The sequence below is a fragment of the Danio aesculapii genome, chromosome 23 (assembly GCF_903798145.1).
Source record: "Danio aesculapii chromosome 23, fDanAes4.1, whole genome shotgun sequence".
Lineage (NCBI taxonomy): Eukaryota > Metazoa > Chordata > Actinopteri > Cypriniformes > Danionidae > Danio > Danio aesculapii.
Window position 1 is genome coordinate 28,728,732 of NC_079457.1, and position 72,089 is coordinate 28,800,820.

The 72,089-nt window shown below is 38.3% G+C and overlaps 3 protein-coding genes and 2 long non-coding RNA genes across 9 annotated transcripts; 2 read left to right on the forward strand and 3 right to left on the reverse strand.

Moving 5' to 3' along the window:
- The first annotated feature begins 5,375 nt into the window (after positions 1-5,375).
- ttll9 (tubulin tyrosine ligase-like family, member 9) lies at positions 5,376-17,802 on the forward strand. The gene is made up of 13 exons (XM_056449065.1): positions 5,376-5,641; positions 7,553-7,645; positions 7,714-7,825; positions 7,902-8,087; positions 9,814-9,882; positions 10,545-10,635; positions 10,916-10,956; positions 12,136-12,223; positions 12,319-12,377; positions 12,455-12,651; positions 13,939-14,052; positions 14,146-14,267; positions 17,420-17,802. Exons 1-13 carry the CDS (start codon positions 5,442-5,444, stop codon positions 17,488-17,490), a joined length of 1,443 nt encoding a protein of 480 aa, XP_056305040.1. The 5' UTR covers positions 5,376-5,441; the 3' UTR covers positions 17,491-17,802.
- On the reverse strand, positions 17,709-24,451 carry fam217ba (family with sequence similarity 217 member Ba). 2 transcript variants are annotated; one of them, XM_056449063.1, is made up of 5 exons: positions 24,249-24,451; positions 23,820-23,908; positions 23,638-23,746; positions 23,498-23,562; positions 17,709-22,800 (listed from the first exon to the last, which is right to left on the reverse strand). In XM_056449063.1, exons 1-5 carry the CDS (start codon positions 24,270-24,272, stop codon positions 21,441-21,443), a joined length of 1,647 nt encoding a protein of 548 aa, XP_056305038.1. In that variant the 5' UTR covers positions 24,273-24,451; the 3' UTR covers positions 17,709-21,440. The 2 variants fall into 2 exon arrangements, with proteins under 2 accessions (XP_056305038.1, XP_056305039.1); XM_056449064.1 differs by having other exon boundaries at positions 23,820-24,001; positions 24,145-24,451.
- A 1,694-nt stretch (positions 24,452-26,145) lies between these two features.
- On the forward strand, positions 26,146-27,988 carry ppp1r3da (protein phosphatase 1, regulatory subunit 3Da). Its single transcript, XM_056449247.1, has 2 exons — positions 26,146-26,324; positions 26,607-27,988. Exons 1-2 carry the CDS (start codon positions 26,171-26,173, stop codon positions 27,554-27,556), a joined length of 1,104 nt encoding a protein of 367 aa, XP_056305222.1. The 5' UTR covers positions 26,146-26,170; the 3' UTR covers positions 27,557-27,988.
- Positions 27,989-31,717: 3,729 nt separating this feature from the next.
- On the reverse strand, positions 31,718-32,370 carry LOC130216780 (uncharacterized). Its single transcript, XR_008835828.1, has 2 exons — positions 32,283-32,370; positions 31,718-31,836 (listed from the first exon to the last, which is right to left on the reverse strand). It is a non-coding gene; the product is annotated as an uncharacterized LOC130216780 (long non-coding RNA).
- Positions 32,371-32,427: 57 nt separating this feature from the next.
- On the reverse strand, positions 32,428-33,739 carry LOC130217619 (uncharacterized). 4 transcript variants are annotated; one of them, XR_008835883.1, is made up of 5 exons: positions 33,640-33,739; positions 33,346-33,475; positions 32,892-32,950; positions 32,739-32,798; positions 32,428-32,511 (listed from the first exon to the last, which is right to left on the reverse strand). It is a non-coding gene; the product is annotated as an uncharacterized LOC130217619 (long non-coding RNA). The 4 variants fall into 4 exon arrangements; XR_008835882.1 differs by having other exon boundaries at positions 32,434-32,533; XR_008835885.1 differs by lacking the exon at positions 32,892-32,950.
- Positions 33,740-72,089: the final 38,350 nt, after the last annotated feature.

Genomic DNA, 72,089 nt, shown 5'->3' on the forward strand with positions numbered 1-72,089 from the left:
TAACAGAACACCAAATTCAATTCCCAACTATTTATAACTAATTTAATACAGAACTCGAGTATAAACTCATAAATTAGAAAGGCTTAACTTACCTGATTGAGCAGACGTGAGAAAAGCAGTTGAAGCAGGAGTCATTAGCAATGCAAAATTCAGCAACGTCATTGGTCAGAATTTACCACGTGATGAAGACGACCAAAAAACTGTATTTGATGCTATTTTCTTCATGTAAACTGGGGTATTGTATCGCTGGGGGAAGACCACACAATAGGGTATATGCCGAGCTAGTGTTTTTCCCATACTAATAAACTTCCGGTGACCTGTAATTGTGAATTTTTTCCCATTTTATATGGTTCATTTTACAGCATCAATGTTGTAATGTAATTAAAATACATTCAGTTAAATAAACTTTGGCATTTATTCAGTTGTTCAAGTGTAAAATGATACAAAAAGCTGTTCACTCGCACGCGCCCGTCAGAATCGACAGGTTAGCGCAGAAGCTTCATTGAATATACTGGGGTAAAATAAATGCTCATATTATAAAGACATGGTGGGGGGAATGTAATTTAATGCAGTGCTTCTTGTACAATCTGAGACCCACTTTATATCGGATATCACTCAGTCAGTGGAGATCGCTGATTTTTAAAGAAAACAGACCTTAAACGCACCGATTTTTTCATTGGCATACAGTTGACCGGAAGCGCTTAACCCAGGTTACAGGCAAATTCAAAGTCCTATTAGCATGCTTCGGCATATACCCATATATAATGCTGCAAAATACTGTAAATTAACTGTACTCTATATTAACTGTAAATTACTTTTCTACTAAAGAAATAGATACTGTTATTTTATTTATTCAGTTATTAGCAAAATTGAAGAGATTAGAGATTAAATAAAGACAAATTAACAAATTGTATTGTTTCATTAGTATTTTAATTAGTTTATTTATAATGTAATATATAATGTTTATTTAAATGTTTATTATACTGTAATTTTTATATGTTCATATTATAATCATTATACTTTATGACATAGGTCTTCAAAAAAAAAACATCCTATACTATAGTGATCTAAAAAATAATTAACTGACAGAATCAAAAATATCCTATAGAACAAAGTGAAATTCCATAAAAAACACTATGTCTAATAATTCTAAAAATCTAAGTCAGATCCTAAAGACAAAGTGGAAATTCCAATAAATTAAGTCATAATTCCCAAAAGGATTTTTACAATCCTATAGGACAAAGTGAAAATCCAATAAGAAAAAATCTGAATGTCCATTAGAATTTTAGGAATCCATTAAGATCCCATAGGATCCTAAAGGATTAACTGAAAGTCCAATAGGATTTTTTGACTAGGGATGCTGTGTGACAGATATTAATAAAAGAAACCACTGGTTGAAAAGCAAGTGTAGTCTATTATAAAAGTCAAGGGTAGACTATTCTGATTTACACACTCCTTTTGTCATGACTCTGTGAAGATGTCTCTTTTGGAATACTTTTATTTGGATTGTGCTGCCGCCTAGTGTACATGAGTGTTGTTTACACATAGGAGCTCTGCTGGGCTCATCGTAGACTTTACTCCCAGCCTCATTCATTTATCCTCTGCGTTTGTATTCTTTTCGTGAGCCAATCAATTAACAAGAATAAAACAACAAATGACCATATATTAAAAGAGCATTCGTTCATTCATTCATTCATTAGAGGCATGTTGTGTGGTTTGCTCTGAGCACGTCACCACAGAATGCGACATAGCGATAGGTCCGCTCAGTGGTTGCTATGACAACAAATAGACCACAGTTCCAGTCAGACTGCTGTTTCAGTGTTTTCAGACGGTTTGTTCCTGATATGTCCAAAAATAAGGTAAGACGACGATTTCTGAAACAAGCGTGTTTACAACTGATTATCTGAAAGCAATGGCTGATTGCTGTTATAAATGTTGACCGAACAAGAGCCATTGTAGCACAGTGTTTAACCTTCCTAATACATTAAAATCTATTTGGACCGGATGAATTGTTCTTTCATAGGTTTTTTACAGGTTTTTATAGTTTAGCAACTGACTTTAAACCCACGTTGAATGGGATCAGCAACTTCTGAAACTGAAAATAGATAACGTTAAAAATATATATATATTATTATCGTGTTTTTGGTCATATTATGTGATATTACTTTAATATTTACTATTAATATATACACTCACCGGCCACTTTATTAGGTACACCTTACTAGTACCGGGTTGGACCCCCTTTTGCCTTCAGAACTGCCTTAATACTTAGTGAAATAGATTTAACAAGGTACTGGAAATATTCCTCAGAGATTTTGGTCCATATTGAGATGATAGCATCACACAGTTGCTGCAGATTTGTTGGCTGCACATCCATGATGCCAATCTTCCATTCCATCACATCCCAAAGGTGCTCTGTTGGATTGAGATCTGGTGAACTTGGAGGCCATTTGAGTACAGTAAACTCATTGACATGTTCAAGAAATCAGTCTGAGATGATTCGTGCTTTATGACATGGCGCAATATTCTGCTGGAAGTAGACATCAGATGATGGGTGCACTGTGGTCATAAAGGGATGGACATAGTCGGCAACAATCCTCAGGTAGGCTGTGGCATTGACAACGATGCTTGATTGGTACCAATAGGCCCAAAGTGTGACAAGAAAATATCCCCCACACCATTACACCACCACCACCAGACTGAACCGACATATTGTGTGTTCAGAGATGCTCTTCTGCATACCTCAGTTGTAACGAGTGATATTTTAAATTACTGTTGCATTTCTATGAGCTTGAACCAGTCTGGCCATTCTCATCTGACCTCTGGCATCAACAAGGCACTTGCTCCCACAGAACTGCAGCTCACTGGATATTTTCTCTTTTTCTGGCCATTCTCTGTAAACCCTAGAGAGGGTTGTGCGTGAAAATCTCAGTAGATTAGCAGTTCTAAAACACTCAGACCAGCCCGTCTAGCACCAACAACAACCAATTAAGTCACCTTTCTTCCCTATTCTAATGCTTGGTTTGAACTGCAGTCGATTGTCTTGACCATGGCTGTTTCTCAATTCCAAGAACGCAGAGAACGAACTTGCGTTCTTGTGGAGACCAGTCTTGCCAGATGTCCTCGGAAGAACGAACTCAGGAGACCGCGAGGGCAGAGAATGCATCCTGTGAGAAATGAGATGCAGCGTTCTTCCTGATGGTCACGTGACCTTCACGTGTTTTTTTATTGGAAAATTATTGAAACATTTCAGCATTCATACAACCATTTATTGTTTTTCCCCTTTTCAAAATATATACTCTGCATAAAAACATTATAATTATTTGTTGCACAATATAAATAAAACAGATTTTAATAAGAGTTTCAGCAAACAAACACCCTTAATGTGTTTATTCCTTTATTAAGATGTTCATGGTAATTTTTACTTTCACCGTTTCATTTAGGGTTAGGCCCAGGGGCGTCGCTAGACCCAATTCACTGGGGCACGTGCCCCAGTAAAAATCTCCAGTGCCCCAGTAAATGCTTTGAGATATGATTTACTTCATATGCAAGTGTATTTATTAAGAGCGGTAATTTCGAAATAAAGACGTTATTCTCTAAGTGCAACCGAACCAACGCTGGTGAAAGCAGTGTGTTTAATCAAAAAGCAAACTGACGCATCTCCGCGTGTGTGCAGAGAACACGCGCGCCTCTCGCACGCGCTGCTTTTCTTCTGAGAGTCCCGGTAGTAAACATGCGCGCCAAAAAAGACGGCTACCTGCTTGTTATGAGTACCCGCTCATGCATTGTAAAACCAGCGAAACAGCCTTTTTGTTTTGTAAGTGGACAAAACTAAAGTTTAAACAATATGATGGTGATCTTATAAGCATGCCTCCTGATAGATTTTTTTGTATGAAGCAAAAAAGGGGGATGAAGAGTCAGGGAGATAAGACTTAACAAACCTAATTATCTGCCATGTGTCAAGTCTACAACAGATAATCCTATAACACATCTTTTTTTTGTATTTTATTGAATTGTCTATAGAATTTGATACAAATGAAATTAATATTTATGCAAAAGTAATTTCTTAAATGATCTTAGCATATCACTCCAGTTGTCTTAACATTGTTTTCCAGTTACAATTAAGATTATGTTGAAGAATAATAATATGTATATAAGAAAAATAATATGTATATAAAAATAATGTATAATAAGAATACTTTTATTTATAATAAATATTATATATATATATATATATATATATATATATATATAGTGTATTTATATATATACAGTATGTGTGGGAAGGGGGTTCGTGCCCCAGTAGAGCTTTATGTCTAGCAACGCCCCTGGTTAGGCCTGAGGTAAATTAGTGATATCTCTGAACTTAAATAATAAATCTAAATAAAATACTGCGCTTCCCACCTCCAGTCGCAATGACTTCTGGGTCTTCCCGAGCGAGATCGGTGCTCCAGTCTGCGTCGGTGCATCCTCGATATCAAGATCACATCTGGGAAGTTTCACGCGTCCTCTGTTCTTGCGGTCTCGAGTATTGGACTTGAACTTTGGCAGCTGATGATGACGTTACACAAGAACACAAGGATGCAAGACCGCTGAAGAACGCATATTGAGAAACAGCCCATGTCTACGTGCCTAAATGCATTGAGTTTCTGCAATGTGATTGGCTGATCAGAAATTTGCATTAACGAGCAGTTGGACAGGTGTACTAAATAAAGTGTGTGTAAATACTGTATAACAGCTGCCTGCTTTCCCGATAATTAGATGTGATGGTACATTTAATAATAAAAAATAGTAATACTTTATTTTATATTGTGCCTTTCCAGTCCTCATTTATGCTTTACAACCAATGTAGGAGAACAAGACAATAACAAAGTCAAATAACAAAGACATTTAGCTTTTTACTCTGTGAAAGTCAGGGAAAAGATATATAAATCTTACTTGCATAAACCTTACTAAAAACTGCATTTTGCTTATTTGTTATATACAGTGCTCAGCATAATCCAGTATACTCCATTTTGAAAATGAATATTTTTCTCCATTTCTCAGTGAATATAGGCAATGCATTTTGGTGCATTTGAACAAAACAGATTTATTTAACAGATATATTTATTAAAATAATTTTTTAGTCACTGAGCATTTTTAGAAATGGAAAGATAATACAATTAAATTCAAGCAAAATATTGCAAAAAATGACAACCTACAAAATTTCAACTACATTTTTAAATTTTTTTGCTTCTCTTGATTTTTTCTCCTTTTTAAAATTTGTATTTAATATTTTTCTATAACATATACATTTGGGTGTACTAGTTTTTGTTCCATTATAGTACGTTATTTTGTTAGATAAGCTTCAGATTTGGCTTCAGTACTGACTAATCTAATGTATATGCACAAATATAATATTGTATAGCTTCCTATTACAAATAAGAACTTAAAAGATTTGTATGGGGTGTACTTATATGCTGAGCACTGTATCTTATCCAAGTCAAAACAGATTGAATGTGTTTATGAGGGTTAAAGCCAGATTTGCAGCACACAATGGCACTCTAGCTTTAATAAGGTTTTGCATAATAAACTTACTGTACCTCGAACAGCAGACAACTGGACACAAAGCTGCCCACAGTTCACAAAGGAAAAAAGAAGCGTAAGTCTGTTATAGATTTTGCATTCTAATACAATAACAGCTATTAATTCATTAAGTGTTCATCTATTGTATACTGCCATTCTGCAATTAATTAGACTTCTAAATGATGTACATTCTATTCATACTACATATTTTACTGGAAAATGTCATAACAAAGAAACAATCATTAAATATATTATAATATTACACTATATTAAAGATATTCTTTGTTCATACTTTATTTTAAGGTACTATTTTTACTGTTAACAATCATTAACTACAACTTTTTCCTCTATAATAACTGCACACTGTAAATCATTTATTAAGCATTAGCAGTTTATTCATTATTTATTAAGCATTAACTCTATATTAACAGCAGTGGTGTGAAGTAACAAATTACAAATACTCAAATTACTGCAATAGAGTAGTTTGTCCTCAGGAATGGTAATTTACTAAGCAGTTTTAAAAATGTGTACTTTTACTATCACTTGAGTACATTTTTAGTGCAGTATCTGTAATTTTACTCCACAATTTTCCTTCAACCTGCAGTCACTACTATCTAATTTCCAGTCTATAGAAATTAGAAAATCAGTCCTGCAAGTCTAATCAAATCACACACAGAAAGCAAATTGCATCTTACTGTACTACCTTAAGACATGCAGCAAACTGTTTGGTAGCATTAAAAGTGTCCAAGAAGATACTTTACACCAGGAGTGTCCAAACTCGGTCCTGGAGGGCCAATGTCTTGCAGAGTTTAGCTCCAACTTGCTTCTACACACTTACCAGAAGCTTTGTAGAATACCTGGTAAAAGCTTGATTAGTTAGTTTTGGTTTGTCTAAATTGTAAATGGAGTTAAAATCTGCAGGACACCAGCCCTCCAGAATCGAGTTTGGGCACCCCTGCTGTACATGCAATTACTCAGAGACTGTTTAGAATGCATGTCACTGATGAAAATATGGCAGATGTCTACTGTATGATGACTGAAATTGCCTTAAGCAATAACTGAATGCACTACAGAATGTTAGTAATACACACACACACGTACAAATTAAATGTAAACGCATCAACCTTTCCCAACGTAATACTACTCACTACTCATGAGTACTTTTAAAAGGCCTACTTTTTACTACAACAGATATTTTTACTCTACTGGGACTACATTTTTTGGCAAGTACTTTTACTTGAGGATGATTTTTAAGTCTTCTTTCCACCACTGATTAATAAACATTAGTAAGCATTTTTTAAATAGAGCTGTAAATGGTGTGTTGTTTATTTATAAGCATTGTATATTCATACTTTGTTAATGACTAATTTATGACTAGGTATTTATGATTAAGTATTGCATTAATTACAAAGCAGTTATTTAAGAGTAGTGGGTGGTTTTTAAGATCATTTAGACCAAGTAAGTAAATGATTAATAAACTAATCAACATTTATACATATTATTTTTCAGGCATATAGTAATTGTTAGGTCTGTATGTTAATACATGCTTTATTAACACAAATTCATACAGTTTTGTGACCTAATCTACAGTGAGGACTATGTATGCTTTTAAATGATTTATAGTGTGTAGTTATTATAAAGTATTCCTTAAACTTCTTATTTGCTTTATTTCTCATTCCGTCTAATTTGCTTTATTTGTCGTTAGGTTTAGGGATTAGGCATGTAGATTTTTTAGCAGAACATGTACTTTATACAGTACTAATAAACAGCTATTATCGTAATAATAGCAGGTAATAACCACTAGGTGATAGTGAGAATTGGTACTTAAACTAAAGTTTTACCTCGACTTTTATAAAACATATTATTGACCCCAAACTTTTAATTGGCAGTGTAAATAAACAGCATTTTTTTAAAAATTGTTTTATGGTGTCTCAGACATTCAAAATGTTGTACTCGCTGTATGTTTGGATCCATTTTTTTTTCTCAGGGAGTCAAGGAGCTGTATACGGTACAGATGTGGCCTGACCAACACCATACAGGACGTTCTAAACCACAGACCAGGCTGGGTGGAAGTGAAAGAGTAAGTTCTGTGCTTCCTCTCATATGCTTCATATCATCTACATCAATCATTCATGTGCCTCCACACAGTGATGCCGATTGGGACTTCAACTGGTGTGATGTTGGATGGCTGAGAGAGAACTTTGATCACTCATACATGGAAGAACATGTACGGATATGTCACTTCCGCAACCACTACGAGGTCAGTATTACTCTCTGAAATGCAGATTACAAGAGCAATGATGAAGGAGAGTAATCTTGAAATACATATTTTTCAGTTGACCCGTAAGAACCTGATGGTGAAGAACTTGAAGAGGTATAGAAAAACATTAGAGCGGGAGGTTGGGCGTTTGGAGGCAGCCAAATGTGACTTTTTTCCACGTACGTTCGAGTTGCCTAGTGAGTATCACATCTTTGTGGAGGAGTTTAAAAGAAGCCCGGGGAACACCTGGATCATGAAGCCTGTAAGTGTTTAATGCAGTGGACAAATTGTTAAAATGCCATCAAAAAAACACGTCAAAAAACATGTTGATTTGATGTCAAAACCTTGATGGCTATTAGACATCCACACATTGATGCTCTTCAAATAAAAAAGTTATTTGAAATCTTCAATTACTGATATACACAACACAGGCTCATTCTGAAAACGTAGCCATATGTACAACACAGGCTCATTCTGAAAAGTAGTCCCATGGACGTTTCTGGAGACCGCAAATTATGTAGCCGGAGGTACGTATAGCTGCATTTCATTTTTAAACCAACGCTACAGGGCGGTGTGACGCCGTTCCTTTTTGCGCTTACCGGCTGAGCGCTTACCTCCGTGTGGAGGGCTTTCCCTCTGCAACCAGTATATCCAGTTAGCTCATCATGTATGTCGGCGGACTTGAGATGCAGAGAGGAGTTGACCACGACAAGTGCGGGGAAGAGCGGTTCCAGAAATCAGGTAAGACAAAAACAGAATCCAAAGAATAAGTGAATAACAAGTGAATAACAGGATGAGAATGTGGTAAAATCTGAAAGCGTGGTAAAAATCAGACGAGGGCTTTTCTTTTTCTGGATGGCTTTTGTAAATCTTTGGTTGGGTTTAGGGAAGTGGGTCGGCGGGTCAATCGATAAAATTGGTTGGGTTTAGGAAAGGAGGAGGGTGGATCAGTCGATTGGTCAGTCGGCCAGTCAGTCATTCAGTCAGTCGACAGCGGCCTCTGGTGGTTTTTCACAAGAATAGCGGCCGCGAACGGCACTCGCGAGAGAAATTTGACATATAAAAAAGCGCACACAGCGGCCCTTTGTGTATTCGCGAAAACAAAAACTTTAAAAATACGTACCTCTCGGGACATACTTCGCTGTGTCCAAAAACGTCCATAGGACTACAATTTCAGAATGAACCTGGGTTGCAAATATACATTTCTGGAGATCATAAATTATGTAGCCCAGAGGAACGTATGGCTGCATTTCATCTTTAAAACGAATGCTACGTGGCGGTATGACGTTGTTCCTTTTCCTGCTTACCAGCTGACCGCTTACCTCTGTGTGGACGGTTTTTTCGCTTTTACCAGTTTGTCCAGTAGCTCGTTGCCTACGTCGGAGGATTTGAGGCACAGAGCGGAGTTGACCATGACGACGGGGTTCTGGAAAGGTTACAGAAAGCAGGTAAGACAAAAACAAAGGCCAAAAAATAAAACAAACAAGTAAATAACGGTGAGAATGCGGTAAAATCTAAAAGTGTAGTAAAAATCAGGCTTTTCTTTTTCTGGATTGCTTTTCAAAACACTGTCGGTTGGGTTTAGGGAAGTAGGTCGGTGGGGGATTTGTCGAATGATCAGCCAGTCAGTTGACAGCAGCCTCTGGTGGATTTACATGTGAAAACCAGGCGCGAATGAAACACGCGAGAGAAATTTGAGTTCTCAAAAAGTATACACAGCGGCCTCTGGTGGATTTGCGAAAACAAAAACTGCAAAAAATACATAGCTCCTGGGGCATATTTGGCGCTCTCCAGAAATGCATATAAAGGTACGTAATCAGAATGAGCCTGGGTTGAATGTACACAAGGTTTTGTATCGTTGCAATTAAAAAAAAAAAAACAGGATGGTCCTATAGTTGATTTTTGACCAATGTTAGATGTGTCGTTTTTGTAAACAGGTCATTCATTGGTAAATGAACACTAATAAACCCAACAATACCTCAACACAGGTGGCTCGATCACAAGGGAAAGGAATTTTTCTGTTTCGAAAACTCAAGGATATCATAGATTGGAGAAAGGTAATGCATATTTGACAGACTGAATCTTAAAGCAGCTATATATAAGCTATATATATATATATATATATATATATATATATATATATATATATATATATATATTTCTATATATATATATATATATATATATATATATATATATATATATATATATATATATATATATATATATACACACATTTCAAGAGTTAAAAGGATAGTTCACCCCAAAATAAAAATTTACTCCCTATTTTACACCTTTAAGAGTTTCCAAAGCTTTATGAGTTAGTTTTTTCTGTTGAACACCAGTGATCATTTACTTCCATTGTATGAAAAGCAAAAATAATATAGAAGTCAATGGTTACTGGTTTCCAATATTTTTATTACAAGTGAAGGTTGAGTAAATGATGACAATGTTTTTCAATGTATTCTTTGATATTATGGAGTACAGCACATATTTACATTATTTTCTAAAATGTAATTCTTAGCAGCCTGGATGACGTATAAGTGTCCTTTATCAATATATTGCACCAAATCTATTTACTACTTTTTTTAAGCAGGGAATGGAAAATAGCTTTGTTACCGTACACGTCAGCATGTGTAATGTACCTGGTCTTTAAATTCTGCCTTTTAAACTCTTTCAAAAAGCTAAATTCTTCCATTATGTACCTTGTTGGTTTCAGGATGGGAGCCGCTCTGAAGAACAGAAAGATGAGGCTCAAGTTGAGAGCTATGTCGCTCAACGTTACATTGAGAATCCCTACCTTATAGCTGGTATGTCTAAGACATTTCGCTTTAGTACTTAATTTCTTTATTCTTAAGAAATGTATTTAAGTGATAATTCACCCAAAAATGTATATTCTGTCATCGTCTGCCCATCCTCCTGTTTTTTCCCCAATATTCTTCTGAATGTCTAGTTTTGTGCTCAATAGAAAAAAGTACTTCCTAAAAGTTTAGAACCACTTGAGTGTGAATAAATGGAGTTATAAATATAATTTTTTTTGGTGAACAATACCTTTAAGTTTAATAAATCACATTTTATTTCTATCACCAGGGAGAAAATTTGATTTGAGAGTCTATGTTCTGGTAACGTCGGTAAGTGAAATAAATATTTTTTTCAATTTATTAATTTTTTTTTTGGAGGGGGGGGGGGGGGGGGGTATTTATTTACCTACTTACTTACACACACACACATACAGTTTTTGAATCAAGGTTGTTTTTTTCAATAAGGGAAATAAAATACAAAATTACATAGCCCTGTGTGAAAAAGTGTTTGCCCCCTAAACTTTATAACTGATTGAGCCATCATTAGCTGCAACAACTGTGTGAAGTAGCCGGGCTTCTTCCCTGCGTCTCTGACGACCGCACTGGTGCACACACGCACATACATAGGTCTACTCACCCCTCCTTTTCCTCTCGGTACGCTGCTAGTGACAAAGGGCCCTGTCATCTCGCACGCATCCAGTCATTCATTCCATATTTCCATCTTCCCTCAGGTTAACATTAAGCATACATTTACACACACCTTTGTGTTTGTGTTTTTGTGTTTGTCTTTCGTCATTTGTCCGGGAAAGTTGGTCTTCAGTGAAGCGCCAACCGTACCAATTGTTTTTTTTTTTTTAGGGTACAGCCAGCGTTGTAGAGGTGATTTTTGGCATTAAACCTCTGTTGTTTGTTTATTTATGTATGGATGCTAGAACTTATAAATAGATGTGTGCTCTATAGTTAGGAAAGCCACATTTAAATGTTTAATGTGGTAATTTAGACATTTAACTACAATTACCCGTTTATGGTATGCCCCAAAAAAGGGGGCGGAGTCTTGCCTTTAAGAGGAGATGGCAGACTCGGGGTCAGTTTACATGGCTAGCGAGCGTGTTGTGGCAAAACCATAGACTGGGCAAAACCGTTTTTTAGTTTTGTCTTTGACTAATATTTAAATTAGTTTGGTTATCTGAATATATATATATATATATATATATATATATATATATATATATATATATATATATATATATATATATAAATATATATATAAATATATAATTTTTTTTTATTATTATTATTAGCTTCTTTTTTTTGCCAAATTATCCGAAATAGGAACCCTGTTAAAAAGTGTCATTATTATACACAAAATTACCCAGAAATTAAAGTGCATTTACCCCATGATTTCAACTTAAAAATAACTAAAACTTAACTAAAAAATATTTTGTTGTTTTATCTACTCATTTTTACTTCAGTATAGGTAATATAAACAACATCATTTTGTTTTGTCAGTATATTCCACTGAAGTCCTGGCTGTATCGTGATGGTTTTGCCCGATTTTCCAACACCAGGTTCTCTCTCAGCAGCATAGATGATCAATGTATCCTTTAAATACATTTCTGAGTTGCATTCAACTGTACAGAAACAAACATAAACAATTCACTGGTTTATCCCATTTAACGATAATGTGCACAGATGTTCATCTCACCAATGTTGCAGTGCAAAAGACAGCTCCTGATTATGATCCTGAGAAGGTGTGTTGGACATGCTATAATGTTCATTGATATGATTAAATAAGATGTTTAAACATCTGACTTCCTCTCTCTTTTAGGGCTGTAAGTGGCAGATGCAACAGCTACGGTGGTATCTGACTGCTAAGCATGGTTTCGAGACAGTGCAGACTCTGTTTAAAGAAATTGACAACGTATTTATTCGCAGCCTGCTTAGTGTGCAGAAGACCATCATCAATGACAAACACTGCTTTGAGCTGTACGGATATGACATACTGCTGGACCAGGACTTAAAGCCGTGAGAATGCTTTATATATATTTTTTTATTGCTTAGTTTGTTAGGAAGGCATTTTGTTTCCACCATGGAATAAAAAACTAAATTTAAATGGTAATTGCAACACTTTATCTCAAAATTCTAATTTACACACTCACATACACTACGGCCAATTTAACTTATTCAAGTTACCTGTACCGCATGTAGGCATGGGCCGGTATAAGATTCTGATGTATGATAACCTTGGATAAAATTATTACGGTATTGTGATTACAACTCTAATAAATGTTCTTTTTAAATATCTGGGTAAAAAACTAAAACTTTTCTTCTGTTGAACACAACACATTTTATTTTAAGAAACATTTCAAATATTTTGGAACAGTAGCTTTTGATTTGGAGGGTCTTTTTTTGCTGGAGATACTGTTGCTCTAAAAATAATAAAACATAAACATCATAAAAAAACACCTACATATAAACGTACATATAAACACGTTACTCAAAAAAACTGTATATATACCGTAGAAACGGTATATCAGAAAATTCTGACGGTTTTAAAACTTTCTGTGGGGAGTTTATTCATTTACTCATCCCGGGTTCCCCAGTTTCCTCTCACCGTCCAAAAACATGCAACTTAAGTTAACTGACTAATCCAAATCAGCACCATAGACATGCTCCTAGTAAGTATTTATCTCTTAAAAGCAATCACTATCTGTTCATTAGTTCACTACTACAGCAGGGGAGATCTCCAGATCTACCTGAGCTCAAACTCCCCTCTCGCCCTGCAACGGGTGGAAGCCCTGAGCTCGAGGATCTTATGAGCTCAGGGCTTTTAGAACTTTAGAAAGGAAGTTTCAGAACTTCCGATTCAGTTGCTTATGGGAGAAGTGACTAGGAACAATAAACGACATAAAACGGTCAAACTACTTGCTTTTAAAACAAGTGTGTGCATGACTATACATAAAAGGTAGAATAATATAATAAGACGATATCAGTTTGCAACATCAAGCAGCAGAACGAGCTGTTTTTAACATCTAAAAATGAATAGAAGTGATTGAGACCGGAAGTCTCGAGCCAAAATGATTTAAATGGCTGCGCCTGCTCGTACGTGAAGAATAAGGTTTAGTGTATATCATGCAATGCTGACTTTTTTTTTTACTAAATTTGTTAATTGTGAAGAATGAAAAATAGGGAAGTAAAATGTTGCAATTAGATGTTTTATATTTTAATCCCATGTATTAAATGGGCTTCCATAACACACTATTCCTGCCCTAATTACTTATAAAAGTGACAGCACAGCTTGTCATCATGCAGGTGGCTAATTGAAGTGAACGCTTCGCCCTCCCTCACAGCCAGCAGTCAGGAGGACTATGACCTAAAATACAGACTTCTGGAGGACACCTTGCACATTGTTGACATGGAGGGCCGGTACAATTTGACAAAGTGATTTCAAATTTCACACAGGACAGTGGAGGATTGCACATGCTGACGTTGTTGTCCAAAACATTCTATTGCATTTAGCCTGACGGGCAAGGAGAAGAGGATTGGCGGATTTGACCTAATGTGGAACGACGGTCCTGTCTACACGGATGTCGGTCTAGAGGCTCTCGGCAGCTCTTGCCTCGTGGCAAACACACACCTCGGTCAGTGTTTTTTTAATGCCATCATTGGAGATTTGGGTCTACAGTATATACAGTAGTTCATTCAGTCAGTGAAACGTCACATTGACTAAATGATGATGAAATGTTGCTGGCCATCTCAAGAACATTTTGTGTTTTAATTATGGCAGAAATAGAGTAAAAATAACAAAATCCAGGGTAACACTTTATTTTAGGTTACAATTCATTGTATTATCTACTGGATGGCGACGCAATAGGTAGTGCTGTCGCCTCACAGCAAGAAGGTCGCTGATTCGAGCCTCAGCTGTGTCAGTTGGCATTTCTGTGTGGAGTTTGCATGTTCTCCCTGCTTTCGCGTGGGTTTCCTCCGGGTGCTCCGGTTTCCCCCACAGTCCAAAGACATGCGGTACAGGTGAATTGGGTAGGCTAAATTGTGTAGGCTAAATTGTCCGGAGTGTGTGAGTGTGAGTGTGTATGGTTGTTTCTCAGAGATGGGTTGCAGCCGGAAGGGCATCCGCTGCGTAAAAAACATGTGCTGGATAAGTTGGCGGTTCATCCCGCTATGGCGACCCTGGATTAATAAAGGGACTAAGCCTAAAAGAAAATGAATGAATGAATATCTACTGGCTTATTACCGGTGTATTATTAAGATAATAACTGTGCATTAATGCTTCTCATTCTACATCCTTAATCCTACCCAAAACCTAAACCCAACTTCTACCCTAATAAATATTGATAAACTAATCGGCTAATGAGTAGTTTATTAAGCTTTTAGTGTTATTTAATGGTTTGTTAATACCATGAATTGATACCTAAATTAAAGTGTTACCAAATGCTGTTATTCACATTGTGAATGTTTATATCTGACAATATATTGCTATTGTTTCTCAATATTAGGAAAGAAAACGTCACAAGGCCTATACTGCCCCAAAAAACAAAAACATGAAAATTCTAAGAGCAAAATATATACATTTTTTAGTTTAACAATTTCATATCTGACTTTTTTATCTCAGAATTCAAGAAAAAAAGAAGTTTGAAGGTCTATAAACTCAGTTCTAAGAATAAAAAAAAATAAGTTGTGTGTTGTAAAACTTTACACGTCATTTTGAGATTACAACCTTGATGTTCTTGAATTTGTTTGTTCTCAGACTGATGTTTGTTCTTTACTTTGTCAACTCCTAAGCTTAAAAGTTTCAAAATAAATCAGGTGGTTCAGTCATCATGATGTACTGTACAATTCAGAGCTCTCAGAAAGTTCCTCCAGTTTTTCGTAATTACTTAATTCAGCATGAACATACACTATGACAAAAGTATTGACGTCAATCCCAGTGGTAAGAGCAACAAATAATTGCTTGACCTCTAGTTGATCATTTGGAAAAGTGGCAGAGGGTAGATTTTTCTGATGCATCATCTGTTGAACTGCATCCCAATCATCACTAATACTGCACAAGACCAGTATGGGGGTGTGCAAGAGATCTGCAGAATGGATGGCAACATCAACAGCCTGAGGTATCAAGACATTAGTGCTGCCCATTAAATTACGAACCACAGGAGAGGGCAAATTCTTCAGCAGGATGGCGCTGCTTCTCACACTTCAGCCTCCACATCAAAGTTACTGAAAGCAAAGAAGGTCAAGGTGCTCCAGGATTGGCCAGCCCAATCACCAGATATGAACATTATTGAGCAAGTCTGGGGTAAGATGAAGGTGGAGGCATTGAAGATGAATCCAAAACAATCTTCATGAACTCTGGGAGTCCTGCAAGACTGCTTTCTTTGCCATTCTAATTGAATTTATTAAGTTATTTGAGTCATTGCAGAGATGTATGGATACAGTCCTCCAAGCTCATAGGAGTCATACACAATATTCATTCTTTTCCCACTGCACCATGACTTTATATTCTATACTGTACATTATTTCTGTTAAGTGACACGACATGATCATATTCGTTTTGGTAAAATAAGCATAATCTTTTATATAAGCTACTTTTGATCAATTAGAAGTCAAGTTATTATTTTTAGTTCATAAAACCTGGATAGGCAACAGCCTTTTGTCGGGTAGTGTAGTTCAAGTCAGTAGGAATCTACATAATTGTGAATTTAATTTTAGAGATCATTTTTTGCTCTAAATAATGCAGATTACACATCAGATTTACGGAACATTTACCATGCAAATTAAGTGGGTTTTTCTATTTAAAACTGCTTCGAAGTAAACATGTATCATGCCTGACCATACTGACAACAGCCACTTTGCCCATAATTTTTTTTGTTAATGTGATTGTGGCTTTAGGAATTTTTAAATAGCACCCAGTCCAACGTGAAGTATATTCTTATTATGCATGGAATTATACAAATCTATTGTTCCAAATAGATTCTTAAAAAATAACTGATCATAGGGCTAGATAACACAAATATTTAAAATAGTTTACGGACGCTGAGGTTTTAAGATGTGACTATTTCTTCTGTGGAACATTTTTTTGTCAAAACGTGGAAGCTAATGGAACAAAAACCTTTTTAGCAAGGGAGTTTACACATAGTAAAGTTCTCAGTTCTTTTGGATCAAGAATAAATAAATCATAAATTTAGTACTACTAAATAGTACTACTACATTTGGCTCACAATGCCATTTCTAAAGGGATAGTACTCACAAAATAATTTCAATTGTCTTTAAAGGGATAGTTCACACATAGGTGAAAATTCTGTCATTTTCTCTCCCTTTACTTGTTTCTTTTCTTGAACACAAATGAAGATATTTTGAGCTGGAAACTCCTCTGGAAGCCAATTGTTACAAATTTTCAGCAGCCTTCAAAATATTTTCTTTTGTGTTCAACAAAAGAAAGAAACTCATAAAGGTTTAAAAGTTTTGTTTTTTTTACTTCAACTTTTTGGAAACTATCCCTTTAAGAGCAAACCCTAAATGTCAGCACAGATTCAACACAAATCAAATGAACAGCATTAACAGAGCAACTAAACAGTGTGTGAACACACTGTAAATAATGATGAAAAATGTTTGTGCCAGGACTGCAAATAATTCACTAGCCACATTTTTCTCAGATTTCCAAATGATTTCTCTCCCATGAACATGGGATTATCTGCTTAAAAACATAACTGAAAACCTCCTTGTTTACTAACAACCATTTTAACAATTAAATGCTTTTTCCTTGTTTGTATTTACACAGGCTGTGTGAATGATCGAGAAAAGCAGCTTCAACAGCTTCTAAAGCCTTTCCCAGGACAGAAGAAAACATGACAACATTCAAACTGCATCAAATCAGTGTGAAAAACTATGCTTGACATTCCCATTACATCCCACAATTGTTGTATCATGCACCTCAGGAGTCAGAGGAGCGTACATATTTAAATACCCAGAAGATATCATTCACAAACCGAAAATTGCATTGTTTTTGGTTGATGAGAATTTTTGAATATTTAATTACTAGTACATAAATAAATACTGTAGACGGGGGCTCTGATGATGTAATGAAAACTGTTTATTAGTTTAGATCTCATAAAAATAGCTGCGTTCAAAACTCTCAGCAAAATAAAAGCACAATCAGACGATGATAGGACCAAATGTCGATTTTTTTGCGTGTTTTTTGCCTGATAAGTGAATGTCACACATTACATAACATCCGATTGAAATGGCGCTACCTACAGTACATCAAGTATGGAAATAATAATGTACCCCATACTGTATGGCCGCAACCTGTACCAGCTTTCAAGTCATATTCAAGTGACAATGCATAAAACAAAACGTTAAAACCACTACCATCTTTGTTCCAGTAAAAATAAACAAAACATGCTTGGTTTAAATACATGAAAACCTGAAAAATCACCTGAAAAGTTCTCAATAAGTAAACAAACATAGCTTATAACTCGGGTCCATCTTCATCAAAACAACGCCGCACCACATAAACCACCATAAGCAATCTTAACAACATCACAGTTAAACAATCAACTCAGAAATGTCTTCCAAAAACATTCAAAGATAAGCAACGCTTTGCACAAAACATTCGTATTTGAACCTAAACGTAACGAATGGATAAACAATCGAAAGAAAAGCAGTGTAAATAGCACTTTACAAAAATACACACTCGTTACAAAACATTCATTATTCGTCTCAAAAATATACATTCTTTGACCAATAGTGCTTACTAGACGAAAACGCCACACGCAGACATTCTCAGCCATACCTCCCGCTAGTAAGAGATATGTACATGCACACTGGATTGAAGTACATTAAGTTCATTGTATAGAAGATTTGTGCGTACAGTAAGTAAAGATAACCTGCTTTTATGTACTTAGCCAGATAAAATAAATACGTCTTATTGATTATTTAAACTGAAACAATGGCGATAACAAGGCATGACTTCTAAACAGCATATCGTATTAAAGGGGCTATATGTATTTATTTTATACAAGACCTTTCACTTAATACACAGGGTTGTTGATGATAGCCTGAAGAAGAGCCTTTCTGAGACACATGAAAATAATGTTAGATAGGATTATAGTGAATCAGTTGTTAATATGATGTCAGTCAACTGCAGAAATTGTGCAACTACTTCCACACTGCACGTTTCTAATAACTATTTCTATTGTTATTGAGAGTAAAACAGGTACGTTTTTATATAACTTATTTATACACGGTTTTCAGCTGGGTTGATGGCATGTAGATGTTGATTTCCTACTTTATTTAGAAGCATAGAACTCTGCAGCATGTACTGTATATAGATGCATTGATATCGGTGTGTGCGAGTTCAAGCACAAGAAGTAAGTTTCTGGTTGCAGTTCACTGGTGTCGCTAATGATTTATGAATTCTACATATAGCCCCTTTAAAAGCGGACATACACGGCGTGACTTTTGCTATTGTAATAGCTTGTATTGTACTTTTTTGATTATTTCCCAACGGGAGTAGTCGTTGATGCTCATATAATAGTGGCTTGAACCACGTGAGAGGAACTTACGAGTAGATCCAATTGGTTTATAAGCTCCTGACGATTTTTAAACCTGCCAAAAAAGTTGTCTGTTTGAATTTAGGTGTGACTGAGCTGTCGATCTATCTCAAGTTGATCAATGTATGATGTGTCATGCCTTACAGAGTCTTCAGAGATGAAAGTTTACAGTGAACAAGGTTATAATTCACACATATGGGGTGAGACCAGGTAAACAGGTATGCCATTAATAAAAAAATTCACAGCTCGTATCAAGTGACTGATTTTATGCGACCGCCATTTCAAAAGCGAAATCGAGGCTGCAGTGGGAAGAATCCCGGAAGTATCACCTGAGACACACAGGAATGTTGTGTACCTGGCTGTATATTTTATCAGCAAAGAGAAAATGACACAATTTTATAATTTCACCGCCCTCCGGGTGACCCAAAGGTCCGTTCTGAATGGATAATGAAAATAAAAAGTGATGTCAGACCTCATTTTCAGCTAAGAAAAGGGAAATGGCACTAGTTAGCTAATGTTTTCTTTCCCAAACACACGTTTTGAATGCCATTTATCAAGCTCAAGTTAATGAACTGATTCTTTCACTATACTACACTTGTCACGATACTGAATTTCAGTACTGAAATTTATTTTTAAAAAAACTTCCATTTTCTTGCTAACATTTAATCAATGTTGAGCACTTTTTTTAAGCACTGCTGATTTGCCGTAGTATTCACCAGTGTTTAACAGAAATGAACATGATTGGCCGTGAAAGTTATTAGTTCACTGCACTTCACTAATGTTTAGCGAGTGCAAACACAGACGAGTGTTGTGAAGTGATGACCTTCACGGCCAATTAGTCATTTCTGTTGAGCATTGGTGAATACTATGGCAAATCAGTGGCACTTAAATGTTAGCTGGAAATGGCCGTTTTTAAAACTTCAGTACTGGGACAACACTATTACAGACAACACGAGGGTGTGCTACAGAGGACTGCATTGTTTTATCACTCACAGGATTACATAAGCTGAAGCAGGAAATCGTCCCTGACAGTGTTTACCTGGTGCCATGAACTGAAGCCTGGGAGGACACTTAAGTGTACTCTTAAAGAGATTGTGATTTTGGTTGATGCCTAATATGCTTTTGATTGTTTAAATTGAACTGAACTGAATAATAATAAAAGGATGTTTACACCATTTCTGCACTTTGAAATCACAGCAACAACTGGAGGTTTATAGTCCACAGCATGTTGTTGTAATGTTTACAGTACGGATCCTACACTTCTGGGATTCTTCTCACCGCAGCCTTGCTTTCGTGTTTTAAAATGGCGACAGCTTGAAGTAAGCATATAGCTGTTATATGAGAGAGAGAAAAATCAATGAAAGCAGTGTTTTCCTCTATTCATGTTTTTGGTGCGGAATATCATGCGATGGAATTCGTAGGATTATAAAATTGTGTTGCACAACACTTCGTCCGAACGATTTCCACACAAACCGACTCGTGATGTGGATGTGAACATACGATCTTCTGACCATCAGAATTCACACCGTGTATGCCCGCCTTAAGGTACAGTCACGTTTGTTTGGCAAATTTACATAGGCAAAAAAAACTATTTTCTGTCAAATTTCTCTGCTTTGCTTCCAACTTTGTTGCACTACGAACTAGGCATGGGCCGCTACAAGATTCTGATGGTATGAGAACCTTGGATAAAATATCATGGTTTCATGGTATTGTGATGACAGCTCTAAAATATATTCTTTTTAAATTAAAAAAAAATTTAATTCTGCTTTGAACACAATATATTTTATGTTGCGAAACATTTAAAATATTTTGGAACAGTAAACATGTCAGACTAAATAATTCAAATGAATCATTGACTTCTGCTGTCTTCATTAGTTTCAAAAACACAGATTTCTTTACCATTTCAAAATGCATTTTTGGATATCTTTTCTGCTGGAGATACGATACTGTTGTCCTTAAAAAAAAAAAAAAGGAAATAAAAAAGGAACAGTATAGCAGAAAATTTTAAAACCCTGACTTTCCCAAAACGAGGTATACCTTGAATTGGGTATCATCCCATGCCTACTACGGACAAAATAAATAGATCTTTTTTGCAGATGAAATTTTGCCGAAACTTCTTGTACCTTTATCTATTTGAAAAATAAACTACACTTAACTACAGGGACATCAGTATGTTTGAATTAGCTCTTTGTTTAGTTTGCAAAATGAAAATGTCTTTGAGGCAACTGAAAATAGACACAAACTACTCTACTTGGCGTACTGAGCATTTTTCACTTTGCCAGTACTCTTGGTAGCTGAAGTCACTTTTGCATTGGAGCCATCGGCCACTGCTCTTTTACTGCCAGACCTTACTTGTGCTTCACTGGTCTCAGCTCTTGCACCATCCTTAAGTGCTTTCTTGCCTGGCCCACAACCGTCTCTTTTCAAAGCGGCAGGAATCCGCTTATCAACCTCTCCGCATTTGGCTCCGGGTGATTCTTTCAGTCTCTCTGCCTCGTTTGACCTTCCAGTCTTTCCTTTCCTTACTGAAGAATGGGATTTGCCATTGGGGTTAAGTTCTTGAGATGCCCTGCGCACGTTTCCTGCAGCCTGCATGTGGTTCTGGTGAGCCTTTGCTGCTTGAGGACTGACCAGATGCTGGTTTTTCTTTGTGGCCTGGTTTTCGGAGGTAGAGGCCCGGCTTTCACTGCTGCTCCTCTTTTGGGTGTTAGCTGGTGGGGCTTTGCGCTCTAAAAGTGGGCTGAGGCGGGAATGCCGCTGGTAGGCATATGAGGAACAGCAAGTTCCATTGCAGAGTGGGTAGCGGATGTGGCAGTTAGGGCAAACCAGACGGGAAACCTGGCTGGATGATGGGCTGCCCAAAGAAGAGAAGAAGGAACGCTGACCCTGCCGAAAGCTTTTCGGAGAGCTGAGGCGTGTCGGGGGAGCAGTGTGAGGCCTTTGCCGGTTGCTGTTTGCTAGGACACTAGAGGCTTGACCTCTTGTTCGGATGATGGGCACAACATGGCGGCCGCTTTCAGCTTGAATGGTTTGTATCTGGTGCCACTCCAGTTGAAGGAGACGCTCTAAATACTTCTCAAGCTGCCCTACAGGTTTCGGCCGGGGAGCTCGCTTGCCCTCCGTGTTGAGGAAGATGGCGAGCTGCCTCAGGCTCCAGGTATTGAACGGAGGTGGCAGGAAGTCTGGATAGCTGTAGCCCACATCCCGGTTGTCCACTGTCCTGGGTCCAGGGATGTGGGGATGCAGGTCCATGGTGTCGATCACCTCGGCTCGGAGGTTGAGCTGAGGAGGAGTGCAGGGAGAAGGCAAGACAGGAAGCCTCTCGGAGTCAGACAAGTCACTGGCGCTGTCGGTGTCGTCCTCCTTGTGCTCCAGGAGACGGAGTGCTTCCAGATCAGGGGCTCGCTTCTGGAGGGTGAGCTGCTGCAGCATCGGCTGAGGTGCCAAGGGCAGTGAGAGAGCGCGGCGGCTCGTCTCCAAGGTCACATGTCTCTGTACCATCTCTCTACAGGACTGAGGCTCCAGCTGAATCTTCTGCTTCTCCTGTCCACGTTCTGGACATGAGAGTTTGGGACGTGGAGGCCTCAGGTCTGATTCACCCTGTGTGCTATGGGAATAGAGGAAGTGAGATATTTTAGCTATATATTTATTAGGGCTAAGCTGAAAATACTGCCAGCCATGAAGTAATCCCAGAATGCTTAATGATTTTGTTTTTTTACATCTGATTTAGAAACAATACCATCTTTTAAATGCTGATAATTTTATCAACAAATTCAAACTGTAATTTATTATGTTATCATTATAACTTTATTTATTATGTTTGAAGAAAGAGTAAGAATATTTAAGGAATTTCACCTGACATTGCATTTACATCATAAAGATCCATTAAAAGTCCATAAATGAACATAACCTTTAATTTCAACAAAAATATTTATTTCTTTTATTTTGGTAATAGACAAATGTGATGGACAACTGTGAAACCATTGTTTTGTAATGTTTATTGTAAAAAATAAAAATAGTAAAAAAAATAGTTTAACAGCCTGAACTTCCAATATTTATGTACTTTCTTTTTTTTTCTTTTTTTCTTTTTGCTTAATGAATCTGGACATTTGCGATACAGTATATATCAAAAAACAACAACAAAAAAAAACATATCAAAGGTTAACTGATCTGCCAAATATTTGCCAAAGCCGAGCCCTAATGTTACACAGCATTCTGCAGTGAATAAATAATGTGCAATTGTTTTTTGTTACACTATATATAGTTATTTAAATATGAAGTTCCATATGTTCAACAACACTCACCCACGCAACTTGCAAGTGCCACCAGTCGGACTCTTTGCTTTCTTTGGTTTAATGCCATTTTGGACCTTGGAAATGTAATAAAAACATTAAAACTGCTGTCAACACACTAGACGCATCTTAATATTCCATAAATGACTTACAATTTCGGCTTTGGGTAGAAGATCCTTGTCTTGGCCTGGAAGCAAGGGCACTGTTTTCTTGAGAGTCTTCTTATTCTGGATCACACTTCCTCCTCTCTTATAGTTATTGCTGCAAATAAAGCCCACATTCTTAGTGACAGATATTTATGTATAGTTTAAGTAAAAGCTCTGCTCAGACATACCTGGCAACAATCCCAGTGTTTTCTGCATTTTTCATTCTAACCTTCTCCTTCCCTGACAGCTTCCTCAGTGTCGCAGATGCAGTTTGTTCCTGCAGGATGGGTCCCATCGCATTAAACACTATGAAGTGTGCAAAGCTCTCAGCTGTGCCCCAAAATGTCCCATTTGTGAGCGCGTACACGCACTGTGCGGACGAGCAGCACCATTGTAGAAATAACAGCGTCACTCAATATACATTTTCCAGTTTTGACAAATATTTGAGCTGTCCATTAAGCAGCGTCGACCAACTTAATTTAACGTTAACATCTGAAAAAGGACAATAATCACCTTTGCATCTTGATTATGAAGCCCCCGTCATCTTGCAGTAAGCAAAACGCGTTAAAATTGGCGTTAATGTGCATGGCTACAGCAGCTCGACCAGACTTGTTTACCTGCTGCTTTGTATGTTCAAGCATCGTTGTCGTCGTGATGATCCTCCGATAGGCATGATGGGAATTGAAGTTTGTAAGAGAAATAACTGCGAAGAGGGTTTTAATAGCGACAAGCTGTGGAGATTAATCATAAAACGTGGCAATTTTTTTTTTACGCGTAACTGTGTGTGTATGGAGCTGTTCTGTTGGTTGTGTAAGTTGGCAAGATACACTGGTTTGATAAAATGTCCGGAAGGGTTGCCAGATCGATGGGATACAAGCATTCTCACTGAATTTACACTCAAGTGACTGTGCTTGTCCCTACTTGTGGTCTTGGGTGACCACGTCCACTTGCACATGCTCTCAACAGGAAGCAAGTGTACTTTTTTCCATAGCACTGAAAACAAAAATAAATGTTTATTGTCCTTAAAGGGATAGCTTCCTAAAACGAAAATTCTGTCATCATGTACTTGCCCTAACATGTTTTAAAACCATCCATTATCTATTTTGTTTTTCTGTTGAACATTAAATAAGATATTTCTAAAAATGTAACTGGTTGTTATTAACTTTTCTTGGTAAATGGGCTATATGCTCAGCTGTGTTATTCAGCCAATGATGAACTTCCGGTAAAAGCTTAATGTGACTATTTTCAATTTCATAAGGTTCCTTTGACAGCATCGATGTTGTAATGTAATTACAATATATTTAATTAAAAAGACTTTTAGACTTTTAAGACTTTCGTTTAGTTGTTCAAGCGTAAAACGAGATAAAAGGCTCCATTGAAAATACTGGAGTAAAATAAACTTTAAGGACATGTCGGGGGAAATGTAATTTAATGCAATGCTTCTTGTCCAGTCTGAGACCCACTTTATATCATATATCTATCAGACAGTGAAGATGATTTTTAAAGAAATAAGACCTTATGGCAATTTTATAATGGAAAGACAGTTTACCGGAAGCGCTGAGGCTAGCTAGTGGAAATTAAACATCTATGTGCATATACCCCATGCCTGGCAACTGTTTCCAACGTTCTATAAAATACCTTCCGTTGTGTTCAACGGGAAAACATAAAGATTTGGAAACACTTGAGGGAAAGAAAATCCTTTCTTTTCTTCCATCTCTTGGTTTCATCTAAATTGCATACTTTCCAACAAGTTGGTTTTGAATACACAAACTATATTTGAAGTGTGTCTATTGGCTAACCAAAAGCTACACTGACTTGCACCCACTTGCAGGGGCGGATTTAATCAATAAGCAAGGTAAGTGGCCACTTAGGGCCAGGAAAATCTGAGGGCCCCCAAATAATTACCTAGACGTATAATGATACTATAAATCATATATTACATTGTTTTCTATCATATTTTAATCGGTGAGGTTCTGTTATTTGAACATAATTATTACATCTGCGCAAATGTGTCCCCCACCTTCAATCACAGACCAGTCATGCAGTCAAATTAGTAAAGATTTAGTTTTAAAGATAAAAAAGTTTTTATTTATTATGTTTACTTGTGAATTCAACTCAAGAAAATCAATCGTTTCAAAAGTTTTACAAGGTGCTTTACGTGTTATTATTATTATTTTGCATAAAGATAAAATGTAGAAAACGAAATCGAATGACATAAGGAAAAAAACAGCAAACTAATATAATAATAAAATGTAAATACAAAAGGTGCATTTTAGAACTTTTTTTTCTTGTCTGAAATTGCTTGGGGTCCCAAAATCACTAAATCCACCCCTGCCTACTTGAACACTTGCGAATGACTTGAAGAAATAACCAGTCTATGGAAATAACCCAGAAAACTACAACCTGGCTGCGACAGTGAAGACCATAAAGCGAAGGACATGGCAACCCTGAGACCAACAGCATTTCCCGAGCGCAGCTGACACATTAGCCACGCCCCCTGCGTTTGACATCACACTCCTGCCAGCTTTGCGCAGTTTGCATGAATTGCACTGTATGTGTGTTGTATCACGTAGTATGCTTCACCTCTGCACAGAGTTTGTGTCGCGGTCCACATTATGAAACGCTCGGTTTATACAAACAACATCGGAGGATCTTCAGATGCGACGTAAACGTAAACACGTCGGATTTTCCTGGTGAGGCAATAAAACACGAACTTCAACTTTTGCCTTTCATGTTTGTTTACATCCAGAGTTATTGATTGTAGACGCATGCGCTGACATTGCGACATTCTGAAGGCTATGAAACGTAAGTTAGGCATTAAAGTGATCAGCTGAGATTGAAATAGTGAGTCTGCAGTGTTGACAATGTTTGCTGAACAGTTGTAGTGTTACCAGTGGGAGACATGCGTACTACCACTTCCTAGAATAGTTAGGCATTTTAATAACCTCTCTCTTTTTTTGTGTGTCTCCCTAAAGTTCTCTATGCAAGGTGCATTGGAAGGAAACACTTTGTAATAAACATGGCCTGGTCTTTGGGATGTTGCCATAAAGTCACTCCCCTTGAAGAGATGAATGCTGACCTATTTTTTACCACGGTATCCAATGGCTCAAAAGAAACTTCCACATCAGTATTACAGGACATGTCCCGTTCAAAAACAGACATTGAGAGGAGGCTGGTTAAAATACGGCCACCCAGCCCAAGAACAACTCCACGGCAATCAGCAGGACGTAGCCTTTCATGTGAACCACCAACCAAATCCATCATCCAGAGACGAACGCAGTCCCTTCCCTCTCCATCAGAGAGAAGACGGCTCAGCCGTAGAGCCAACGTTCGATTTGTGGACTCTTTGGGGTTAGACCTGGAAAATGTCAAGGTTTTCAAAAGCGGGGAGGATCCATTCATCCCAGAGCATGTCTTATTTCGACTGCTAATGAATGCAGAGTTGGCCTCAAGTAAGAGGATGGAGATCTCCTTACCATATCTGAAACCCTTGTTCTCCATCCAGCCTGGTGATTGTTCAAACTTTGTGGAGCGCCTATGTTGCCAACAAGTGTGCCTAGAGCGGGTTTTGTGCTATGAGCCTGGCATTATTGGGATCGTTCAAGTTGTAAACCTGGCATTCGAGAAGGAAGTGAGTGTTCGCTATTCTTTTACGAACTGGAAGAGCTGCTCGGAAACCAAGGCTTACTGGGTAGCAAGCAAATCCAATTCAAACGGACCCTGCTGTGACACTTTTCGGTTTCATCTTCCAGTTCCTCCATTCATCCTTCATCCTGGGGCAGTGCTGGAGTTTGCGATTTGTTATAAAGTAATGGGCACTCAGTTTTGGGATAACAATGGTGGGCAGAATTACAAATTGACCTGTCAGAGTTATAACCTTCCTGTGCCAAAAGAATGTGAAGACAGCATGATACACTTTATCTGAGGAGGACACTGAGGACTTTTTAGAGCACTGTTTCACTTTTCCATTTTACTTGTAACCACCAGCATTTTCACCATGTGATATATGATGCTGACCTTCTGAGGGTCTTGCCATAGCACATTTGGTTTGTGAATAATACCTTGACGCCATATGAAATCTAAGATTTTTTAACTATGATTTGTGTTCAACTGGACTGTAGCACTGAAAGTATTGTTGGATTTTGACTTGATAATGTACATGAGATTCAAAAAAAGTGCCTTTACTGTATTTTTTTACGTTTCTGATTTGCACTTACTTGTGTGAGGATATTATTGTCACTATGTGGTAGATTTTAATAATGCTTGTGGGCCTTGTATGTAAACACAGATGTGGATAGTGGTCCCTCACATACTGTAAAACTTTGCAATAAAGCCATTTGTAGACTCATTGCCCCTACATGTTGTGATGATGATTGCTTAAAAAACGTTTTCAGTTTTTTTGCATGAATTTCTATTTTTTTGTTTAGTTCACCTACATTAAAAAAATAGTATGGTAATAAATAGTACATAGTAAAGTGTATTATACTCTATATATTATAATATTTACATGTACAACCCTTTATTATGAATGCTACTGCATACTGTAATATTAACCATAGTTAAACTGTTAAACTTTAATAAATACTGTAAAATATTTAGTTTTTAACTACAGTAAGTTGAGGTGTATTGTAGCATATTATACACCTAATTTACACTCACGGGCCACTTTATTAGGTACACCTTACTAGTACCAGGTTGGACCCCTGTTTGCCTTAAGAACTACCTGCTGGAGGTAGCCATCAGAAGATGGGTACACTGGTCATAAAGGGATGGACATGGTCAGCAACAATACTCAGGTAGGCTGTGGCATTGACACAATGCTCAATTGGTACTAATTTGCTCAAAGTGTGCCAAGAAAATATCCCCCACATCATTACACCACCAGCTTGAACCACTGATGCAAGGCAGGAAGGATCCATGCTTTCATGTTGACGCCAAATTCTGACCCTACCATCCGAATGTCACAGCAGAAATGGAGACTCATCAGACCAGGCAACATTTTTCTAATCTTCTATTGTCCAATTTTGGTGAGCCTGTGTGAATTGTAGACTCCTAAAAACAGTTTCCTGTTTTTAGTTGACAGGAGTGGCACCCGGTGTGGTCTTCTGCTGCTGTGGCCCATCTGCCTCAAGGTTAGACGTGTTGTGCGTTCAGAGATGCTCTTCTGCAGACCTCGGTTGTAACGAATGGTTATTTGAGTTATTGTTGCCTTTCTATCAGCCTGAACCAGTTTGGCCATTCTCCTCTTACCTCTGGCATCAACAAGGCATTTGTGCCCACAGAACTGCCGCTCACTGGATATTTTTCTTGTTCGGACCATTATCTGTAAACCCTAGAGATGGTTGTGTGTGAAAATCCCAGTGGATCAGCAGTTTCTGAAACACTCAGACCAGCCCGTCTGGCACCAACAACCATGCCACGCTCAAAGTCACTTAAATAACCCATTCTAGGGCTCGGTTTGATCTGCAGCAGATTGTCTTGACCATGTCTACATACCTAAATGCATTGAGTTGCTGCCATGTGATTGGCTGATTAGAAATTTGCGTTAACGAGCAGTCGGACAGGTGTACCTAATAAAGTGTATATTATAATATTTACAACCCTGTGGTAATGAATGCTACTGCATATTGTAATATTAACCATAGTGAACTGATAAACTATAACTACTATACTATACTACTATACTTTTATTTTTTATAATTACTATATTTTTAACAGTAAGTTGTGGTGTATAGTACAATATACCCTATATTTGTGGAGAACTTAGTGTACTGGGTAATTTATACTACTATAGTTGTTGTATTACCACAACAATACTATAGTATTACACCAACAAATTAATTCAAGTACTTATAGTTTAGTTAAAAAAACATTGTAGTATTTTTTTATGTGGTGAGATTGTTTCTTCTGTCACATTCATCATTTACAATACTACAAGTTTTTAATATTAAATTCTGATTATTTAAACCAATTGTTTCATTGGTTAATTGATACAGTTTGGGTGTTTAAGACATGAAAAAATACTATAGCAATTTATATAAACTATAGTGTTTCTAAATTATATAGTAGTACTTAAATTAATATGTTGTGATTATTATAGTTGCTTTTAATACAACAACTATAGTAACACAAACAAATGACCTATTACTGTACTAAGTTCAGTTCTCTATGACAATATATTACATAACAACACACCACATTTTACTGGAGTAAAAATGAAAGTGTTCCACAGTATTTATTGTAGTTTTTCAGTTCACTATAGTAACAAAGTTTTGAAGATACTATAATATACTGTATTTCCCAGTACTAGGTTGCGGCTGGAAGGGCATCTGCTGTGTAAAACATGCTGGAATAGCTGGCACTTCATTCTGCTGTGGGGGCCGCTGATAATTAATGAATATAATGAATTAATAAACGAATACAGTATAATACAAGTGATTTTATAGTATGTTATAGTTTCTAAATGATATTATTTATTATAAATTACTATAGTATTTTTTTCATGTTGGGCTAAATCATAAAATATTTCTAGTACTTTTTTGGTAGACTTTTGGACTTTTTTGGTAGACTTATCGTATTTATTTGATCAATGTTTTATCAGAAGTATGTAAACCTTCGGTGAGTTTCAAGAATTTTTTATACATTTTTTATAGCAATTTTAGAACACAGAACATGCAAGGGCAATAATGTAACATAAAATTGACATAAAAAAAAAAAAAAAAAAAAAAAAATATATATATATATATATATATATATATATATATATATATATATATATATATATATATATAAACTACAAGTATTCTAATCGAAGATTCAAGGCTTTAAAATAATTAACAAATAATTTTATTTGATATACAAAATCTTAAATGTCTCCTTCCAGTTGTCATCTTGAAATTGTGATCTCCAAAAACCAATGACTGAACACTAATCCCGCAAATCATTCTAAGAATATTATTATTTTTTTTTTCTTTTATATTAACACCTTCCGATTTTAGAGTAAAGTCTAAATTTGTATTTTGAAGTATATAATTTTCTAATAATTTCTCAAGCTCTGAGGAAATACCGTTAATTACCTCATTAAAAATGACTCATTAAAAAGATCCGACTCAAAGAACGAACTGTTCGCTCGCGCACATTTGGTGCGCGCGCTCGTCATGTCACTTTCCCGCTTTATCTAAACAACGTTACGGTACAATCGCCAAACACGAATGTTATCTTTTTATTAAGTTTTTTTTACTGAGTGGCACGTGAACATTTACGTCTTGTAATAGTATCTCAACATACAACGTTAACTTCACGACATTTGCTCATAATAAAAGTATGTGAACGGTCCCCCTGAAGTCCGTTGAAGCGTCAGCCGTAACCTGAGGTAAGATTCGAACTCTTAGTTGATAGGCTTACGTTAAACTAGCCACGATTTACTCTATCAAAATATTAAGAAAAATATTATCGCTTACAACAACAACGTACACGGTTATATGTGTTATTTTGTGATTTTTCGACAGTAATTAAGAGAGTTAACTTTACCAACTGATTTTGAAGTTAATTTGTCTTCATCTTAAAGAAAATAACCCAGCAAACATTTGGACGTCCGATTACCGTTGAAAAGACGTCGCTCCGCCACGTTGCGTCCTGGTTGAAAAGTAGTGCCAAAATGAAAATCCAACCGACGTCTTTTACGTCTTCTGGCCGTGAATCGCACGTCTTTTCTACACGGTCCCTGCACGTCGAAATATGTCATGTTCTGGACGTTTTCTGGTTGTTTTTAAAACGTGTTATTTCTTTATAATAAGTGTTTTAATAGCCTAATTATACATATAAAACAATCTAACTTATAATTTAAAGCTGTGAAATGCAATCAGGTCCAATTTCAGACCAGTTATACCTGAACCTCTTTATAGCATTGTAATCACGTGTAAATCATAATTAATACATTATGTAAGGATGCAATAGTGTTACGATTAAGCAAATTATTTATTGTGCAAATAGTAACATAGTAACAGATGTACATCACTGTTAAACAGACACATCTAATAAGAATAAACAAAGCAACAACACAGAAATATAGACAACACAAGTGAAATGTTATTTTAGAGTCTTTATTTCTAATATTCTTCAGCTCTTCCTGGAAGGTGCTTGCTGTGTTCCTCCATTGCGGCATCTTTTTCTGTGTCTGTAGCATTTGGACTCACTTCACAGCATCTGAGGGAGGAGAATATGATTTTGTATTATCCTACAACTAAAAAAACGTACAATATATCAAGAATTACTGTCATGTTTTGTGAATGAACAGCAATGCGCCGAGCAGTATCTAATGTCAATACATACACATTCCCTACTACTCATCATTTTACAACTGCCCATATCCACACATCCACAGTTTTGTGACAAGCAAAGACTGTCATTCATGGCTTACACTAAAATTATAATTTAATATTTTTAGTCTGCTTGACCGCCTGAGTCTGTACAAACATTTTAAAACATCTGAACATTAGGCATGTCTATAAGGAGACGTACAATGATGAATAACAGATGAAATCTATAGTTTAAATAATATAACATACGGGGTTAATTGTTGGGGTAGTAAAACATATTTTCCTGAAATATTGTGCAGAAATAAACACAAACAATGCAAGATAAATATGTACCTGTTTATCAATCTTTTAATCAGGCTCGGACAGAACATCCACCAACTCCGGACAGTTGCTGAACCTAAATGTGACACCAAAATCACAGTCAGAGCGACCCAGACAGACAGAGACACATATTCTTTCACATTTCAAACTTACACAGAGCAGTTCTTCTCTTCAGCTTTGATGAACACTTCACAGGATCTCGCTCTCAGAATCCAGTCTCTTAACAGAACATGTAGACCTGCTGGAGTCCACAATGACAATTACTGTAACAGAGCAATAGCTAACATCAGGCTTATGATGACGTTAACGTTTCTAGTTACAATTATTTACTAAAGCGTTTATCAGGATACGCAGTAATAAGATCATAATACTCACCACAGGTATAAAAACTAGCTCTAGGTTTGCAAATGTGAACTCATACACATTATACACCTAAATACACTTTTAAGCATTTAACAAGTTTCTCACCTACTCTGGAGTGTCCTCAGGGAGTGGGATGACAAAGGATCATTTGCACTGGAGACAATTCTACAGACAAACAAAACAACAGTGAGAAAGGTAATAATGAAATTAATTAATGAACAGCAAATAAATAAATGCAAAGCCTTATATGATTCTTACAGTTGGCCAGGAGAAAGAGTATTGAATTCTGTCTGACAGATGACTGACTGTTATTCACCCTGCAAGACAAATTTGAACCTTAATGCAGTTTAATTAATTACAGTACAAAAACTATTTTACAGGAGCAGTTAAAAGAAAAGTGGTTAGACTTTACCTGTTAAATCTCCACATGAGCTAATAACACCTACATGCATATATTTACCATTTTATGTTAGAGTAAAATATTAAGTAAATAACTTTTATATACATGCTCATAAGTTTTGCTCTTATTGTTAATGACAGCCTATTAATGTAGGCTAAACTAAATCATTAATACTGGTATGGTAATAAATGCTGGAGACATATCTACAATAGAATGATACTATATAGCTTTTTGTTAGCTTTTCTAACAAATTCGTGCATTATTATCATTATTAAATTGTTTTATTTATACACCATTCCACTCCAAACTCACCTGAAATGGTCATTTTTAGCTCTGACTGAACACACAGCAGGTGGATGATGGGCAGAGATGCTGGAAAACATGTTGACCAGCTGTCTTCGAGGACCAGTGTAGGGAACCCCTGATAAACTGCGCCAGATTCCTGTAATAAAATGACATATTGCTCAAACGCGACTTACTTTTAGCATAACGACTAATTTTAGCCTAATCAAAGCAACTCCACATCGCTACTGGCAATGTGCATCATTTATTTCAGTTCCTTCGTGTAAAACTCAATGTTATTAAACGAATACAAACTGTACTTACACGGTAGGAGTCTTGTGATCATTGTCCAACTTTTCGCCGCGTCCTCATGTTCTCGTGGTGCTGGACAAAACCGGAAGAAAATGAAATTTGAAAACAGCGCCCTAGAATCCCGCAGTCATATCGCGAGATTTGTTAGCGTTAGGTGCAAAAAATTAATAAAATTGCATTATGGTTTTAGAAACAGTGACTTTACTATCCTTTCACCGCACAGGACACTTTATGAATGTAATTGGTCAGTTGACAAGATGTAAATAAAAGTGATTTCTGTATTTCATAAGGATAAATCTGTTTTTAATGAGTTTAGATGCTTGAAATCTGTCCACGTACCCACTTGGGACACACATATATTAAGTGTATACCCAGATGTAAGTGCAATACTTTATAATATTTCATAATTTCAGCAAGGGTATATGATGGACTATAAATGCACGTGTAAAGGACGTCATTTGTGGACTTAATCAGGACATGGTATATATTAAACTACATGTACATAAAATCGTAAATACACGCAACCCCAATATAAATAGACATGTTTAAATGTATACAAGCATATATTAATGCATTTTAGGACATGTTGTGCATTGGTGCCGTGCGGTCGCGACGAATTTTGGCTGTGGAAAGCACGTCGCTTTCAGACCATCAGTACACAATTGATGCCGTCGCGGAGCGACATCTTTTGGCCGGGGAAAGCACGTCGTCGTCCGACCAATGTTTGCTGGGAAAGCACATAGTGTGACCTTTTTTTTAGTTCATTTAGTTTAATTCCGAGAATTGTGAAGACTGACATTTAGAAAGTTCAGACAGATGAGTTGTCACCTTACCAGGAATTTATTCAAATGTGTTTTCTTTGAATTAACTGTGATCTTCATCCAAGATTCATATTTAATGTCTTCAACATTTAAAGCAGGTCGTCATCTGTGCATAATGGCACCTTTGCAGGACCATCAGGTGAGAATTAAATCCAGAAGAGCTGCATTAATGTTTCCTGTTATTATATGAGATGCTTTTTATTCATTTATGGGTACCATCACAAAGCTTACATTATGTTTTATTGCTAAGGTGGAGAAACTGGTGGATGAGGCGTTCAAACACAATAATTTTCAAGCCCTGGGAAAATTCTTGCAGAACGAAAGCAAGGAGGAAACCACTTTGAGATGTTCCAGACAATTCATGACCAAACTGGATAAGCTGTTCATTAGGGTTAGTTACATGCAGGGCCATGCAGAATCTGTGTACATTTTTTGTGATTTCTTCACAGCATTTAAAAGAGTCTGTGGAATAATTTCTGTGGAATAATTGGGAAAGTACAGTAGCTAAAAACGTAACAAAAAAAAAAGCGATTTAAATTTTTCTTTTTAAAAGCAGTGCTTCCCACACATCTGCTTTACTTGGGCGGGTCGCCTAGGTATATTTACGGCTGCCCAAGTATATTTAGTGACAATTATTTTTTGTATCCGCCAGGGGTGTTGCTAGACATAAAGCTCTACTGGGGCACGTACTTTCGTTTACTCGTTTTGTTCTGTGTGTGCGCGACCTGTCAACACAGACAGTCTGACATGCTCTGCTGACCCATATGTGTTTTTGGGACTTAAAAAATTTGTCCTGTCGGTTTTGAAATCTCCTAAAATATCCGGAAATCAACTTTTGCTTTCACTTTCTAAAGCTCATATGTGTTTTTGCATTACCTTTTTACTACTTTCACTTGGCCTCGCAGCTGACTGCGCATTCACAGTCGATCTCACGAGAAAAACATTAAATAATTCAGTTTTTTATTCTAAACGACTCAGAAAAACATTACTATATACTCGAAGAGGACTGGAAGAAATGACTGGTCTAAACTGGCTGCAAAATATATGAACACCATTAGTAATGGTTAATCAATGCATTTTCCTTATTTAAATAATTTACACATTTTAATCCTGTAATTATGATCATTTTTAGAGATATTGTTTGTTTTTATTCCTTTGTCATTTATGTCTCATTTGCTGATTATTTATTTTGAGGATGTTAATATATTACATGGGCTATTTTATATACAGTACATACCTAAATGTTTTCAGTTTCCAAAGTTCAAGTGCTTCAAGTTTGCTTTGAACTTGAAAGAGAGAGAAGCAGGTTTTACCTGCCAGTGGGTGTACATGGTTACTTCATGGAGTAAGTGAATTTGTGGATTTCTTTTTCATTTTAGCAGTGTTTTTTTTTTTTTTACTTTAACCCATTGAAAAGAAACAGTGTAAAACAGTGTCATAATAAATAATTATTGTTAAAAATTGAATAATGTTTGTCCCTTATAGTTAACTATTTATGTGATGTGAGTAAATGGTGAGTTTCAAGCTGGCTACCACCGCAAATATATTTCAAACCTGTGGGAAGCACTGAATAAGTGTATTTTATTCAAATTCAATCCATTAGAACCACCTGTTTGGGAAACAATGTAGGTCTCTCATATAATACATTCACAAATAGTTAAAATATTACTTTGCAAATTGTATTGGACACACATCATGTAAACATTTAGACAATATTCAATAATATAACGAATTTAGAAAATACTTTACGCATAAAGATAACATAACACAAGATAACAATATCACACTTGTAGCAGTGCAATATGGCTGTATATCAGGACTGGTGGGAGGGCCGAGTGCCACCAGTGATGATATACAGCCATATTGCACTGCTACAAGTGTGATATTGCATTTATACAACAGTTTGACAGCATAATTGTGTGTATAAAAGAGAAAATCAAACACAAGAGTCTCAAAATCCTTTTGTATGAAGAACTTCCTTCCGCCATTCATTCACATCTGCAGCTGACATCAGAACAGCGGAAACCGTTGCTAATTCACAAACGTCACTTTAGAGCTTGAAAGATTCTCTAGTGAAATGTCTAAAGTGATGACAAAACATGATTTTGCTGACATTTTAAGATTATAAGGATTATAAGTAACTCAGGGTTATACAAAGAGTAGCCAACACAAAATACATACATTCCTGATATGTGAGTCCCATCTCACACTCAATACAATTGCTATGATATAAATATAGCACTACAACATTCAAAAGAGAGAGATTGACTTAGAATGTAACCAGACAAAACAACTGCTACAAAACAACTACATTCTTGCTTAAAAAAAGCCTCAAAAGTACAATATGTTGTCCAACAGCTGCAATATTTGTCAAACTAGTCCTTTGCTTGCCACTCGTGTGAGCGGAGTAATACAAAAGACTGAAGAGGCTGTACGAGTTCTGATATTGAAGAATATTGCACGACTATCAGCCAATCAGATTTAAGAACCAGACAGAACTGTTGTATAAGTAAATAGATGGAACGACAGGGTCAACAATGTGAATTTTTATCGGTGCAGATTCTGTGTGGGCCTAGTTATGTTTAACACTACATGCAATCATTTCACTTGAATTACATGTTGAATTACATGCATTAAATGTTCTTTTCTTGTAGGAAATAGAGGTTGGAAATGTGGACAATGCTTGTCTGGTGCTTACCATTTTAAACAAACATGGTGAGATGCTGGTGTTTCCAGGAGGTGGAGGAATGTCTGCAATGGTTGCGCAGGGATTTGTTAAAAAGATAAGTATAATTCAATTCACCTTTATTTGTATAGCGCTTTTACAATGTAGATTGTGTCAAAGCAGCTTCACATAAAAGGTTATAGTAAATAGGAACAGTGTAGTTCAGTTTTTAGTGTTTAAATTCAGTTCAGTTTAGCTCAGTTCAGTGTGGTTTAAAAATCACTACTGAGAGTCCAAACACGGAAGAGCAAGTCCATATAATCCATATAATCAGTGTTGCTGTTTTGGTGAAAGCAATAATGTATTCATGACTTAAATGTGTATGTACTTGGTGCAGTGGTTCGAGAAGGCCAGAAAGCTGTGGGTGGAGGCAGGGCCATCAAAAAACGAGGGTTTGATAAAGCTAGCAGAGGACTTCTTTGATGTGCTGATGGTTTGTAATGACACATTTTTGACACATAATGACCTATTTTAAATTTCTTTTATATGCTTTTTTATTATTTTTTTATTAATTAAATTTTTTTTTCCAAATTATATATTTTTTTCTTAAGTTTAGTTTTAATTGTTTGATTTAAAATGCCTAAAAGAAGCACATAATACATTGGTTTTCAGTTCAGGATTTAGGATTAAACGCAAACTCGTTATGAAAAGTACATTTGAACATTTTTATTAATTAGACAATCTTTTGATTACTATAATGTATAATATCAAAAAGAATAAAATAGTTTGATGCTCTTAAAAATAAAGTTTACAGGCTAATTTTTTTATGACTGGACTTTGTTTATAAAATTGGAATCTTAGAATATGAAATCAGGGCAGATTCATTTCAAATGATGAAAATAAGTGCATATACTGTGCATACCTATAGAAAGCAATCATTGAAATTTCATTTTTTTTTTGTTAAGTGAAAAGTACATCGATGCTTGAAACGACAGACATGGTGAAAGAATTTCCACATTTTCTTTTAAACTATTGTATCGTAACAAGTACATGCTATACACAAGTCAGTCATTGACATTTCAACATTTATTGGTACAATCCAAAGTAAAAAAAAGTACTTAAAGCAAAAAAGTACAGAAGAAAAAATAAATAAGTTTTTTTTCTGTGTACACAAACTGACACACATACTGTTGTACAGGGGTTGATCTGATCTCTGTATTTCATTTCAACTTTGCAGGTTGTCCATGAAAGCGGCAAAGAAGGTAAGTGTTTTGTTCAAGTTCAAGAAATGGGGAAGTTGAACAGCACTCTGAATCCAGTTCTGAATCTGTGTTCTCCCTCAGGTGCATATGAAGTTACAGAATCTCTGCTTAGTCATATTGGCAAACTGGCCTCTGATGCCAAAATACACATCATAATCCAGAAAGAGGTAAGAGATTCAATGCGTTTCTCAATGGAAACCTTACCTTACCTTATCTTATTCAGCAACCCACCAGCAGCCTTTATGACCCTATTAAAAACTCATTCTACATCTTCAGTCATGACACTTGAGCTTTGTTTACCCAGACCTTTCCAGAAATAGAAGACTGAATTAAAGGGGGTCAATGTATGAAGGATTATTATTTACTCTTAATGACAGGCGGCAAGGAAACTCAATGCTGTTCTGGCAGAGATTCCCACGGAGCTGAAAAAGAAGAAGAAGATCCTGTCATCTCAAGAGGCTTCGTCTATGATGTATGTTGGGTGATGATTGTCATTCTCTGTGTCTTGAAGGATCCTTTAGTACTTAACCAAACATTAAAGTAAGGATGCTCCAATCTGCCTTTTCCCCATCATTAATGGGTTTTGATTGATGCATAGTTCCAATCCGATACTATGAAAAAAATACCAGTGCTGCTGAATTAATTTATTATAAATTGTATACCTCACAGTATGGAAGTGAGATCATTATTTTGTGCGAGGCATTAGGCTTGACTTAAACATTCCTTATTTTACATCGAAAAATAAAACAAGCAACTAATATTGTGATTCATGTAATAATTATATAAATGAATAATTATTAAATAATTGTACACTGGTTCAACATCTAAATGTACATTTACCGGCCACTTTATTAGGTACACCTTACTAGTATCAGGTTGGACCCCCTTTTGCTTTAAGAAATGTTTTAATTATTCATGGCATAGATTCAACAAGGTACTTGAAATATTACTCAGATTTTGGTCCATATTGACATGATTGCATCACACAGGTATTGCAGATTTGTCGGCTGCACATCCATAATGCGAATCTCCCGTTTCACCACATCCCAAAGAAGCTCTATTAGATGTTTGTTGCTAAATTTTGACCCTATCATCAGAATGTTGCAGCAGAAATTGAGACTCATCAGACCAGGCAACGTTTTTCCAATCTCCTATTGTCCAATTTTGGTGAGCCTGTGCAAATTGTAGCTTCAGTTTTCTATTCTTAGCTGACACGAGTGGCACCCGATGTGGTCTTCTGCTGCTGTTGCCCATCCGCCTCAAAGTTTGACATGTTGTGCTTTCAGAGATGCTCTCCTGCATACCTCGGTTGTCCCAGTAGATTAGCAGTTTCTGAAATACCCAGATCAGCCTGTCTGGTACCAACAACCATGCTACGTTCACTTAAATCACCTTTCTTCCCCATTCTGATGTTCGGTTTGAACTGCAGCAGATTGTCTTGATGTCCACAAGTCTAAATGCATTGAGATGCTGCCATGTGATGGCTGGTTAAAAATTTGCGTTAACAAGTAGTTGGACAGGTGTACCTAATAAAGTGTCCGGTGAGTGTAAGCGTGGCTTCTCTACCTTGATAAAACATACAAAAATAGATAGATATAAGAACTAAATCTTATAATGTTACAGCTGGTGAAAAAAATTAATCCAATGTACAATATGCACTGATACCTTTTTTGATTTTGTTAACATTATTAAATTTCTATACCTATGATAAGCCAGGGTTTAGAAACTCAATATATCTTGTGTATTAAATTCAATAAATACAAACTACTTTAATAAAAAAGGCTTTAACTTTAAATAATATTTGCCATTGTTGTGGTGCATACAAACCACACATTTGTAACAAGTTATTAGTATTGTACAGATACAGGGAAACTGGAGCATTTTAATGCCATGAAAATCAGCTGGTCTGTTTGTGAGCGATCTGCTGATGAATCGACTGATCTTCGCTGCTTTTAAACACTCCAGTGTCCCTGTATTTGTGGTTACACCTAGTAAACAGCGGTGAGTTTGGTGAACTGATGACCTTCACGGCCAATCACAGTCATTTCTGTTGAGCACGTGAACACAATGGCAAATCAGCGCTGTCTAAGAACGTGCTCAACAGCGATCAAATGATAGTGGGAAATGGATGTTTTTAACATTTCAGTTACGATTGGTATCGAATTCCAGTATTGTGACAACACTACAAGTTATAGAAACTGGTATTGTTTCTCTCATGTGAAAGTGATTATTCGTTCTGGGAAAGTACCTGTAGTCTGTAATATGCTTGCTTTTTAACCTGGCATCTGTTCTGGTTTTAAATAGGATTGGTGTGGCCAGTCGAATCCTCAAAGGCGGAGGTTTGTACAAAAATCTGTTCTAACAAGTATACTTCGAAATTCAAATAAATGAAGAATACAATCACATAATCACTATAAACCTCTTATTGGAACTAACTATCTACATTTTTGCTGCTGTTTAGATTATGACCTGCAAGTGTCTTTAATGGAGGCCCTCTGCAGAATGGTTTCACCAGCTCAGAGGAATGAACTAGCAGACTCCTGGTTCACCATGACCTTCGTCTCCTCTGCATTCAAAAAGATCAAGGATTCTGAGTTTGAGACTGTAAGTATGACCTCACATTAATTTTGTTTAAACTGTACTCGCATAGCATTTCGCTATATGTTTTTTCTGTATATTTCATTGTGACAGGACTGCAGGAAGTTTCTAAATATGGTCAATGGTATGCAAGGAGATGGGAGAAGGTAATAGCTTAATGCCTTTTGACAGCTTTCCCCTATTTCACATATTGTATAATATGTCTTGGTTTACTTTTCACAGTGTGTACTCCTACCCTTGCCTGGAGGCGTTTTTAGAGAAACATGAGGTTAGTTTTACATTTAAAAGGGAATAAGAAAAAATATTTTATTATGTTCAGTTTTGAAGTGTTTATTTCTGTATATTTCAGCTGCTTATGCCAGAGGATGAGAAGCTTGAAGCATTCTGGATTGACTTTAACCTAGGAAGCCAAAGCATCTCCTTTTACTTTAGTTTGAGCAAGGATGCCCAGGTAATAATGACTCTAGTTTATCAAAGTTGGAGCATTGTACATTTGACCTCAGGAAAGAATTGTAGAATATAATTAAAAGCTTTAATCTTATTTGACAGTTTCTTGGAGAAAATGAGTAGGAAATAATAATAATAATTATTATTGTAAGATTTATTTTACCAGGAAAGACACACTGACATTAAAAATCTCTTTTACAAGAGCGCCCTGGCCAAGATTAGGCAGTATACAAGTCACATGGGTCTAACAGACACCAAACAAAAAACAATTAACACGAATCAAACATTGACAAACAAACTATTCAAAACATTTCAATTTCTAAATGATTTATTCTCTTGTTAAAAGCATTTAGTGATATCAATTCTTTAAACTGCAACTTTTCTTGTTGATTATTCCATGCAAAAGGTGCTGCCTATTTAATTGCCTTTTTTTTTCCCATCTCAGTCTGCACTTTAGGAACAGACAGTAAATAAATATCCTGTGACCGAAGGCCCTAGCTAAGGACAGGTTAATTACAAATATAATTCTGTAGATATGATGAGTAAGGGATTTAAAATTAGTTATACACCTTAGTGCACCATGGTAAACAGTATCAAATGCATGGTGACTCTGAGACAAAAAATGCATATAGATAACATCGCCGTAGTCCAATATCGACATAAATGTTGCATCAACCAGCTTCTTTTTAGCAACAAAAGAAAGGCAGTTCTTTAATTTCTATTAAAATAGAAGCATGAAATCACGATACATTTTTTCACCAATTGCTAAATGTGAGAATTAAAAAGAAGTGGATCATTAATTAAAATTCCAAGATATTTGTATTGGGACACCAATTCAATGGGTACACCATGAGTAGTAGTAATAGAACCTAGATTTTTAGTTTGTTTTGAATTTGAAAATAACAAAAGTTTTGTTTTATCTGCATTTAAAACTAGTTTTAACTCAGATAAGTAAAGTTTCACAAACTAATTTCGAGAGGAGCACGTGGTATGATTGACCGCAGCTGGTTTTTCATCTACAATCACTAGTTCGCCAATCAAATTAATCCAAACTCAATATAAGTAGCCCAGTAAAAAAAAAAATACTCTCTTATCTTTGATCTCCCCATCCACCCCATCTCCCCCTCTCTTCCTTTACCACGGGGAGCTCTCGAGAACTGCCTAATCTTGTACTGCCCTTACATGCTCAGTCGACAAGGCGGGAGCCCTAGGCTCAATTATCTCTAAGCTCAGGGTTCTCTCCCGGGACAACATGTCAAACCTGCTATCATTGGTCAAACAATATCTAAGTTTGAACTCTTGAAATTATGTTGAAGTACATTAAAAGTGATCTGTAGTTGAGAAAGGGCCAGATTGGGTGTACATGCAGCTGCGTACATGACTATCATCAGTGTAATAATGAAAATTATCATTTTCGATATTTTGATCAATATTATTTATATATGTATATAGCAAAGAGAAGAAGCTCCAGTACTGAACTCTGTGGAACTCCTTTGATAAGTATGTCTGTGAATGTAAGAAGCTCTTCCTCTTTCAGGATGTCCAGTGGAACACCATGTGTATAGTTGAAAATGAGGTTCAGAGTTACACAGTTGAAGGTAACAGCCATTGCTGATATTAACTGATCATAAAACCTTCTAAAACTGTAGTTCTGGATCAAATTGAAACCAGGATTTGTTCTGCCTATATTTGACTTTCTAGAGGAGAGTGGCAGGAAGGTTCTGCATGTGGTTCTGACTGAGCCAGTCACCTTTGACAGTGTAGAGGGCTCCAGAGTCATCCTCAAATTCAGCACTTCTCTAGACATCCTGCGAGCCACTGAGAAAGTGTACGGTCAGGGTAAAAACAGGGTGAGTGACGTGGCTGACATTTTAAATATCACTGATGTGCATCTCAAAAAGATCTGCCTGTACATAAAAATCTAGGTTATGTGATATAATGAAGTGTAGAAATGTTTCTGCAGTATCGGTTGTACTTAATACAATGTGAGTTTTTTTGCTAGGAGATACAGAGTCCGTAATGCTGAGTTCAGACTGCATGATTTTCAAAGTAGTGGCATCACAGATGTTTTCACACTGCATGACTATCTGGGGTAGTGTTTCATCGCTGATGTGTTTACACTGCAAGATGGACCGGCGACGGGGTTTCACACTGCATGACTTTACTATAGGAAGATTCGCCGACAACTACATCTCACAACCAAGCACATGCGAGAAGTGACATAGAAACAACAGGAGATCACATAGTATCTAGTGGGGTGGAAAATGTACTGATTTTGCTCACCTAGGATTTGAAGGGAATTAGAATATTTCTGTTTTGAGCTGGTTGTGATATTGCTCAGATGGAACGTCAAACAGACACGGGTGCTCGTGCCAAATTTTCACTAGATTTTTTTCCATTTCGTGGATCAAATAGACCATAAAGAAGCCCTTTTAATTTATCTCCAACCTCCCGCTGGTCTGCAGATACCCATACTAGTGGATGCTGCTTTCTCATTGGCTGTAGGTGATCGCTCATGTTGTTTTCAATCAGAAAACATTTCACACGACATCATTTTGAATTGCAGACAGGTCCAGATATTTAGCATGCTATATAGCATGCTAAATATCTGACGGGTGTCAACGACTCATTAGCGATTCTCTCAGATCGCGACTTTAATAGTTCACACTGTGTGATTGTTAGGTGAACGAGCACCGATTTGCCTATGATTTCAAACACTTTTCGTTGATTTCTCAAAACCTGTCAGCGAGTCAAAATCAGGGCGAAAATCATGCAGTCCAAATTCGACATAAGTGTAGGTCGAAACGATACAAGAATTCCTTTTTACCTGTTTCAGTGGGTTTATTTAACAGGAGTTTATCTTAATTATTATTATCTTTGTAACTACTGTATTTCTGTATTGTTTTTATTGTATGTCTGCAGCAACATGGTGATGCCCATAACAAATTTAATTTAAAGGACAATAAAGTTTGCTACTACTATTAAAGCATAATGTAACTATAGAAATAATATTGTCTTGAGTTAAGCTTTTATACGGTTACTTGAATCTCATAATTTAAACCACTCATCTGGAGAAGCTGTACAGCATTATGATTAAGGCCCAATCTCAATTCCACCCCTTAGCCCTTCCCCTTACCCCTACCCCTTGTTTTGCGCGTTCACGTCAAGGGGTAGGGGTGTCCCATTTCTCTTTAACTTGGAGGCGTAGGGCTAAGGGGAAGGGGTGAATAGCCCTTCGAATGAAGATTTTTCCGGACCACATTCAAAACCTAGGGGTAAGAAAATTTCCAAGAATACACCACCCACAACAGCAGGATAGTTACGCCTGAAGTAAGGAGATCCACAAATTTGTATTTTTTGTCATTATTATGAATTTTTACAACAATCAAATATGTTTTAATATATTCATATTTTAATATATATAACTGCGTTTGTGTTTTACCATCATGCTTTTAAAAAAACAGCTAAAATAAAAACCGCTAAATTTCGTGATCTAATCCATAATCATAACTCCTGTATAGCAGCCCCACAACATACTGACACTCCATGACACTCGAAAATCATGTCAGAAAAGTCTATTGGCTGGGAATAAGCTTTTTACAGTGTCTGCTATAATGTTAATGTTGTTTTTGGTGTGTATACATAGATGAATATGGCCACTGTGTTAAATGCACAGTATTACGATCTTATTTCCACATTAGATCGTTATGATAATATAATATATGCCTTCAGGGATTTCCTGAAGATAAAACCAAAAAATAAAACAACTGGAATAACTACAGCAGTTGTGATCGTCTGATCTCATATGAAACAAGAGATGGTGATGACATATGATGACGTGTGCGGGTGCTGCAATGCTGTCCCATTTCTTAGGGGTAAATTTTGAAGCCCTTCCCCTTCACACTCGGTTTTAAGGGCCAAGGGAAAGGCGAAGGGGAAGGGGTAGGGATACAAAAAAGAATTGGGATTGGGCCTAAGTCTGCTGAAGGGAATGAAACGGGTGTATTAAATGTATAATCCTGTCTTTTTGTAAAGCTGTCAAAGCATAGCAGTGATGTTTTCCTCATGCATTCCCACTTGTTTTATGTCAGACATCTGTTAGGAAGACTTCTATTGTGAAAACCCCTGTTCACATCAACCTCAGTTCACAGGAAAATTCACAGGTACCTTTAACCCTTTAAAGACTAGATTCTATTTTGTACATGAGATTTTAAGGCGACTAAACTTTCAAAACCTTAAATGCCTATTATGCGTCATTGCTGTAGTAGTATTGCTGTAATCTAGGAAAGTGAAGTGTAAATTTACTCAGTTTATTCAGCATGACTACTTTTTTTTCTTCAGACGAACATTATATGCTAAATTTATTCATTAAAATATCCAAAAACCACTGGAACATTCATTCATTCATTTTCCTTCGGCTTAGTCTCTTATTTATCAGGGTTTGCCACAGCTGAATGAACCACCAACTTAACCATAAATTTTATGCAGCGGATGCTCTTACAGCCACAACCCATCACTGGGAAACACCCCTACAGTCTTGCATTCACACACACACTACGTCCAATTTAGTTTATTCAGTTCACCAATAGCGCATGTCTTCGGACTGTAGGGGAAACCAGAGGAAACCCACGTAAACACAGGGAGAAAATGCAAACTCACACAGAAATGCCAACTGGCCTAACCAGGGTTCGAACCAGCAACCTTCTTGCTGTGAGGCCATGGTGCTAACCACTGCACCACTATGACACCCCAACTACTAGAAAATAGCAATTTTAAAAAATGAATACACAATAATTACGCAATTTTAACTAGTGACTCAGACAGTGTCCTGTGTGGCCAAGCTAATGACGTCATATACATCATGCACCCAAGTTTTGAATACTTTAGCTCATCTAAAAACATGACTCCCATCGAATATAATGAAGATCACAACTCCCATGATTCCACACTTAGTCACCAAACTACGCTTTTTTGTTGTAAATACACGCCATACAACACAAGTACCATTTTTAGTAACTAATGTCATGCACATGTCCTCCCTCTAAATTAAAAACAAACAGCATCTGCTCACAATCACACATACGTCATTATGTGACAGGAAGTTTGCAAAGACTGTGTTTTAAAGATAATTATTCTGTGTAAAAATGTTCAGTTCTTTGTACATGCAGATCCAGGTATTACATTTGCTTTATATATATATTTATATATTGACAAGCTTTTAACTATCTGAACAAACAGGTTTTTGTCCCTGAAAGTCAGGTGTCCCCCCCTCATGCAGAGGGAAAAGGGTCATCCTCAGTGAGGCACAGCAGCCAACGTCCAACACCAGTTACAAACCCTCAGCCGGTAAGACAGGTTGCTCAGTCAATAAACAGAATAATTATCCACTAGGACACTTGTGAAACTGTTAGATTGATGCTTTGTGAGAGCTATGAATTAATCACAGATACTGTTTAATTGATAAAGATGAATACTGATCCCTCTGAAGCCATTCGTGAAACAAACCTGCTGTCAGATTTTTACAGCTGTACTTTAGTTTATTCTCTGTTTGTTAACACCAGCTGCCTGATGAAAATATCTGTTATCTAATTTGCTTCATCAGGGCATAATTATAATCATTCTTGTTTATTGGCCCGTGTGTTCAGGCATGTTATTAAATTAGATGACCTATATAATTAACTCTGGTGAACGGTTGTTGACTTGAGGCTTAAAGCTTTTTATGGTGAATATGAGGGCGGTGACTTTAGCTCTTTTAATGCTACTGTCATTATAGCTTTGTGTTTAAATGTTAATGGAATCTTAGTGCTCATACGTGTCTTGATCTCCAGAGTGCAAATCTTTTTCTTTCTTTTTTTTTTCTTCAGATGGTAACGCCTAAGATGAAGGTGTCTGAATCTTGTACCTATATTACTGGTAGTGTGGGGCGTCAACAGGAAAGCAGTTCCTCCAGCTGTGTGCTCCCTGCATGTATGTCCATTAACATCTTCATGACTCAGTTAAAGATCTGTTCACGTGTATTTCCATAGTAATACTGATTAGTTCAAAAACAGATTAATTCAGCAGTGGAGCAGTGTTGCTCTGAGATTCACAAAAATTCTGCTCCGAAAATATTTTTCAAATATTTATAAAAAAAAAACAAGCATTTTTGTTTGCAAAATCAAAATGTTTTCAATATTGGCTCTTTGTTTGTTAAACTTTTCAAAAACAAGCATTTACTTTTTTGTTTTCTAGTATGATATTCAGGACAACAGTTCTCTTGCTTGTGTAATATAACTTAACTACATGATTTTTTTCGAAAATACAAAACATTCATTCATAAATTTTCCTTCGGCTTAGTCTCTTATTTGTCAGTGGTCGCCACAGTGGAATGAACCACCAACTATTCCGGCATATGTTTTACACAGCGGATGCCCTTCCAGCTGCAACCCAGTACTGGGAAACACCCATACACTCTCACGTTCACACACAAACTTATACACTTCTACCAATTTTTTCTTTACCAATGGGCTCTATGCACAGCTAGTGTTTTTAGCCAAAGATAAACTTCCGGTGAAAGCTTAATGTGACTGTTTTCAATTTCACAAGGTTGCTTTAACAACATCGATGTTGAAATGTAGTTACAATACATTCAGTTAAATAGACTTAAGCATTCATTTAGTTGTTCAAGTGCAAAACTAGATAAAAGACTGTGTAATCGCTGGCGCCATCAGGATAAGCAGGCGAGCACAGAAACTATTGAAAATATTGGAGTAAAATAAATGTCCATATTTTAAAGACTTGGCGGGGGAATATGGAATTTAATGCAGTGTTTCTTGTCCGGTCTGAGACCCACTTCATATCGTAAATCTATCAGTGGCAGTTTTATAATGGAAATACAGTTCACTGGAAGCGCTGAGGCTTTGTCACTTTTACTTTAAAAAAATTATAAACTGCTTTTATTCTTGCCAAAATAAAACAAATAAGACTTTCTCTAGAAGAAAAATATTATTAGACATACTGTGAAAATTTCCTTGCTCTGTTAAATACAGTTTAGTTTGGGAAAATTTAAAAAAAGAAAAATAATTTCCAAGGGAGGCTAATAATTCTGACTTCAACCGTATTTGATTTTGCTGATTGTTATACACAATTGTGTTTGTAAAATATAAGTTGTATATATATATATATATATATATATATATATATATACACACAAAATAGTAACCGTTTGGCATAATATCTTTGAAGCACAGTCCCTCCCCTGCTGTTCAAAGTCATGCCTCCACACCTTAAAGATGACAGTAGACAACCCATTAGATCATGTCATTTGCCAGTTAGAAAACTTTATAGTACTTTATAATACTATAATTCTGAACGTTAAACTGTATTATATCAAGCACGTTTTCAGTTGTGTAGTAAGTAAAACTTGTCATAATGTGCAATATTTCATGCATGCAAAGATCACTGGTCTCACTCTCTCACTCACTTTGTCCTTAAGTGACTACTGTATGCTTAGTAGTTGGTCGGCGGAGTCCAGGAATTACACTTATTACTAAGTTATACTTACATGCGATTTCAGACCAAATATTCAGAGTAGCATGGTAAACAATATAGGGAGCGCATCACAGACCTGCATTAACAGTGGTGCGCAGATGTACAAATCTACATTTGTTGACAGACAGTTTGGGCTATTTATCAGAATTATAGGAATTGTCGGCCAGACAAATTTTAATTGGATGAGCATTTGTTTAGTCTTATGTCTTGTCTTGAATATAAAAATACATATAAATACATCTAGGTCATTAATTAAAAAAAAAAAAATTCTGAAGACAATCACCTACTGCACTTTCGTTTGTCAAAGCTATGTAACTTTTCATATCTGATTGTATGCATATATTGCAGTTTCAAAGCCAATGGTGAAGCCAGCTCTTCAGATGATGAGCTCTACAGAGAGGAAGAAAGAGATTGAGCTTAGAGACCTCATGATGTCGAAAACGTCTTGCAATGTGACTTCTCTTAGTTTTCACTGTGAGAACAACCAAACGAAGGCCCATGTCATTTTAGCACAGGTATAACTTTTGTTAAAAGTGTGAGAAATTTACTCTTAAGTTTTTACTGATTTAGACTAAAAATAGAAGAAAACTGTTAAACTAATGAAGTAATATGCATGATTTTATCAACTCCTGTGTTTTATTAGTCAACCCCTGCTGCTCACACTGAAGACCAACAGAAAACCAACAGCATAAAAGCCAAGGAAAAGAAGTTCCACAAGGTGATCTGAATGTATATACTTAATACATTCTTAGATTGTTTATTTCATATTTTGTAAAAATTTTTGTGATTTTTATTTATTAATTAATTTCTTTTGATATCTTTACAGCATATTCCTGTAGACAAAGTAGTAGAGATGGTGCAAGATGACAAAGCATATGAAGAAGACACGTTTGGTAATAAATGAAGCATACTATGGAAATGCAGCTGCTGATGTTGACATTGTTTGCTTTTAATGTTATTTTATTTCTTTTATGTGAAAGATAAAGGCATTGTCCCAGACTCCCAACCTGTGAAAAAGAGAAGCTTAATGTGAGTTTATCTCGACTGTCAATTTTGCTTACTCAGTTTTACTGTTCAGCTAAGTTGGAGAATAACAGCACATCTATTCTGTCTAATGTAAGTCAATCTGCTTCTTATAATTATTTAGTTCACCAGGTCTCTGGAGCTTGAGTTCCAGCGTAAAGAGAGTCTCTGTATCTGGATCACTGCTGGCAGGGCAAAAGGATGCCTCCAAAAAGGGTGCTATGTCAAGTGAGTGACCAAATAGAAGAGTGCATAAAGTGATTCATTTGTTAAGGATGTTGTATGAGCAAACATGTTAAACTACAATACATAGCAGAGCAATTCCATGCAAATGTTTTCACCAAAATAGAGAAACTGTTTCTGCATTTTTTTGCATTTACAGTACTTTAAAAATACTCAAAAATATCTCCGTCAGTGTTTTCAAACTATTATATTTGTTTTACCAAAGTCACACAAGTGCCAATTTCACATCTGTCACATCCATAACAAATCTTTGGCCTCATTAATGCAAAAATGTCAAATAAAATAAAATCAATCATTTTTGTTCTATAGTGAGCAACACTTCTTGTTTCATTTGGGTTGTGCAGTTTAATTCACAGAATTTCTACATAGAATGTGGTATACTGTAAACTCGCAGACTTTTTTTCACATCCATAATGCATGTTTATTTTTTCATTTAAAATCTAAAAAATGTCTACAGATTGATATTTTTTTGATCATAACTCTGTGGTTAGTTGTTCTGGAAAATATAAACAGTTGTTTCAATATAATGTTAACGTATACTTTCTATGTGAATTTATGTTTTGTGTTTTTACTGCAAATGTCACATCCATAATGCTGGAATTGCTCAGCACTTTTAATACTGGTTTTCTGTTGTAGTATGCATTTGTACAGGGTGTCCGCAGGGTCTTAAAGTCTTAAATTTAAAAAAAACTAAATTTTAAGCATTAAAAAAAGTTTTAAATTCACTGAAATACTGTGTTGTAGGTCTAATATAATTTAAAAAGGTCTTAATTTTCCTATGTCCATGTAAAGCTACCCATTCGGGCCAACACATATCCAATCACCAACAATTCGTCTCAAAGAATCTTAACAAAAGTTACAGTTATTGACTCTATTTACCAATATAGTTTAATTATCTTTCTTAAATGCTTGCAAAAATATTTGTTTAAAAGTTCTCCATGTTTTCAGCTACCTGTTGCGGAAAAGTCTTTTTTTTAAAGAAAGATTATGCTGAAAAAAGGTGTAAATAACTAGGGTTTGCTTGTTTTGACATATTATTGTTTGAAAGATTCATTTTCTTTTCGGCTTAGTCCCTTTATTAATCCGGGGTTGCCACAGCGGAATGAACTGCCAACTTATCCAGCACATGTTTTTACGCAGCGGATGCCCTTCCAGCTGCAACCCATCTCTGGGACACATCCATACACACTCATTCACGCTCATACACTACGGACAATTTAGCTTACCCAATTCACCTGTACCACATGTCTTTGGACTGTGGGGGAAACCGGAGCACTCGGAGGAAACCCACGCGAACATGGGGAGAACATGCAAACTCCACACAGAAACGCCAACTGACCCAGCCGAGACTTGAACCAACGACCTTCTTGTTGTGAGGTGACAGCACTAGCAACTGCACCACTGCATCGCCCTTGTTTGAAATATGTGGCTAAGAAATATTTAAATAAAAAATTCTGTTAGTAAAAATTTTTTCCACTGGCATTAGAAAAAATCCTTAGCATTCAGCCCTGTATAAGTCTGAAATTTAATTCATAATGGTCTTAATAAGGTCTTTGGGAGAGCAGCAGAAACCCTGTTTGTATTAAAACCTCTGTACTATAATTTACTGTTACTGTGAACCAGTTTACTGTTTCTCTTATCAGTTTGTCTTCTCTTCACAATAAAATTAGGTACACTACACTATTCACACGTCTAATTGTTTACTTGCTGAATTGGTCAGCACACCTGTCCCACCTCTTTACCCTGCATCAAAAATATTTTGCTGGAAACTGCCCCTTTTATATTGTCACTTTGTGTAACCTTGCTCTCCGTGTTGTCATCTCCAGATGGTGATTCTCTTCCCCCTCCTCAGCGTCTGTCTCCAGCACAGTGTGCATCCAGATCTCTGCCCCAGAAGCAGCTGCACATGCAGCTCACTCAAAGACTGGAGGAGGTGCTGAAGGAGCAGCAGGGTACAGATGGCCACGCAGTCCAGAGAGGCTCCTCGCTGGAGCCCAAGACTGCAGGACAGGAGAAAGAGGATGCTGAAAAATCAGTCAAATCCTTACCGGCTAAACCCACACAACAGAGAAGGAAGAGTAGCAAAGTTCAGGGCAACACATCAGACCATGACAATGTAAGACACTTTAGTTAAATCAATTTTAAAATAAATAGCCCCTTTCACACAGCGTAATATAGGTAAATATTCTGAAATCTGAAATGCGCTGTTCACACAGGGAACAACTTTCTGTAATTTTTCCATAAAAGCACCAATCACACATTTATTCAATCACATGTTTTTATTATAAAACACTGGTAAATTCTGACCTCATTAACTGAAATTAACCCTAAATGGCTGCGCTTGTATTTTTAAACATGAACGAGGTCAGTCTTTTAGTTGACGGTTTCACTTTTGTTTAGAAATTTAGCGTTCATGCTTTTGTTCCAGAGACAAACCAAAATACTGAACTATCAGAGAAAAATGTTGCTGCAAGCATCTGAAGGTAGACACGCTAACATTATTACTTGCAGCACAAAGGTTTACACATTTGACACAGTAACACAGAGGTCTGTGCGGTGAATTCTGTGGATATGTGTAAAAGTATTGCAAACAACTCTGATTAAGAGATGTGGAGCAAGGTTGTTATAGTTAACGAAAACGAACGAAAAAACGAAACCTGAAATTTAAAAGCATTTTCGTTAACTGAAATAAAATAAGTTTTTTAAAAAACTAGAACTAGTAAACTGAAATTTGTACTTACAAAACTAACTGAAACTAACTAAAATTGTTGCAAAAAATGTCCTTCGTTTTCGTCTTTGTAAATGTATTTAATACATAAGCCTGCTGTATGCCTTTTAGAAGCAAATCTATTTACTTCGCACTGCTGGTGTTTGACCTGTACGGAACCTCAGCGTCTGTAAACCTGATGCCATTGGTCAGATCAAACTTGTTTTCCTCCAGTTAGACCTTGTTGTTGCTCCCACAACAAAAACGAGTTGACTTGACAGCAACACGGTAACAGCATTAAATACGACCCGACCAGAGCCTTAAAAGTATTACTTTAACACATTTGTGCCCAATAATGGGTTTTAATTCCATGTTAGTGATCCTGATCGCGAACGAGTCATTCTTTTTAACTGGATCTAATTTAACAGGTTGAACTGATTCACCAAACCGAATGAATCATTTGAAAAGATTTGCGTTTCCAGTAAGCACTTAACATGCCTGATACCCCATCTGACTCGAAATAAATCAAAAGTTATTCAGTTATTAGAAGAGTAGACCACACAGAGATCAGACTTCAAAAGCAGTGAAACGATAGTACTGTGCATGTGTGTAACACAAACAGCACATGACAGCCTGCTGTGACTGAACTAAACTTAAACAACTGCAGCGTGGATAAACCGAGGGCTTAAACAAAAGTTTATCTGGCCAAACGTAAGTTTATTTCACAACAGAAAATCATAATGGAATTTAAATAGGTGCTTCAGTTGAGTTGCAAAACTTAATTGTAAGAAACTTTTCAGATCATGGTGATGTTTTCACTGACTGAAATTATGATTGCTGACTACATATTTTTGATATGTTGAATCCAAACTTGGAAAGATTGACACAAAAGATCTGGTTCGCGTTAAAGATCCGAACTTCCCATCACTACTGTGTGTTTAACCGCAAGTAGCCTTGCACACATATTGTACTTAGGGCTGCTATCTTGTGGGCTGTTGTATTTGAATTTGAGGATGGGTAGATGGTAGTGTTTATGTGTCCTCTGAATACAGGTTTCAAAATTTGTATTTTTGGTTGAGTTTTTATTATACAATATTTATTCTGATTACTTTGAATCTTGCACCTAACAAATATTCTTACTTACAAAAAAAAAAAAAACTAAAACAAATACTGAAACTAATAAAAACTAAACTAAAACTAAGCAATTTCATATAGAAACTAATAAAAACCAGTAAATCTGCATCTAAAAACTAATTAAAACTAACTGAATTTGAAAACAAAAAGTCAAAACAAAATAAAAACAAACTAATGAAAAACCAAAAACTGTTATAACCTTGATGTGGAGGAACACATTTTGGTATGTGGAGAGGTAAGTTTAAGTGTGTGCTACAGATTATGGGACACTCTTTGAAACGAAAGACTAAGGGTATTGCACTGAAATCTGACCCACTAGTTGGGTTATCTCACTAACTCACAGCAGTTTATTATGAGCATTTTATCAATCAATGATTTTTCCACAGTCGGCACTAAGAATGAAAATAACATTGTTTGACTAACAAGCAGCAGGTAAAGGTGTCTAAAAGTATTCAAAGGCTTTTATTTTCATAAACAGCAGATATATAAACATAAATCGCGTCATCTGCATCAGAATGTTCTGATTGGCCAGAGTATATATGATATTTTTTCATATATATATATATATATATATATATATATATATATATATATATATATATATATATATATATATATAATTTTATTTTATTTTATTATCATTTATACAATGATGGCCATGTTATTTTATGTTTAATTGCAAGTATTGCAACATTTTGTGTGACCTGTTGGTATGAAATACTTCTGAGGCCCAGAAGAGATCACTGGAAAATGTGGTAACAACAGCCTGCAAGTTGTTGGGAATAAAATTAAAGAGTATTGAAAGTATATATAAAGAAAGAGTAATAAATAAGGCTATCATGATTTTCTATGATAAGAGGCATCCTTTATCATACTTCTTCCAATTGTTACCATAAGGTAGTCGATATTGTGTTCCTAGATGCGTAAGAAATAGGACAAATTGATCAATTATACCTCAAGCAATTAAGTTTTTAAATTCCTCCTCTCCCAGTAGCAGGCAATGGGTAGTAGCCTGGATATTTATTTAGAGTAGAGGTACCATGTTTTTAAAATTAATGTATTTATATAAATGCCAAATGTGAAATGTCAGATTTCTCTGTGAGTGCATGCTGCAAATGAAATTTGCCATAACTAGGGCCAGATGGAATCTGCGGCCATTTTTTGCTATTTCTGCGCAGAATTTTGGGGAAAAATTTGCGGATTTATGCGGAATGATTTTGGGAGTATGATAACTAAAACCTTAATATATGAAATAAAAAGTAATACCTTTTTAACTTTTTATTTAATGTTTACAATTCAAATCCAATTAGATCCACTTTATTTGGTAAACAAAGCAAGTCTTCTATAAAATACATCTACTAAAAGACAGAAAATATTACTTTACAAACTATATTGTAAATAAATCATATATATATTAGTCAATAATATTACTGAAATGAATTTAAAAACTGAATAAATATGAATTTACACACGTTTACACAAGTAAATAAACAGAATCAATGATGGGCTAAAAATCTGCGTAATTCTGCGTGCGCAGATTCCGTGTTGGCCTACCCATAACTAACTAATAAAGCGGCGACACAGTAGCGCAGTGGGTAGCACAATCGCCTCACAGCAAGAAGGTCGCTGGTTTGAGCCTCGGCTGGGTCATTTGGCATTTCTGTGTGGAGTTTGCATGTTCTCCCCATGTTCGCGTGGGTGTCCACCACAAGTCCAAAGACATGCTCTATAGTTGAATTGGGTAAGCTAAATTGTTCGTAGTGTATGTGTGTGAATGAGTGTGTGGATGGATGAAGGCCATCCGCTGCATAAAACATATGCTGGATAAGTTGGCGGCTCATTCCGCTGTGACAACCCCAGATAAATAAAGGGACTAAGCTGAAAAGAAAATGAATGAATGAATAACTAATAAAGTGGTGATATGGTGGCGCAGTGGGTAGCATGACCGCCTCACAGCATAAAGGTCGCTGGTTTGAGCCCCGGCTGGGTCAGTTGGCATTTGTGAGCTATAGGTGAATTGAATAAGCTTAATTGGCTGTAGTGTATGTGTGTGAATGCAGGAGTATATGGGTGTTTCCCAGTGATGGGTTGCAGCTGGAAGGGCATCCGCTGCGTAAAAACATATGCTGGATAAGTTGGCGGTTCATTCCGTTGTGGTGACCCCAGAATAATAAAGGGACTAAATCGAAAAGAAAATGAATGAATGAACTTAAAGTTAAATAACTAACTAATTGTTCAAGTTCTGTTCTTGAATACTGTTAGACTCTGCAGAAGCCATAAAGCACTTTATTTTTGCTCTATATGCTTGTAATGTATTATAATTTATGCAGATGTACTCCATAGAAAAAGACTTGATCATCCCAGTTGATCTAGCTCAGCAGACACACTGAGATAAAGACGCTAATATTAGGTTAGATTAAGGTCGCCAGCATCTAAGGACAATGTTATTTTGATGTCCAATAACAACGTGAAATGACGTTAATATTTGGTTGATTTTAGGTTGCGTTGGAAAGTGACCAAAATCCAACGTTGAGCCAACATCTTAAACCAATGTCATAGTGATGTAAAATACTGAATATTCATCAGGTATGGCAACCAAAATCCAACATCTGATCGACGTCACAGTTGTAATGTCCACACAACGTCAAGCTGTAAGTTCATTAGACATTGATATTTGGTTGATTTTAGATTGCATTGGAAGTAACCAAAATGCGATGTCTAACGTTGGGGTACAACGTCAACTTGACATCATACTGAAAATCTTTTATATTGCAATATATATCGTGGCAAAACAAAATATCGCAATGTCAGATTTTTCCAATAGCGTGCAGCCCTAGTGTACATCATTATTCCAGCAATTATTTTACATTCACATAGCAGCATTTCGGGAAGTTATTGGCAATTTACTGATATTTTCATAAAGGACCTCTTCACACATGATCTCTTTCCATTAAAAGTCGTTTTTCCACACGAGTCTGTATGTGTGAAAGGGGCTTATGTCTGCTGTACTTGAACTTTCTACTTTCTCCCAATGAAAAGATGTTGAGGGGGGTTTATTATATTAAACTGTGCCTTTGATGTTGATTTTCTAAAGATGACAGATGCAGCAGAGAGTATGGTGAAGATGATATCCAGACATTACAAGAAAGGTGCCAAAGCACCATCCCCTACGTTTAATGCTGCATCTACAAACAGGTGACACAGACTGTCCCAGCAAACAATTTTGTGTTTAATAGACGTCTAATAGACATCTAAACATAGACAGCTTGGCTAGAACAAGTAAAACTTAGGCTGTCAGTGAAAATCTAATAGACATCTAAAAATAGCCCAAAACAGCCCAAAATCTGTCAAATAGACAGATTAGACAGACTTTATATGTGTAGTCATTCATTTCTGTTTATTTGATGACTAGTCTAGTTTTGGCCTATTCTTAGACATCTATTAGATTTTCACTGACAACGCAAATTTAGCCTTGTTTTAGCCAAGACGACTATGTTTAGACGTCTATTAGACATCAATTTAGACATCTTTTAAAAACAAAAATGCTTGCTGGAGTGTTTTCATTGATCACTGACGTTAACTTCTGTGTATTACATGCAATCACATATTTATCTTCACTTTTAGATATCTGTTCAACAAGAGCTGTGGTCCATCCTCCACTGTAAGCCACAATTAAACAAAGCCATGTTTGTAATGCAGGTTTGGGTATATTCAGTTGTAAAAATGTCATGCTGTTTTTGTTTTGTTTTTTTGCTCGTTTAATAGGAGAAAACTGCTGCGAAGCGATCAAGCTTGCCTAAAACAGATGAAAAATCCAAAAAGCCATTACAGAACATTGAGTATTGCATTTTAGTGATGTTTTCCTTCTAAAATAGGCTATATTTGTTCAAAAAGAGCTGTTAATTATTATTTTTTGTGGTGTTTCAGGGATATTTATGCTTTTACAGAGGACACACCAAAAATTTGTGTGGTAAGTGTGGTAAATTTATTACATTTAAATGATAATAATTGTCACTAATTCTTGAGTGTTTTCCTCTTCAGAGACAGAAATCTTGTGATGCATCCAGACAGGAAAGCAGGTAATTGTACAAAACAGCTCCCTCTAGTGTTTAACTGTTGAACATTACAGTGTAGTTATTTTATCTTACGTTTCTCTTTTCAGTGAACTAAGTATTTCTCTGAATCACACCAACTCTGCTAAAAGGCCTGAGTTACTAAAGGTTTCACATTTCTAAATGGTGATTTCACATACAGTATGCCTATCCAAAATGCACTTTTATATGATTGTGTTTGTTACATTCTAGGGAACTAAAGCAAATGCGAAGAAATACCTGTTCAGTGACACGGACACAGACACAATGACAGATATTAGCTGGTTAAAATCAGCCAACAGGAAACCCAAGCCTAAAATGGTAGACTACAGCAGGCAGCCGGTTAAAGCCACCTTTCCACCAGCTGACTCTACATGTAAACTGCATCTATCTCTGTATAATTAAAAGAACAATGTATTTCATTACCAGTCAAAGAACAAGAACTCTGTGTCTGGTTGCATAAAGCACCTTAAGTTTTTTTTTCGTTAAGTATGACACGTAAGGGTTAATTTCCCCTTAACTAAGAGAATACTTTAAGGGAGTTGCATATAATCCCTTAATCAGCTCTCTTAGGTAAGAGAAACCATTAAGTGTTTAACAACATTAATACAGGTTTGTCCTTAAAAACTAATATATATATATATATATATATATATATATATATATATATATATATATATATATATATATATATGTGTGTGTGTGTGTTGTTGCCATGGACACGCTACTCATATTTTAACCTGTTGGCAGTTTTACAAAAAACATTTTGGACATGAACGGCAAAAAAGATTCATAATAAACTGGTTTTAATGTGTGCGAGACAGCAATCGTTGCACTCTAAAAAGCACCTAAAAATTGTCCATAATAAACACAACATTCACTTGCTCCGCATCTATAGACAGCTGTGAAGTGAGCGTCCTTTCGTTAGTCTAGTGTCTAACACATGATCACGCATGGTAGCTCAGTGGTTAGCACTGTGACCTCACAGGTCCCAGCTGGGCATGTTAGCATTTCACTATGGAGTTTGCATGTTCTCCCTGTATTTGTGTAGGTTTCCTCTGGGTGCTCCAGTTTCCCCCACAGTCCAAAGACATGTGCTATAGGTGAATTAAATAAACTAAATTGTATGGGTGTTTCCTAGTACTGGGTTGTGTCTGGAAGGGTATCCGCTGCGCAAAACATATGCTGAAATAGTTGGTGGTTCATTCTGCTGTGGCGACCTTTGAAATAGAGATTAAGCCGAAGATGAATGAATGAATGAAACCTTGATTTTTCCAAATCGCCGTACATTTTGAAACCAGTTATTGCCCCATGCATATTTTAAACATGACAACAATTCTCTCGACAAAATAAAGACGGTCGTTGTTGTGTTTTTAATCTGGTAGCGCCTGTTGTCTGATTTAAGTGTGTAAATATTATTGTGTGTTACCAAAATGGCAAACATTTTAAAGTAGGGGTGTCCATACTCAGTCCTGGAGGGCCAGTGTCCTAGAGAGTTTAACTCCAACTCTAATCAAACACTCCTGAACCAGCTAATCAAGCTCTTACTAGATATACTAGAAACTTCCTGGTAGGTGTGTTGAAGCAGGTTGGAGCTAAACTCAGCAGGATATTGGCCCTCCAAGACCAAGTTTGGACACCCCTGTTTTAAAGGATGCAGCACAGAAATAACACTCATATTAAAAACAACTTGGCAAAACTTTAACAGTTTAGCAGCAGTTTTTCATCATTAATTGTATTTGTGAATCTGTTAAGGTACAGTTTTTCAAAGCTTAGACAAAACTTAAGGCAGTGACAGTGCTTTATGCAACACTTAGAGGTTTACATAAGGGGATAAAACATTTTTATGCAACAACCCTGAATTTATGGGAAACGTAAGAGCGATCTTAAGGGAAAACTGCTCTTGAGGTTTTTTATGCAACCGGGCATTGGTTGTCATGTGTCACAGTAAAGAGAGATGTCATCTGTTTGACTCAATATCAAACTATTTATTGAATCTTTTTATTTCAGTTAAATCACCATATACACCTGTGCCTTCACCAAAGCCAGTGAAAGAACAGACCAAGCCAAAGCGGGTAAGAATAAGTATTGCTGTCATTTCACTGATGATATCTTTAAAATTTCATAAATGTTGCTCATTTTTTTCCCCTTTTGTAATATTTGCACCCCCCAAAAAACTGAAAAGGTCACCCTAACTACGCTACCAATAAGAAATCTTTCTTTTCATATGTGAAATATTAAAAATGGCCTCTTCAGACTGGGTGTTTATTTGTAAATATTCGTTGTAATATGTTCAGGTTTATTACATTATAAGCTTAATGGGTGTTTTTGCAGCCTGGCTTGAATTTTGTAAATATCAGAGTGAATCTGCACTGTAAAGTGCACTCATTTATTTCAAAATAGCAATTCTCTTTCCATTATATACCCCCATACATAAGCTTATTACACTTTCTTTGAATCTGCAGTATTGTGTGTATTTTATGCTTATTAGTAGTAATCATTCATATTTCTTTTGAATTGAACAGAAGAGGCAGAAGAAAATGGCAGAACATGAGGATAAATGGCAGCCAAGCATCAATAATAAGAAAACCACAGGAAGACCTCAAAGAGCCGCAGCCTTGACCAAAACCTACAGAGAGCCGCCTGACTCAGACAACCAGTCCAGCCAGTCAGAAAGCGAAAATGCACCTCCCCCGAAGGCATGTGGTTGTTCTTTCAGCACAGTTCATTTAGGGCATCTTCATTAATGTAATTGCCTTTATTAAAGGCATTTAGAGTCAGGATAGACTAATGATAGCGTTCCTGATTTGCTTTAAGTCTTGTTTCTCTTCAAACAGAAAAAAGCAGTGGTGCGACCGGTAACGCCTCAGGAGATTGTTTCAGCTCAAACAGCGCAAGAAAAAAGGAGACTGAAACCCTCGGTGGACACAACCAAACAGCATAAGAAGAATGGACGAAAAATGGCAGAAACAGCCTTTTCAGACATTCAACAAATTCAGAGAAACAATAAAGGCAAGAAGATGTCTAGTCCTGAGCATCTTACAGTGAACAAGACCTCATGGGCCAGACAGAAAGAAACCTGGGCTGCAAGATTGTCTTCCACATTTGCCTCGCCACTCTCCATTGAGAAGATGAGATGTAAGAATGAAACCGGCCTAAATTAGTTATTTTGTTTCTACAAATTTACATACAAATCAATAATTGTTCTAAAACTTAAATCACACTAAATTAATTCAAAGGAAAGCCTGGTATAATTGACAGAAGCTTGTGTAATTTGCTTCTTATTTGTCTCTGTAGCGGATGAAAAGCTAGCAATCAACCGGCGATCCAATACTACACCTCTGCGCTCTCTGTCCATCTCTCCGATTGAAGCAGACTCGCCTCCGCTGGAGCCTCTCATTCCTCTCAAAGCGATACAAACCTCTTCTCTATGTAAAACACCGGGGAGTAAAAGTGCTGTAATACATCCTCTTCTCTCCATAACACCTGTTTCCATAACCTCTAGAGGCTCTAAGAAGAGTATACCTGCTGCTCAGGTAAACAGGAATACATCTGTTGGGCTGCTATCTAAATCATTTTCATGGAAATAGCAAGTAATACTCGCGTCTGATTCTGTCCCCCTCTTTCAAAAAATTTAAATATAATGCTGTCAAGTGATTGATTGAGATTAATCGCATACAAAATACAAAAAAAAGAGTTTCATTACCGTAATATATATATATATATATATGTGTACCATGTATATTTATTTTGTGTGTACACTCACCGGCCACTTTAATAGGTGTCTTAGGTACACCTGTCCAACTGCTCGTTAATGCAAATTTCTAATGAGCCAATCATATGGCAGCAACTCAATGTATTAAGGCATGTAGACATGGTCAAGATGATCTACTGCAGTTTAAACCGAGCATCAGAATGAGGAAAAAGGTGATTTAAGTGACTTTGAGCGTGGCATGGTTGTTGGTCACAGACAGGCTGACCTGAGTATTTCAGAAACTGCTGATCTACTGGGATTTTCATGCAGAAGCATCTCTAGGGTTTACAGAGAATGGTCAGAAAAAGAGAAAATATCCAGTGAGCTGCATTCTGTGGGCACAAATGCCTTGTTGATGCCAGAGGTCAGAGGAGAATGGCCAGACTGGTTCCACCTGATAGAATGACAACAGTAACTCAAATAACCACTTGTTACAACCGAGGTGTGCAAAAGAGCATCTCTGAACGCACAACACGTCCAACCTTGAAGCAGATGGGCTACAGCAGCGAAAGACCACACCAGGTGCCACTCCTGTCAGCTAAGAACAGGAAACTGAGGCTACAATTCAAACAGGCTAACCAAAATTGGACAATAGAAGATGGAAAAACGTTGACTGGTCTTATGAGTCTCGATTTCTGCTGCGACATTCAGATGGAAGGGTCAGAATTTGCCATCAACAACATGAAAGCATGACTCCATCCTGCCTTATCAATGGTTCAGGCTGATGGTGGTGGTGTAATGGTGTGGGGGATATTTTCTTGGCACACTTTGGGCACATTAGTACCAATTGAGCATTGTGCCAACGCCACAGCCTACCTGATTATTTTTGCTGACCATGTCCATCTTGTTATGACCACAGTGCACCCATCATCTGATGGCTGCTTCCAGCAGGATAACGTGCCATGTCATAAAGCACAAATAATCTCAGACTGGTTTCTTGAACATGACAATGAGTTCACTGTACTCAAATGGCCTCCACAGTCACCAGATCTTAGTCCAATAAAGCACCTTTGCCACCTCTGGCATTCGCATCATGGATGTGCTACCGACAAATCTGCAGCAACTGCGTGATGCTATCATGTCAATATGGACCAAAATCTCTTGAGTAATATTTCCAGTACCTTGTTGAATCTATGCTATGAATGATTAATGCAGTTCTGAACGCAAAAGGGGATCCAACCCGGTACTAGTAAGGTGTACCTAATAAAGTTTCCAGTGAGTGTATACATTTGAGAACATACATATGCCCAGTGTTTATACACAGTGAGTACACATGTAAATACAAGCTTTTATTTGAGATGTGACTAAGCACGATTAACCATTTGACAGCACTGATTAATTGTGTATATGTACATGTTGTTTGAACAATTACAAATGATACAAAATTCTGTAAAATGTAACCATCTCTATGAAAAACATCCTAAATCTAAAACTCTATTAACTTGTTTGCCTCATTAAGCAAGACACATTTATGTCCACTTTATTAGCTCACTGAAAAAATCTAATAAACTCACTGGTTCCCTGTCTCACTCCTGCAGGTTGAGCTGAGTCCTGTTCATTCAGTACTGTCCCAAAGTCAACCACTCACCATCAAGGAGACCCTGAACTCTCCAGACCTCCAGGAGGAGCAGAGAGCTGCCAAGAACAAAACCAGCCCAGCATCTTTTGAAAGGAGGTCTGTCATTTCTCTGACAATTAGCCAGACTTCACACAAATCTGTGAGCAACATAACATCGGCACTTACTGAGCTAGAGGTACAAGTTTAACTGTTTACTTCTTCTGAGTACAATTATACTTATGTAGTAGTATATTTCAGCAACACAACATCAAATTCTTCATTTATAGAAAACACCAGTACGCCAGGAAGGAAGTAAAGATGAGAGAGCGGAATTTAAGTCAGGTGATTGGGTTTTAAAACACTGTGTGGTTTTGTATATGCATTTGGTAATGTACACAAATAAGCATCTTACATATTCTTGTACTAAATGCCAATCAGGTCCATCAGTCATCCACACACATATCATCCCGTGCCACCCAGATGACGATGAGGACAGTGAGGAGGACAAAGAAAATAAGGCTCCTTCTCCTTCTCAGCTTGCCCTGAAAATGAAGCCGAGGAAGTTGTTTGTGCCTACTGATAAATACTGGACTCCTAGTAAGGGTATTTATCACTTTTTAAAAAGGGTCATGTGTCATACCTACAACAAATTATCTGTCTTAAGTTTTTCTTTTCTCATGGAAACACTGTATTTCATGGGTCACCAACCCTGTACCTGGAGAACTATCTTCCAGAAGATTTCAGTTGCAACCCCGACCGAACCCACCTGTCTGTAATCTGTAAATCAAGTGCTCCTTCAGCTCCTAATTAATTGGTTCAGGTGTGTTTGACCAGGGTTGGAGGTGAATTCTGCAAGAAGGTAGCTCTCCAGGAACATGGTTGGTCACCCCTGCTATATTTGATATTTTGTTTAAAGGTGCAGTATGAAAGCTTGACACCCAGTGTTTTCCAGTGTGGATCAAAACAAACCCAAGTGCAGGTTGCCAGATTGAAATGCGAGTCTGACTTAAATCGTGCTCTAAATTAAAGCAATGGCACGCGATAGAATTTTTGTTTTAAACCAACACCTCGAATTGATATATTAGAAACAGCTTCTATTTCTTGCAGCTGAACAACAGAAAACAACAACAATCATCTTAGATACACCTCATGTGCTTTAGTCAGTGTTAAATGCAAACAGTGTTGTGGGTTTGAATGCCATTTTACAACTAATGCTATGATTAATTAAAATTTAGTTTAAATGGTTTTGTATTCAACTAGTCTAAAAATTCAAAAGCCCCAAATAGATGAAAACAAATGAAACTGTTTAAAAAGAAATAGCATTAAAACGACTTACTTTATAGGTTATATCATCTAAAACAATAGAATGGAACAATTACAATTTAATTGACTCAATCCATGCGTTTTTGTTTAGTGAAATTAAAATGTTACATGATCTAGTGTCTGATGGGACCTGAGGCGATTTAAGAATTATACCTGCACATGAAAAAGTGCGCTTTGTGGAACTGAAGGATCATGCTGAGATAACAAAAAGGCAATAAAGATTCGGAAAGCATATGGTCATCCCACACCACCACTGAAGTGGGTCTTCATTTTTGTGAAATGGATGGCTCATTGTAGTAGAAATTCGTGCTTATATTATTATGTATGCTTATTTTTGACCTTGTCACAATTGACACAAAGACTACGCAAACAAGGTCTGAGGTAAAAATGTAGTTTCCGGCCAGATACTTTATAAAGTTATTTGAATATTTTTATTTTGTGTAGGTGACTAGTCCCCGGCTGAGTCATTTGGTATTTCTTTGTGGAGTTTGCATGCTGTCCCCGTGTTTGCGTAGGCTTCCTCCTGGTTCCCCTTCGGATGGGGAACTCCAATGCTATGTGGAAACTTCCACTATGGGGATTTCATCAGAATCCAATCATCTGAAAGAGTATAAAAACGGGCCAATGAAATGCCAATGAGTTGGCAGCGTCAGCGTGCACAGCTGGCGTCAATGACAATCAGTCATGCTATAAAGACGCAGCCAGTGCCATGCTCGACATCCTTTCGCTTTCAGAGCCTTTCACGAAACTTCTGAGAGAGTCTTTGAGGGTATCTCCAACCTGTGTCTACAGAGAGAGATCGAGAAGCAGCTTCTCCCGGTCCAGAGCGCGTATACGCAGTGGCAGATGGTCGAGCTGGGTATTTCTCCCTTGCCTGGCGTCCTTTGGGTCCGGTCCTCCAAGAGCGGTTTGTATATAGGAAAAAAGCTTTCCTAAAAGAGCAACACGGTCGTGCAGCGCGTCTTTTTCAAGACGTCACTCCGACCGTGTGTTTCTGGATGCGGTGGTTTCCTATCCCCGGATGATGGGCACGAGCACAGCGTTTCATGTCTGGGGGTCCAGCATGTTAATGCGGTGCTCGCGGGCAGTGCATGCCATCACTGATGTCATGTCTGTTGCGCAGTTAAGATCGCGGCTCGCTCTTGCAAAAGAGCCACCCACCCCAGTTGTCCCCCGCACTGCGGTTGGCACTCGGGCAGATCTGAGGGTTTCAGTGAGAGTAAATCCGCCGCCCCCGGGCCGTGGACCTCTCGCTCCTCCACGCGCTCCATCCAAGCTTCAGGTGAAGAGAAGCGCTCCGTCCTTGGATGGTCGCTCTCTCACCTGATGACACCGGGGGTCAGATGTCCATCGCTGCATCGGAGGATGGGCTGTCATTGTCTGATGAGGATGCGAGCCCGCTCGCTCCCTCCCTCCGGGGTGGAGAGCGCGGCGTTAGCATCTAAAAAGCAGATGTGATGGCCGTGCTTTCTCGGGCTGCTTCGGCCGTGGGTCTGGTGATGGTTTATCCCCCAGCCCCGCGGCCGGACCGACTAGATGGGTGTATGTGGAGGATATAAGGAGGCAAGACCTTCAAAGCCTCCCGTCCCCTTCTTCCCGGAAGTGCACAGTAAACTCACGCTGTCCTGAGGGCACTTTTTTCTGCCCGATCTGCGTGCGCTTCCATCCTCACCATCCTTGGAGGTTGGGCTGTCAAGGTCTGACGAGGATTCGAACCCGCTCGCTCCCTCCGGGACTTTGAGCGCGGCGTCGAATCCAGAAGCAGACTTTGCGGCTGTGCTTCCCCAGGCTGCTTCGGCCGTGGCTCTGGAGATGGTTTATCCCCCAGCTCCGCGGCCGGACCGATTAGAGGGGTGTGATGTGGAGGATGAAGGCGAGACCTTCTAAGCCTCCCCATCCCCTTCTTCCTGGATGGGCACAGTAGGCTCACGCAGTGTGCTGCGTGCGCCTTCCCCCTCACCATGCACGCTATGGCCACCTACCAGCGCTACCAAGCGCAGGCGCTGGCCCGGCTGCGCGAGGATGGTTCTGACCCAAGACTGAGCATGCGCTCCGCACCGCAACCGACTATGCTCTTACAAAAAAAAAAAAAAAAAAAGTCGGCTGTGTGTGCCCTGGGAAGGACGATGATCACATCCGTGATCCAGGAATGCCACCTCAGGCTAAACCTGGTGATGTGCGTGACGTTGACAAAGTTCGCTTTCTTAACTCACCCATATCCCAGGCTGGCCTGTTCGGCGACACTGGCGGTGAATTCGCCCAGGAATTCACGCCAGTGATAGAGCAGTCGGAGGCGATGGGCGAGGTCTCTATCGGCGGGATTGTATGACCGCTCCCCCCCGCCGAGCCATCCACATCCACTGCTTTTTCGCCGAGGACGCCCGCCCGCAGCTTTGCTTCGCCGCCCCCGCCTGTGCCTCCGGCCACGCGGCTGCGCCGAGCATCGCGCCGGCAACCAGCGTCCCCCGCCCAGGGCGCCGCTAAGTTCGGTAAAACGGACCGCGAAGCGTCCCTGAGGCGGGCCATCTGGGGAGGAGGGAATTTGCTCTTTCCCCGCTGGAGGGCGGGGCACGTTATTTAAAGGCGTAAAAAAAAAAAAAAAAAACGCCATCAAAATCCTCAGTGAAAGAGCACTTTTCCCCTCCTCCGGATGTGACAGCCCGAACACTGCCAGTCTGGGACGCTATGCCTTCCAGCTCGCAGGATCGGTTGCATTTCGCCAATGGCTCATGGAGCACGAGAGAACGGTCTCCTTTCTCTCCACTCCCAGCCCCTCTCCTGGAGTTTGAGTGCGAGACGAGAACATCTCCTCTCCTGCTCTCCTGTGGGACCCCAGCGCTCCCCGGATGAGCCCACTCACTCCACGCTGCCCCGCCGCTGGCACGTCAGCGATCGTGCGGGTGGGACCATTTGCGGGGGCTCTGCCTGCCTGGTTAGCGCGGGCCAGCCCATCGCAATGGCTCATCCATACGACCAGACTCGGCTATGCGATTCAGTTCGCTAAACGGCCTCCCAGGTTCACGGGCGACCAGGGTCAGTCCTGCGTCCGCCCCTGTCTTGCGAGAGGAGATTGCTGTCCTCCTGGCGAAGGATGCAATCGAGCCGGCCCTCCAGCCGAGATGGAGCGCGGGTTTTACAGCCCGCACTTCATCGTGCCCCAAAAAAAAAAAAAAAAAAAGCGGTGGGCTATGGCTAATCCTATATCTGCACATTTTGAACCGCTGCCTTCACAGGCTGCGCTTCGGAATGCTTACGCAGATGCGCATCACGCGATGCGTTCGTCCTCAGGATTGGTTTGCAGCAATAGATCTGAAGGACGCGTATTTTCATATCTCCACACTTCCACGCCACCGGCAGTTTCTGCGGTTTGCGTTTGAAGGTCGAGCGTGGCAATACAAGGTCCTCCCCTTCGGGCTCTCTCTGTCTCCGCGAGTTTTCACCAAGCTCGCGGGGGGTGCCCTCGCGCCCCTTCGGCTCGCCGGCATCCGCACGCTCAATTATTTCGATGACTGGCTGATTTTTAGCCCACTCTCGGGAGCAATTGATTATGCACAGAGACAAGGTGCTCCGGCACCTCCGCCCGTTGGGGTTTCAGGTCAACCGAGAAAAGAGCAAGCTCGCCCCCGTGCAGAGCATCTCCTTTCTCGGGTTGGAGCTGGACTCGATCACTATGGAGGCGCGCCTCTCACGAGAGCGCGCCGAGGTAATGCTGAACTGTCTGAGAGAGTTCGACAGGAAAAAAAAAGTGGTCCCCCTGAAATTATTTCAGAGGCTCCTGGGGCATATGGCATCCGTAGCCGCGGCCACGCCGCTCGGATTGCTCCATATGAGACCACTACAGCATTGGCTTCACGATCGGGTCCCCAGACGCGCATGGCACGCGGGCCCACACCGAGTGACTGTCACTGCGCTGTGTCACCGCACCCGCACCCCCTGGAAAGGACCCCTCCTTCCTACGGGCCAGTGTGCCCCTAGGTCAGGCGTCCAGGCAGGCTGTCGTTTCGGCAGATGCCTCCAGTATGGGGTGGGGGGGCCGTGTGTAGCGGGCATGCTGCTGCGGACCTGTGGAGGGGAACCCAGCTGCATTGGCATATCAACTGCCTAGAGCTGTTGGCAGTGTTTCTCGCTCTGCGCCGCTTTTTTACCGGTGCTGAGGGGGCAACACGTGCTGGTCAGGACGGACAGCACGGCCGCGGTAGCGTATTCCATCCGGATGGGGGGTATACGCTCCCGCTGCATGTCTCAGCTCGCTCGCCGTCTGCTCCTCTGGAGTCATACGCAGCTGAAGTCGCTGCTTGCTATTCACACCCCGGATGGGCTCAACCGTGCGACCAACAGGCTCTCACGGCAGCTCCTTCCCCGGGAGAATGGCGACTCCACCCTGAGTCATGCGTAAGTATGCACTCCCCCCAGTGAGCCTACTCGCGCAGTTTCTGTGCAAGGTCAGGGAGGACGAGGGGCAGGTCTTGCTAGTTGCGCCCCTGGCCCAACCGGACCTGGATATCAGAACTCTCCCTCCTCGCGACGCCCCCCCTGGCGAGTCCCTTTGAGAGAGGACCTACTCTCTCAGGGACAGGGCACCATCTGGCACCCTCGCTTAGTTCTGTGGAACCTCCACGTGGGGTCCATAAGACGCGACGAGGAAGACTTAGGTAACCTACCGGTGGCGGTGGTTAATACCATCACTCAGGCTAGTGCACCCTCTACGAGGCATGCCTACGCCCTGGAGTGGAGTCTATTCACTGAGTGGTGCGCTTCTCGCAGAGAAGACCCCCGATCTTGCCAGATCAGTGTTATGCTTTCTTTCCTTCAGGACAGGTGGAGCGAAGGCTGTCGCGCTCCACACTGAGGGTTTACGTGGCCACCATCTCCGCTCATCATGATGCGTGGATGGCGGCACCGTGGGGAGGCATAACCTCATCATCCAGTTCCTCAGAGGTGCGAGGCGGATGTTTTCCCCCGCCCCCCTCTCATACCCTCTTGAGATCTCGCGATAGTGCTACGAGCCTACGTGGGGATCCCTTCGAACCACTCGACTCAGTATCCTTGAGATTTCTGTCCTTGAAGACAGCTCTGCTGGTCGTGTTGGCATCGGTTAAGAGGGTTAGGTACCTGGAGGCATTTTCGGTCAGTGACTCGTGCCTAGAATTCGGGCCGGCCTACTCTCACGTTGTCCTGAGACCCCGGCCCGGCTATGTGCCCAAGATTCCTACCACGTCGTTTTAACAATCAGGTAGTGAGCCTGCAAGCGCTGCCCACGGAGGAGGCAGACCCAGCCCTTTCATTGTTGTGTCCTGTTCGCGCTTTGCGAATATATGGGGACCACACTCAGAGCCTTAGATCCTCTGACCAGCTCTTTGTCCATTACAGTGGTCGGCAGATGGGAAGTGCCGTATCTAAACAGAGGTTGGCCCACTGGATAGTGGATGCCATCTCCCTCGCCTTTGGGCCGATTCGGTTGAGGTGTCGAAACACGCTTGCTGCGCCACTGTCCCTAACCCGGAGATACGTGCGCTTTTTCAGCTTTGTCAGTTTAGTTCCCCATTTCTTTGGCGAACCCTGCAGAGTTCCTCCGAGGCCCCCAGCACCTGACTCAGCGGAGGAGTCAGGTGTTGGCCCGTTACGTTGTCGGCATGCCCGCTGGTCAGCCCGCGTTCTGGGTATAGGTGCCTGCTATGTGTGATCCCCGCTGGCAATCCCATACGTTCACTCAGCCACGGTATAGTCCCCCCTTCTAGGGCAGGCTCGTGTCTTCCCTCCCCGCTAACCATCCTTATGCTAGGACCCCCCATCTCTGGGCTGGTCCATAGATTGTCTCCAGGTCTCCCCTCTGGGTAGCAGGTGAGCTCCGCAGCGTCCTCCCTATCGGGACTGAACGATTTCCCAACGTACTGTCGTATCAAAACCTTTTTACTGGGTTATTGCGACTCCCCGAAAAATATAGCCGTTTCTGAACAGGTAAGTGAGGGCCAGGGGACACGTTGGAAGACTGTGTCTCGGGGCGTTGTAGGTGCGCTTGCTCTACTGCGTGGCACACCCTTCGCCAGGGGCGCAGTAAGGTTCTTTCGTTGTGGCGTTTTCCATAGATTTCCCATAGTGGAAGTTTCCACATAGCATTGGAGTTCCCCATCCGAAGGGGAACGCTACGGTTACTAAGGTAACCCTTCGTTCCCCGAGGGGGAGAATGGAAATGCTATGTTCCTTCGCCACAACGATTGTCCCTTAGCTGTTGAGCGTGAAAGTCTCTTCAGCTAGAAAAGTATGTCGAGCATGGCACTGGCTGCGTCTTTATAGCATGACTGATTGTCATTGACGCCAGCTGTGCACGCTGACGCTGCCAACTCATTGGCATTTCATTGGCCCGTTTTTATACTCTTTCAGATGATTGGATTCTGACGAAATCCCCATAGTGGAAGTTTCCACATAGCATTTCCGTTCCCCCCCTCGGGGAACGAAGGGTTACTTTAGTAACCGTAGCGTTCTCCGGTTTCCCCCATAGTCAAAACACATGCTATATAGGTGAATTGGGTAAGCTAAATTGGCTGTAGTGTTTGTGTGTCTGTCCTGGTCCTCCAAATTGGGGGTTGAGTGTTGGGCTAACAACTCACCTCATAAAAACTAGATGTTACAAACCACCAGTATGGTGTGGCTAAATGTCAACGGCCCTGGTAGTAAGTTGACTAGTAGAAATTGTACCGTTTAGTCAATTTGAACAAAATATTGGAAAATGGTAGCCAATGACATTCAAAGAAGGAAAAAAATGGCTACCTGTTTCCAACATTACTCAAAATAATTCATGTTGTATTCAATAGAAAGTCAGAAACTTAATCAGGTAAAAACATGTGGCAAGTAAGTAATGACAGAATCTTCATATTTATATTTTTGTTTGAAGTGCTTGCTCTATATGTATGTGTATATACATGTATGTATGCGCATGTGTGTGTGTGTTTGTGTGTGTGTGTGTATATATATATATATATATAAAATTTTTTTTTTATTATTTTAAATAGTGCGCATTAAGAATTTAAATAGTGTTTTATAGTATTTTTCCATTAAAAGGGACACACGGAGACATTAACAAGATCTTCACTTTTATTAACTTGCTGAGACTTTTAAATCACACATTTTCCAAAATATTTCACAGTTTGCACACATCTATTTCTGTCACAAATGTGTTAAATGCTCACACTAACAGCAATGATGATGCTTTATATATGATGTCATTACCAGCTGGTCTCCAGACAGATTAATCCCGATTTTCATATCAGGTGAATCTAAATGAACTTTTTTTGGTGTTCCTCAGGTC

Excerpts from the sequence above, each read along its gene's own strand:
- ttll9 (XM_056449065.1), top strand. The coding sequence starts at position 5,442 with ATGGGGTGTACTTATATGCTGAGCACTGTATCTTATCCAAGTCAAAAC. Across the intron at positions 12,224-12,318 it reads CAGCAGCATAGATGATCAAT|ATGTTCATCTCACCAATGTT; the intron begins GTATCCTTTAAA and ends TAATGTGCACAG. Across the intron at positions 14,053-14,145 it reads ATTGTTGACATGGAGGGCCG|CCTGACGGGCAAGGAGAAGA; the intron begins GTACAATTTGAC and ends TATTGCATTTAG.
- fam217ba (XM_056449063.1), bottom strand. The coding sequence starts at position 24,272 with ATGCTTGAACATACAAAGCAGCAG. Across the intron at positions 23,909-24,248 it reads TTGAACATACAAAGCAGCAG|GAACAAACTGCATCTGCGAC; the intron begins GTAAACAAGTCT and ends CCCATCCTGCAG. Across the intron at positions 23,563-23,637 it reads TTCTACCCAAAGCCGAAATT|GTCCAAAATGGCATTAAACC; the intron begins GTAAGTCATTTA and ends TACATTTCCAAG.
- ppp1r3da (XM_056449247.1), top strand. The coding sequence starts at position 26,171 with ATGAATTGCACTGTATGTGTGTTGTATCACGTAGTATGCTTCACCTCT. Across the intron at positions 26,325-26,606 it reads AAACACGTCGGATTTTCCTG|TTCTCTATGCAAGGTGCATT; the intron begins GTGAGGCAATAA and ends GTCTCCCTAAAG.